Source organism: Eucalyptus grandis, chromosome 5 (assembly GCF_016545825.1).
Source record: "Eucalyptus grandis isolate ANBG69807.140 chromosome 5, ASM1654582v1, whole genome shotgun sequence".
NCBI classification, from domain to species: Eukaryota; Viridiplantae; Streptophyta; class Magnoliopsida; order Myrtales; family Myrtaceae; genus Eucalyptus; species Eucalyptus grandis.
Genome location: NC_052616.1, coordinates 51,936,009 through 51,997,703, shown reverse-complemented (window position 1 = coordinate 51,997,703; position 61,695 = coordinate 51,936,009). Strand labels below are relative to the sequence as shown.

General features: G+C 40.1%; 9 protein-coding genes and 2 long non-coding RNA genes across 16 annotated transcripts in view; all 11 read right to left on the bottom strand.

Annotated features, from left to right (window-relative positions):
- Positions 1 to 2,723: 2,723 nt before the first annotated feature.
- LOC104447406 (G-type lectin S-receptor-like serine/threonine-protein kinase At4g27290) lies at positions 2,724 to 8,256 on the bottom strand. 3 transcript variants are annotated; one of them, XM_018874811.2, is made up of 8 exons: positions 7,782 to 8,255; positions 4,937 to 6,429; positions 4,721 to 4,837; positions 4,131 to 4,276; positions 3,808 to 4,015; positions 3,466 to 3,703; positions 3,245 to 3,395; positions 2,724 to 3,152 (listed from the first exon to the last, which is right to left on the bottom strand). In XM_018874811.2, exons 2-8 carry the CDS (start codon positions 6,219 to 6,221, stop codon positions 2,847 to 2,849), a joined length of 2,451 nt encoding a protein of 816 aa, XP_018730356.2. In that variant the 5' UTR covers positions 6,222 to 6,429; positions 7,782 to 8,255; the 3' UTR covers positions 2,724 to 2,846. The 3 variants fall into 3 exon arrangements, with proteins under 3 accessions (XP_018730356.2, XP_018730359.2, XP_039168565.1); XM_018874814.2 differs by lacking the exon at positions 3,245 to 3,395 and having other exon boundaries at positions 3,011 to 3,152; positions 3,459 to 3,703; positions 7,782 to 8,256; XM_039312631.1 differs by lacking the exon at positions 3,245 to 3,395 and having other exon boundaries at positions 3,016 to 3,152; positions 7,782 to 8,256.
- An 18,148-nt stretch (positions 8,257 to 26,404) lies between these two features.
- On the bottom strand, positions 26,405 to 28,603 carry LOC104447407. Of its 2 annotated transcripts, XR_005551111.1 has the most exons (4): positions 28,197 to 28,603; positions 28,025 to 28,069; positions 26,923 to 27,919; positions 26,405 to 26,839 (listed from the first exon to the last, which is right to left on the bottom strand). It is a non-coding gene; the product is annotated as an uncharacterized LOC104447407 (long non-coding RNA). The 2 variants fall into 2 exon arrangements; XR_005551110.1 differs by having other exon boundaries at positions 28,025 to 28,603.
- A 1,927-nt stretch (positions 28,604 to 30,530) lies between these two features.
- On the bottom strand, positions 30,531 to 31,592 carry LOC120286273 (G-type lectin S-receptor-like serine/threonine-protein kinase At1g11280). Its single transcript, XM_039313109.1, has 3 exons — positions 31,411 to 31,592; positions 31,100 to 31,250; positions 30,531 to 31,027 (listed from the first exon to the last, which is right to left on the bottom strand). The coding sequence occupies exons 1-3, from the start codon at positions 31,497 to 31,499 to the stop codon at positions 30,725 to 30,727; spliced, it is 543 nt and encodes a 180-aa protein (XP_039169043.1). The 5' UTR covers positions 31,500 to 31,592; the 3' UTR covers positions 30,531 to 30,724.
- Positions 31,593 to 32,067: 475 nt separating this feature from the next.
- On the bottom strand, positions 32,068 to 32,643 carry LOC104445495. The gene is made up of 3 exons (XR_005551488.1): positions 32,539 to 32,643; positions 32,357 to 32,464; positions 32,068 to 32,245 (listed from the first exon to the last, which is right to left on the bottom strand). It is a non-coding gene; the product is annotated as an uncharacterized LOC104445495 (long non-coding RNA).
- Positions 32,644 to 35,737: 3,094 nt separating this feature from the next.
- On the bottom strand, positions 35,738 to 37,816 carry LOC120293523 (G-type lectin S-receptor-like serine/threonine-protein kinase At1g11280). Its single transcript, XM_039313108.1, has 6 exons — positions 37,640 to 37,816; positions 37,317 to 37,528; positions 37,027 to 37,234; positions 36,694 to 36,931; positions 36,396 to 36,546; positions 35,738 to 36,322 (listed from the first exon to the last, which is right to left on the bottom strand). The coding sequence occupies exons 4-6, from the start codon at positions 36,780 to 36,782 to the stop codon at positions 36,020 to 36,022; spliced, it is 543 nt and encodes a 180-aa protein (XP_039169042.1). The 5' UTR covers positions 36,783 to 36,931; positions 37,027 to 37,234; positions 37,317 to 37,528; positions 37,640 to 37,816; the 3' UTR covers positions 35,738 to 36,019.
- On the bottom strand, positions 37,040 to 40,131 carry LOC120294003 (G-type lectin S-receptor-like serine/threonine-protein kinase At1g61490). The gene is made up of 6 exons (XM_039313857.1): positions 39,971 to 40,131; positions 39,303 to 39,453; positions 39,157 to 39,251; positions 37,640 to 37,659; positions 37,317 to 37,528; positions 37,040 to 37,234 (listed from the first exon to the last, which is right to left on the bottom strand). Exons 1-6 carry the CDS (start codon positions 40,129 to 40,131, stop codon positions 37,040 to 37,042), a joined length of 834 nt encoding a protein of 277 aa, XP_039169791.1.
- A 2,792-nt stretch (positions 40,132 to 42,923) lies between these two features.
- Positions 42,924 to 46,424, bottom strand: LOC104447419 (G-type lectin S-receptor-like serine/threonine-protein kinase At1g61430). 3 transcript variants are annotated; one of them, XM_039313107.1, is made up of 7 exons: positions 44,957 to 46,398; positions 44,774 to 44,881; positions 44,453 to 44,624; positions 44,159 to 44,369; positions 43,826 to 44,063; positions 43,513 to 43,660; positions 42,924 to 43,441 (listed from the first exon to the last, which is right to left on the bottom strand). In XM_039313107.1, exons 4-7 carry the CDS (start codon positions 44,361 to 44,363, stop codon positions 43,139 to 43,141), a joined length of 894 nt encoding a protein of 297 aa, XP_039169041.1. In that variant the 5' UTR covers positions 44,364 to 44,369; positions 44,453 to 44,624; positions 44,774 to 44,881; positions 44,957 to 46,398; the 3' UTR covers positions 42,924 to 43,138. The 3 variants fall into 3 exon arrangements, with proteins under 3 accessions (XP_039169041.1, XP_039169039.1, XP_039169040.1); XM_039313105.1 differs by lacking the exons at positions 42,924 to 43,441; positions 43,513 to 43,660; positions 43,826 to 44,063; positions 44,159 to 44,369 and having other exon boundaries at positions 44,462 to 44,624; positions 44,957 to 46,424; XM_039313106.1 differs by lacking the exons at positions 42,924 to 43,441; positions 43,513 to 43,660; positions 43,826 to 44,063; positions 44,159 to 44,369 and having other exon boundaries at positions 44,462 to 44,624; positions 44,774 to 44,867; positions 44,957 to 46,424.
- Positions 46,425 to 50,176: 3,752 nt separating this feature from the next.
- LOC104445491 (G-type lectin S-receptor-like serine/threonine-protein kinase SD1-13) lies at positions 50,177 to 51,304 on the bottom strand. The gene is made up of 3 exons (XM_039313110.1): positions 51,069 to 51,304; positions 50,755 to 50,902; positions 50,177 to 50,683 (listed from the first exon to the last, which is right to left on the bottom strand). The coding sequence occupies exons 1-3, from the start codon at positions 51,155 to 51,157 to the stop codon at positions 50,381 to 50,383; spliced, it is 540 nt and encodes a 179-aa protein (XP_039169044.1). The 5' UTR covers positions 51,158 to 51,304; the 3' UTR covers positions 50,177 to 50,380.
- Positions 51,305 to 51,377: 73 nt separating this feature from the next.
- LOC104447409 (G-type lectin S-receptor-like serine/threonine-protein kinase At1g61370) lies at positions 51,378 to 53,670 on the bottom strand. The gene is made up of 4 exons (XM_018874810.2): positions 52,199 to 53,670; positions 52,016 to 52,123; positions 51,694 to 51,866; positions 51,378 to 51,610 (listed from the first exon to the last, which is right to left on the bottom strand). Exons 1-4 carry the CDS (start codon positions 52,821 to 52,823, stop codon positions 51,380 to 51,382), a joined length of 1,137 nt encoding a protein of 378 aa, XP_018730355.2. The 5' UTR covers positions 52,824 to 53,670; the 3' UTR covers positions 51,378 to 51,379.
- On the bottom strand, positions 52,857 to 53,657 carry LOC108960079 (G-type lectin S-receptor-like serine/threonine-protein kinase At1g61500). The gene has a single exon (XM_018874825.2). It carries the CDS (start codon positions 53,655 to 53,657, stop codon positions 52,857 to 52,859), a length of 801 nt encoding a protein of 266 aa, XP_018730370.2.
- Positions 53,671 to 60,706: 7,036 nt separating the features above from the next.
- LOC104447420 (G-type lectin S-receptor-like serine/threonine-protein kinase At4g27290) overlaps positions 60,707 to 61,695 on the bottom strand; it is a 3,753-nt gene continuing 2,764 nt past the window's right edge. The window contains 3 exon segments of the mRNA XM_039313856.1: positions 60,707 to 61,253; positions 61,332 to 61,482; positions 61,595 to 61,695. The exon segment at positions 61,595 to 61,695 is cut by the window's right edge and continues 68 nt beyond it. Coding sequence (XP_039169790.1) covers positions 60,969 to 61,253; positions 61,332 to 61,482; positions 61,595 to 61,695 — 537 coding nt within the window. The 3' untranslated portion in view covers positions 60,707 to 60,968.

Here is a 61,695-nt window from a genome sequence, read left to right as displayed (position 1 = left end):
ATTTAAAAATTCCACGATTTGATATAGTACTTAAAATATTTTTGGTGTCAAAACCCGACACTCGATATTTTTTTATTTAATTCGTATTTTTGCAGTAATAATTAAAAATCATCATCCAGCACTCAATTGCATAGATTAACAATCAATTTAACAAACCAACACCACCATGACGATCAGCGCAAAATTCTAACAACCGACTATCCTGGTATAATTTACCTAAATAATAATTAATTAAATAAATTGCATTTAATTAAATAAATTGAAAAATATTTAAATTTGACCACTAATTAATCTAGATACACTAATCTAACCACCTAATTGGACTAATTAAATCAATCCACCTAGGCTAGCTACATATAAACCTACTAAACTAACTAATTAAATTAACTAACCACCTAATTGGCCTAACTAATTAATCTAATTAACTAAATAAGCTAACTAAATTACACTACTCTCACTTAGCCTAATCTAAGCCTCCCTTAAGTGCAATTAAACCCTAATTAGGGCTTAGGAGGTTAACTCACCGATTTAGCACGAAAACCGGTTCACGGCGATGGCAGCCAAAACTCGAGCCTATGGCAACACCAAAGGAGGCCGGGAAAGGGCTGAAAACTAGCCAGCAAGTCTCTGCCCAAGGCCGAGACTTGCTTCTAAGCTAAGCTGAACTAAGGGGGCCGAAAGGGCTCGGCACGAGGAGGGACGGCAGTTGACGGTTAGGCGAAGCCAGGCGGTGACGGGGACGAGCTAGAGTGGAGTTGGGATGAGCGGAGGCGATCGGCGAAGGAGCTGGCCGACGGTCGAGCAAGGGCTGGCGTCTTGCTGGAGCGGGACACGGCGAATGCGCGGGCAGCTCGGACGGGCGGCGAGAGGGCTGGCGGTGGCTGGTTGCTTCGGTGCAAGGGCTGGTTATGTGGCTGGTGGAGGTTCTGTATTGCAGCAACAATGGAAGAGGAAGAAGAAAGAAGAAGAAGCAGAAGCTGGACAGCAAGGGGGAGGGTGTTCGGTCGAGTATGAGGGAGAAGGAGGGGGAACCAAGAGGGAGAGAGGGGGAACAAGGAAGGGACAAGGCCAAGCAAGTCAAGGCATGCACCAATGGGATTCAAGGTGAAATATCTAGGCCATGATCACTTGGACACCAAAGTCTTCAGCCCTTATCTTCAGCCAACCTTGCCAATGAGTTACCCAAGGGCCAATTTCTTCACAAATCCACACCATAGGACTTCAAGTTGATGCTCAAAACAACACAGCAGCTGCCCCCTACGACTTTCACTCAATTTCACCTCAATTCTCCACAATTAACTCCAATTTGATGGCCAAAATTGCTGAGGAGGATGCCCCTACCAATTCCCACAATTTCCTTCATCAACTAATCCCTTTTGAAGGCAAAAAATCCACTCAATTTTGCCCATCCGAATTTCTTGAATTTAATTTGCCAAACTTTGATTTTTCCACCAAAATTCCGGGCTCGCCGAAAATTCTTCAAAGGATGAGATGATATCCTAAAAATAAATCGTGACATGCTAGAACTTTCGATTCTCGAAACCGAGTTCAATTTCGTGGTTAATTTCAATCGGATGCGATTTTAACGTGACCTAACCTACCGGGTAGCTTTTAGGGATTTTTATCGCATTTAACCCATGGTTGATAATTCTCGATCCATGTTTGTGCATCTTCGACTCATTGGCGACTTTCAGTTGTAGTAAAAATCTCAAGGTTTCAATTACAGGCACATGGTACAGAATTGACAGAAAATTGGGTTAGTGCCGTTCGACGCGAATTTTGCAATCAGGTGGAATCACCCACAATTTAATCACACCATTCCATCGAATCGACCTATTCCCGATCATTGATTGATTGTAATGGTACCGTATTGACTCTTGCTAATTATCACGGTCGAGTAGTTGATTTCTGGTCGAATTCTTAAGTCTGTCGCATTTATATCCCTTAACGGCTTCACCTGATAGATTAGTTGTCTTATGAGTGATTAGCTCAAAGAAAAAGACTATAGGCGCGTCGATGAAAAGCCCAATTCATAAAGTCGGGACATGGTCGAAAATCAGGATGTCACAAACACTATTACATAATGAATGCTCGTTGCTTATAAGAGATATGCACTACTCATTGAATTATGGTTGCTCACTCATTTCTTTCCCAATCTTTTCAGGTGCCTCCATTAGGAGCCATTAGTACGAGAGCACTATTAATGGGTATTTTTGGGAGTCGGTTTTTTGGTATGGTTTAAGGCTGCATCCTTTTGGGAGGAAGGATGGCCATGTCACTCCCCAATTCTAGTAGGATTCAGGGTGTGACATCTTTTACCCGATTCTTCAACCTGATGCTTCATTCAAGGTTGAAGCATGTGGAACTTCACGTATCAATGGAAATGCCTAGCATGGTGATCAGATCAATAAATGTAAGTATGCAACAGATAAGATAATCGAGTATTTCCATCTTTTTTGGGAGTGAAAGAAGTTTCTTGCTAAGAAAGTGCGACAAGTCATATTCTTTTATGTGATTGTAACATTATTTGGTATGAAAATTATCATGTATTTCATTTATTAAGATTCTTTTCTTATCGCTACTATAATCAAAACATGGTATTGAAATTGATCTTGCCAACACAGTATATGCTCAGAGTTTGGGCTGGGGAGGCTGTTTCCCGCTTTCCTTGCTAAAAAATGTCTTTCTTACCAAACCGCTTCGGCAGGTGGAGGAACAAGACCAGCGTTAAACTTCACCTTTTTTTTATTTTTTCCATGACTAGGTACATCGCTTTCAGTGAACTTTGAGCGTATCTCACAATGGAAATACCTAGCAGAAGTGAGGGACTACACATGCTTGGCAATCTATCTACCTTCTAATAATGTTATGGTAATCTCATTTGAGTTACAATTTCTTCCACTCATTTCAACATTTGTGTGTTCAGAGCTCCTCTCAATGTAGAAACCGGGCTGCTTGGGCTGTGGCAGCGAAGCGCTCTCACTGTCCAACATCAGAAGCACAGTCGACATATTTGGTCTATCGTCAAGACGCCGTTGCACGCATAATAGCCCGACATGTATGCATTTTACGACTTCTGACAGATCGAAAGAATTCGGAAGTTGTGGATCTATGAAGTCGCTCGCCTTCCTTTCAAGCCACAACATCCAGGCCTAACAAAAAAAAAAAGAGTGAATTTTTAGGCCATATCCAGCAATAGTATTGCTTTATTATAAGAATTTGACTTCTTAGACGGTTGTCGCACGTGTCCAAGAAGATTGAAGCAATGGTCTGGATGATTGAACTCTCTATTCCTCTTTCCGCTTATTATCTCCAGCAACAATACTCCAAAGCTAAAAATGTCTGATTTTGTCGAGAAAAGCCCATCTATTGCGTATTCTGGCGCCATGTAACCACTGCAGGAAAAACGATATGCATAACAAGAAAAGGAATGTGTAAGCCATGAAAATCTGACTCACTACTTACTAAGTGCCGACTATCCTCTTAGTTTTCACTAGAGATATATCTCCGCCGAAGACTCTAGCCATGCCAAAATCTGATATTTTAGGGTTCATCTCATTGTCGAGTAACACATTGCTTGCTTTGAGATCCCTATGTATGATTCTCAATCTCGAATCTCGATGGAGATAAAGGAGGCCCCTCGCAATTCCTACGATTATGTCAAATCGCATTCTCCATACTAGAGAATTTTCCCTTGTTTTACCTGAAACAAACCTTTTTCTAATCAGTAATCTAGATGAGAAAACGTTTCCAACAGACTGTGTATTAAATCAAAATCAAACAAAGAAGGTATCGATCAAATCAAACCAAATATGAAAGAGTCTAGGCTTCCATTAGGCATGTACTCGTAGATTAGCATCCTCTCTTCTTCGATGCAACACCCCAGAAGCTTCACAAGATTTCGGTGCTGAAGCTTCGCGATCAACATGACCTCATTCTTGAATTCATTGAGACCTTGCCGAGAGTCTTCTGACAATCTCTTGACTGCTATTTCTTGCCCATTTGGCAGCTGACCCTGACAAGTGAATTGCATATTTTTTCCGAAGTGACATGGGACAATAGAAACGAAATGCATGAATGAAGAGTAGTGTTCTTTTGTACGACGTATGAAATTGTAGACTAAACTCTACCTTGTATACGGGGCCAAAACCACCTTCTCCTAACTTATTTGAATCACAAAAGTTGTTAGTTGCCTGTAAAATTGTGATCCTATCAAAGATCAGAAGCTGTAAGCTATTCTCATCTTCAGCTGGAAGGTCGAATGTTATCCCTGTTCCTGTTGACCATTGAACTTTCATCAGAACATATGTCCTTTTTTCCCCTAGAATAAATGAACTATATGCAGAAAATGAACATTTGTTGATGTATCTACTGAGACACGGGTGTTAGCAATGAGGCCCCAGCGATGAACTTTCCAAGTATCAATTGATCTAAAATTCATTTGACTTGATGAGAAAATATAAGATTCTTTTCTGCATGCTATCAACTTTCATTATTGATTGGTAACCCAGATGTAAAGAAAATTGATAGTAACAAAAGTAGCAATGCTATGACTTGACGCCAAAATATGAAAAGAGAGAACCAAGAATTGTAGTTGAGTACACTGTCTTTTATGAGATGACTCATAATCCTTAAATATATTGGTTCTGAAAGCAAATTCTACTCAGAGCCACAATTGCTATAGAGCAAGAGCTCAACTCAACTAATGGAAATGGAGTACCTTGAGCATGTTTTTTCCTCTTCCAAATAATGCAGAAATAAAGCACCACCAAAAGCACGACAAATGCCACGGAAATTGCCACTGCCACCCATTCTTTCCACTTGGAGTTCACTGAATCTGAGAACATTGAGAGAGGTTGAAGGTGATCAAAGGCAATGATGAATAGGATTATCATGAGTCCAGGAATAAAAAATAAAACAAAGGTATATGTACTACCAAGGTCTGAGGCTGAAACGCGAATGTAAAGATCTTGATTCGCATGTACGCTGAGTTTTCTGACGTCAAGAAGATCTCCAAACCATAGGAGACAGCCACTTCCACCTCCAGTGGCATCTATGTTCGCGTAAGCCCTGCATGAGCAGTTCTTGAAGCACTCGAATTCACATTCCTTAAGGCTCATGCTAGTGTTCATTGTGAACTGCAACAAATCAGGAATTTTCACACCTTCGAGCCTCTTAAACCCTTCTCCTTTAGAACAATTGAATGGGTTCTTACTGACACACCCACTAGACCACACAAGGCTATCCCATTCTGCCTGTGACTTCGGTTGATAACCGGTCATGCAGTTACATATTTGAAAATCACCGACTATGCACATGGTATTGGGCCCGCAATTCCCATAGACATCACAGGCATCATGCGGCAACATATAAATCACGGTCCACTCTTGCGTTTCCTCGTTCCACAGGTACCGTTGGTGGTTCCCTGAAGCGTTTAATACCGACCTCGTGATGGTGGACTCATTGAAATTGTTGAACGTGTAGTAGACCTCTTGAGAATTGTTGACGAACTTGGGGATGAATATCAAATTAGGAGTCAACGGAACCCCGCTGAACTGTATTCCATTCCAAGGCCCACTTCGGAAGTATTTGACACGTCCCTTACGTATGACTAGTTGGGGAATTATTCCTCCAAGATCGACACCGTAGGTGAAGTCTCCAGTTGAGGGATCCTCTGCGCTCTTCCAGGATGTCATGTGCCGGTCCAAACCCATCCTCAGGTCCCACCCGAGCTTCATGCCCGCCAATAATGTGTTGGAGGGACGATCGAAACTCTGCCAAAGATAGTTTCCGGAGACATTTTCACTGTCATCTTTCAAAACTAGATTTCCAGAATCCAGGAGCTGAGCAACTACGCTTTGTGAAGAAGTATTCATGTTATTCGACGACCACAAGACTCTTTCTGCTTGGTTGACAAGGACTAGTTTACCTTCATTACCTATCCTCAGAACCCCTGACGAATCATTCACCGGATTATCTCCATTTGCCACCCAAACAATGGTCTTTTCTGGGATGTTGTGGTACCATATTGCGAGGAATCTGTTGCTGGAGTTTCCAGGGCTGAAGAAACCTAGCTGAAACTTTTCTCCTGCCGAAACTAGAGTGTCACCATCACGAATTGGCTCAGATGAGCTTAACACATCAACTGATTTGCATACTTCTGCCAGCGAAAACAATGAAATTGAAATACAATAGAGTACAGAAAAACACAGAATATCCATCTGCTAGAGAAATCTTGTAATGGACTGTCCATATTAGTCTTTCATTCTTGCAAATAGACTTAGCAGGTGTCACACCCCAAAACCATCAAGAATGGAGGATGACGCGGCCATCCTTCCACCAAAAGGATGCAACCTCAATGTAATAAAATCTGACTCCCAAAAGTTCCAGCTATAACAATCTCACTCTAACGGCTGCTAAGCCACGAACCTGAAAAGATTTGGAAAGAATAAGATAAGCAACCACAACTCAATGAGTAGTACATATCTTTTGTAAGTAGAACAAGCAGTCATTATGCATATATATAGATCATTACCAAAAACTCATAATCAAACTCTTTAATATACATATCAAATCATATATAAGTTGTTTCATTTCGACAAGCTTTATACAATTCAGAAAATACTCATTAAATCATCATAAACATCAATGGTCAAGTCCATTGATTGGTCTCATCAAAATCACATGCCAATGGTCTATTCCAATGATCCATCTCATATCAAAACACACAATCGTCTAAATTTTTTACTCAATATCAAACCATGGTCACGAGACAACGTCTGGTAATAAGGCAACCGAGATTCTCCCTTGACAAGGTCTCTACCTACAAAGCCAGTGGCTTGGCCCATAAAGATATCATAAATCCGGTATGCATACCCACAAGCCTCTCAATGGGCTCTAGCGATATTGAGTACCAAACCCACATCCTCTAATATTTACAAAGTCAATCCATAATATTTATCACAAGTCAGTTTCATAAACCAAAATATGTAATTTTTTGCAACTCAGTTCATATGATAGAAATAATTTTTCGTAAATCATTTCTCATATCATTTCATAAATCAAATTCAAAATTGACAGGTATAACCTTTTGTATATTGTAATGTTTCTTGTAAAATGTTTCTCAAATCATCTTAGAACTCCTTCGATAAACCAATTCACAACGTAATACTTATATACACACTTTCATAACAACTTCCATAACATGTTTCTCAAATCACTCTCAGATAACCGAAGAGGAGTAAATGCCAATCCAGATTTTTATGCAATAAAAATGCTACTTCATAACTCATAATGTATCACTTTTGAAACATGAAGTCACAACTCGAAGAAGAGATATTACCATTCATATCGGAATGCCTGCAATTAAACAACAAAAATTATTCGAACCATCGAATTCACAATTCTATCAAATAAGCGAAAAACAACATTAAAATTGAGTAAGCGCTACCTCAATTACGAAATGGCTATACTACAAAACGCTAACAAAATAACTCTAATGCGTCAACAAATCGCATAGCCAAAATGATTATTCAAGCCATTCGCAACGTGGGATTCATAAGCGAAACCCTAAAATTCTCACTTTGACCAAACTATTGCTTTTTAAAAACTCTTGTCAAACTCCATGGGTCCACAATGTCATAATCCACCATTTCCCAAAAATCCCAAAGTTTCACAATTCAAAGATCAAATTTCACGGCTCGAATATCACTAAACTTCAAATATACAATCTAACTTTGAAAACTACTCCGATTAGACGACCGAGATATGCGAGCACTTACCGAGCATTGCGATACATCGCCTCCATGATGGGAATACGCAAAACCCCTCTCTTTTCCCTCTCTTTTCTTCTTCTTCTTCTTTCCCTTCTTTTTCTTCTTTTCTCTTTCCTTCCTGCACTCTCGACCTCTTTAATCTGAAGCGACCACTGTGGCTTCATTATTGAGGTCAATTTTCCTTTTATTTTTTTCTCGTTTGGGCTCACCACTCTTGACTTTTATTTTTTTCTCGTTTGGGCTCGCCACTCTTGACTAAGTCAAAATATTACAGCAGGAGGAGAATAAAAAATCAAGTTCAAAGAAAATCCGGTGTTCGCTGAATTGATTAGAGCCGTGGAGAAGTTCCTCGCGATGTGTTGGTTCCGTGATCCAATAATTGATGAAGATCTGCTTGTAGCGACGTACCACACACCTAACAGTCTTTCTGGATTGTCTGATTGTGTCACTTCTCACTAGTGAAGGATCCACATATGGATATTTAGCAAGCAAACAAGAATTGCCCCTAGGTAGTGAGGAAGTGGGTAGACGGTCCAAGACATTTTGTGTAATTGAACTTTTCAACTTTCGGGAATGTGCACGAAACTAGTAATCGCGTTCCCATGAACGACCCTTGTAAGCCAACTACCATTAGGTTAACTTCCTAGAAGTAGCGAAGTGTGAAAGCCTACCTATTTTTTCAAGTCAATCATGAAAACCAGATCCATCATGTCAATCATCAAGGACAAATAAAATTCTCCGTCCCTCATTATTGTTCGTTGTCCCGTCAAATTCTCTTAGCTGGATCATACCTCCCGCAATCCTTTAGCTCCAATGCTTTCTAACAGAACAAGGTCATTTTAAGGATGTTTAGTTATTCTTATGGTGGCTATTTCTTTTACCAGTTAGACATGGACTCTTTTCACTTAAACATCATTAGACCATCGACTCCATCCCGTCAGTCTTTAGGCATTGCATAAATCAAGACTACGTAGAAAATGTAAATTTACTCCTTAAAGTGGTAGCCCTAAAAATTGGCCATGTGAAGACTGGGGTCCATACCCTGCTTGCTCTGATGTTGTAATGGTCTTTCAAGAAAATTTTCTGGTTTTACTGTAAACAATGCATGATTTGCTGATTATGCATTGGAATGGACTGATTCAAGATAGAGCTGATTTCTCTATTGCATTTGCTTGGGGATTTTACTGTAGTTAGGGGCCCCTAAAGTAGATCCACTTATGGTAATTTGGCTTTTGACAAATCAGTTCCCTTTCCCGGACGCACTCAGTGGTCCAATTTCCTTTATTCCATTCTGCAATCATTTTTGGTGTAAACCCTTTTAAACAGCTGCAAATAGGTGAAACGAATGCGTTGCAAACACCAAAAGGACCGCAAGTTCCATAAGTTTCACAGCGATTTCTCGGTGCTTCCCAATCCGTTTCCCACTTCTTCACCTTTTCTTCCCAATAGGTAAAGTGTTGAAAATGGACCACACACACTCCTTCCAAAACCCTTCCTTTGTACTAAAAGCTTTCATAATAAAAGCTCTCTTTTTTTTTATCCATTCTCCCTTTACTATTGTAGTCCTTTATTATTCACACATAACACTTGCACACACACACACGCTTCAAAAAAATACCAACAGTGGTATCGAGGCGATTCGCCTGGGTTCGTAACTGAGCCAGGCGTAAGGGATCATGAAGCCAAAACTAGGCATGTCGGATGGTTATGGGCGTTTGTCCGCACCATCCTCAACTAAAAAGGCCAGAGCCCGAGCGAGAGCCAACAGAGCGGGAGCGGAGCCGAGTTAGAATCAAAGGTCGAGCCCGAGCAAGAGCCAAGAGAGCGAGGCGGAGGAGAGCGGAACCAAAGCCGGAGCCAGGCAGAGCCTACAAGAGCCGGGAGCCCGAGCCCGAGCTAACAACTACAACTAAGAACATTTCGATGCCCCGAGACATATGGGACATCGTTGAAGAAAAAAAGATATACGCATTCAAAGGTAAGTGCAAGTGTTTAAATAAGAGAATGCAAGGGATCGTGAAACAAGGACGGAAAAAAAATGCATGGGATAAATTACAAGAGAAATTTCAAGGTACGTTGAGACTTTATAACATAAGTGGAATATCCCGAAAATGGATCAAGGGGGAGTGTTGGAAATTAGTGATCCATTTTCAACAAATCTAGAAGTTTCTTGCTTAATGGAGAATGAACTTGAAGACACGTGAAGAAGCCCAAGTTAATCAAGAAAAGAGGGGCACACAATAAAATAATATTTTAGAAGTTGCTGGAGTTTTCAGGAGAATAAGCTCTACGTGCATGGAAAACTCTCAAATAATGAAGAACTTTCTAGTACGTGGGCAGCAGAACACGTGGACAGCAAAAAGGCCAAAGAAAAGTCAACAAAAGCTGCTGAAGAATAGAAAAATACAGAAAAATGGAGAAGCCACCAGAAGATGCGGAAGAAGTCGCAACAAGAGAAGACAAGAAGCCAGCTGTAATTTTATATTATTTTTGTACTCAATGTCGGTGAAGGATGGCGGTGATTCACGCCTATAAATATGCTTGTATATGACCATTTGAGTGGGTGAGAGGGAATAACCCTCCACCTTGTGTGTGAGGGGAAACCCTCCACCGTGTGAGAGGTCCACCTTGTGTGGGAAAACCCTCCACCATGACTATTTCCATCAACTATCATAATAAAGTTTTTTTTATATTCCCTTGCCATATTTCATACACTTGCACACACACACGCTTCCGCAAAATTTAACATAAAGCCCAGGAACACCCCTCGATGAAACGGACGAATAACAGAATGGAGGATTCTTGTAACTTTCTATGTACAAATAAGCCGTTCCCAGTTCTACGTCTTGCTCAGAAGTAAATCCAGTCAAGTATCTGTCGTCCATGTACGGTATGCCAATGAATGTTCACTTATCCCACTGTCTGCTTCGCCAGAAAGGAACTGACCTCTTCCAGACGAAAGACTGGGCAGGTATCTCAGACGAGATGCCTGCAATGAAATCTCCAGGCAATAAATCATTGGCTCTTCTCCAGGAGATCAAATATTATTTTTGCCCTGTTCTTGTATTAATTCCCATCTTCATGCCTGGTTATAAAGTATCAGTAGGATCATCAAAACTTTCCCAGAAATAATTTCCCGAATGAACATCCTGTAAGACGAAATTCCCCGTGTCCATTAAAACTGCTGCAGCATTTTTTGTCTGAATAGAAACATTAATTGACCAAACTATGTTTTGTTGACCGTCGAGAAGCTTTAGACTTCCATCACTGCCTATTGTTAAGGTGGCATATGAGTCTCTATATGAGAGAGGGTTGTCCCTATTGGCTACCCAGATGATTTTCGAGGGGCTCATGTTCTTGTAACGCATTCCTATGTAGTGGTTTTGCGAGCTATTGGGTGTGAAAAAGCCAAGCTCAAAGATTTGACTGGAGGACATGAGTGTTTGGTTCTGAAAAAGCGGTTGCGATGGAGTAATTTGGTAAACTGCATAGCAGTGCAGTACGTGAAAGGACAAGAAGAACATGAGCAAACCAAGAGGAAAATTCTTGAGAGAAGAAGTCGAAAAGATCATCCGATTGCTCATTTTTGATAGGCTTATGGTATTCTCTAAGATTTCACCCTTGCAACAGAACAAGTCGAAGTTCTAATATTGCTTCCAAGCCAAGAAACTGTATATTGTTGCGATGATCCTTTTCTGCATTTTTTAATATGATGCGATGGTAATTATTTGGTCAAAAGACTCATTGTTCTGATGCATCCCCGGAAATTCTGATAATCAAGAGTCAACCACTAAACTATAGAAAAATTTGACCAAATTAGGAAGACTTGGTGGAAATTCATCTGCAAAAAGTCCTAGATGCCATTCTGACACGACTCTTCCACAGTCAAGTTCATCTATGATACAGTACGGTCAGCGCAATCATTTTTCTAGATGTTATGACCTCAATGACCAGCAATGATCTGTTGGCATATGTTCTTCAAAAACTGTTTAAATTTGACTTGGCCCAGAGCTTATTTATGATACTTTAGGAGATTACGTCCCATTGAACTTTCAACCTCGTTGCACACATTAGAACTGACCCAAGATTGTAATCAGATGAGTCCAGCCAGGTTAAGCGCCCACCCGGGATTGACCCAGTGGAAAGCGCCAACCCGTGTTTTTGGCTCAGAAAGCAATGGATGTAGGTTCCATTCTTACCCTGAGAAACTTGGACTTAAGTGAGGGGCTATGGTAGTGGGTTGCTGTGTTACTTCTTTTTCAGGGGCTATGGTAGTGGGTTGCTGTGTTACTTCTTTTTCAGGTAGTCGGCTAGTTATGTCATGCCAGTGGATTATCAAAACCAAAAAACTATCGGGGTAAACACAGAATGCTTTGGACATGACTTGACCTGCTCAACCTCATAAAGAACGAGTTTACCTCCATCAACAAGAACGTTCACGTGTTATTTTTGTCGTGTGACGCATATAAGTACGTTTAAACAGGCTTGAAGTGTCGAAATTGTGAGATAGCACACGAGATCCTATGCACTAACAACCTAGTCACCATCTGGACCCAGCACTATAGTATAGAATGGTGACTATATACGTGCTTCATTTGGGCTTGTGACGTCCCTGAATTAACTCACTGAACTATTGTCCACTTTGATTTGTCCTCTACCAAGTCTCACAAGTGAACACCTTCCCAAGAGGTCACCTATCTTACAAGTGCCCCCACTTGCAATGTTGTTATGTCAAAAGACGTCTTCATGAGTTAATTCCAATTTTTACACACACGCACGCGTGCATGCGTGCACATCCTATACCGAGTCTCACAAGTGAATACCTTCCCAAGAGGTCACCTATCTTACAGGTGCCCCCACATGAACAAGTTTATCTTTGGAGTTTCAAAGCTAACATATACGTCTTTTGACAATCGCTCACTCCCTATTCAATGCACAATTTGATTCTATCCTACTCCCTTCACCATCGTAATTAGGCCTTTTGGCACCGGCAACCACTCCTTGCCCTCCTATGAGCAAGCTGCACCACACACATCCATTTGGCTCACTCCCTATTCGATGCACAATTTGGCTTCCTTTTGGCTCTTTATTTAGGCCCTTTGAGACCGACAACCACTCCTTGCCCTCCTTAGATTGGATCGTTACAAGTCCACTAACTTCCATGTGGTTCGTTCTTGAACAATACACCTAAGTCTTGCTTTGACACCATATACCGGCCTTCACAGTTTTGTCTTTTGGTGTTATACATGGGCACCTTCTCATAAGGTATTCCAAAGCTAAGCATTGTCATTGTGTGTAATGACACCACCATCCCTCTCCTAAGCCATAATATTGTCCTCTCTGGGTCCCGCACTAGCGGGGACGCACCGCCATCCCAATCAGCGACCCTCAAGGCTTTGTTCTTAGCACAGCGGAACCGTGTGTGAAACGCGTTACATAGATTAGAGGGACCCAAGCCTTTATAAACTAGCCCAAGACTCCCTCTCTAAGCGATGTGGGACAAGAGACATGCCCCTCCTTGCATACGTCTGAGGACTGAGGCGCAAATGCACCGCCATCCCTCCTCCTCGTGCACCGTCGATTGGGCTGTCACACATTGTGTCAAAAGACGCCTCCATAAATTAATTTCAATTTTTACATATAGCTCTCCAAATTGCTCTTTCGTTGTTCTATGCATAATTAGGTTTATTTTTGCTCCCTCCATCATCCTAGAAGCCTGTTAAAAGCTACTCTTTGTTCAGATCCTCTAGCTCCCATGACCATTCCTCGTCCTCATCAGACTAGGTCGTTACATTTGTTTCAATAAGTTGATTGATTGCATAGGTTAAATGCTGTTGTGTCATGAAATATTGAAGCTAAGACACTCATTTGAATTCTCTAACTCTTGTATCATGCAACCTTGTGTTTGGCAAAAGCCACCTTACAAGTTTATTTCGTCTGGTGGTCAAGCCTCCTTTTGTTTAGAATTTGGGTATTTCGAGCTCCTTCCCACTTCTTTTGATGGTAGATTTCTAATATTGCGCTTGCCAAAAATAGAACATTGTTCCACAGTCGGTAGTAAATTTATAGGATAAAGTGCACTTGAAGTTCTAAAACTTGTTTCACCAAAAAAAAAAAAAAAAAGTTCTAAAACTCGTCATGAAATGTGAGTCTAATACTTTTAAAAAAAAATGCAATCAATTTCTAAAATTTGTCAGTCCTAAAAATGACATAAATCAAGATTTTTAAATTTTTTATAAAATTTCTCACATAAAATTTTCAAAAATACAATAAATGAAGGACCTAATTGAATTGATTTGATAATTTTTAGAACTTGATAACACGTTTGAAAAGTTTCAGGACTTAATTGTACTTTTTGAAAATTTTAGGACTCCATTGCACTATTGCACTATTGCACTCTTAAGATAAGTCTTAGGACTTTCAATATACTTATCTCTAAATTTAAAAAACTATTAGTAGGTAAAAAAAATTACCGGTAGTTTATTAGTCCAACGTCAATTGTTTGTATGTTACCATGTGAAAGAACAATTTTACCATCCACTGACTTGATAGTAAATTATCAATTTTTTTAGATTTTACAAGTAAGCTCGTAAACTGCTTGTGTGAGTTACTAATAAAGTAAAAGTTTTACCATCCACAAATCCAATTTAGATTACCACTTATATCATAATTTTACGAGTGGACGTGTACTTGTTTATAAGTTACCAAAGAGATAACGATTTTAACATCCACAAATCTAAATTTTATTTTGGATTTTACAAGTGGTCATGTAATTGTTTGTAAGTTACCAACGAAATAACATTGTTATTGCATGTCAAGATTTTCGGGTTTAATTTATCAATAAATAGGATGCATCCTCGCTTCATTTCGTCGATTTATTGGTCCCGAAATTTCAACAAAGAAATTATCGGAGGAAAAATCGAAGACCGGAAGGCATTAGAAAGGAATTTAGAATATTATTGTTCTTTTTTCTTTTTCTCTCTCTCCCTCTCTTTTCTTTTCTTTTCTTTCTTTTCTCTCTTTTCTTTCTCTCTCCTCTCCCCTCCCCCTCGTGCGAAAATCCCCCACCGCTCACTTCCCTCTCTTTTCTTTGACCAGTCAATGCTTATCTCTCTCTCTCTCTCTTTCTTCTCTTTCTTCCTCTGCACGCCCGAGCGAATGAACCAGCTCTTCTTCTCCTTCTTCTTTTTCGCGTGCGAACCAGCAAGCCGGAGCAGAAGCGGCAGCCGCCCGCTCGCCGCTCGTCTCGCCGCCGCACCGCCACCCGCCCGTCACCGCGCGCCCAGCCGCCGTTCGCGTGCGCCCAGGCGTTCTTCCCCGCTCGGCTCAGCTCGATTCGCCTCTGTTCAGCCGCCATTCGGCCACCTCCGGCCGCCACCCAGCTCCGTTCGGCCACCGCCTAGCCCCGCCGGACCTCCCCGCGATCCCTTAGCCCTCCGCCGGCCTCCCCTCGCCGTTTTGGCCGCCGGATCTGCTCCAACCAGCCAAGGACAGAAACCCACGAAATGGGTTTCCAGCTGGTTTGGGCCCGTTTTGGGCCGTTTCCCGGCCCCGAACCCGAGGCCCGCTTTGGGAAGTATCGTTCCTCGCGTCGCCGCCGTCGGATTGATCCGATTTGCGCGCGATTTGGTGAGTAATCTCACTAATCTTTGATTAGTTGGCTAATTATGCTTTAGGTTGTTTTAGTTTTAATTAATTATGTTTAGGTTGTTAGATTAGAATAAATTAGCAATTATTAGTCAATTGTGATGTGATTTAGATAAATTGATTGTGCAATTAACAAGTAGACGTGGTCTACTATTTATTGGAAGTATCTCGGGAATTTTCCGACCCCTAATTGGGCTTCAATTTGGCAATTCGGGCCTAAGTGAGATTTTTTGGGCATTTAAATATTAATTTTCGGAATTAAATTAAATAATTATTTATTTTCCGAAAATTCAAGGGAAAGATGGTTTGTGACCGGAATATTATGCGGATGACTGTGGTGAAGTCCGTTTATTTAATCGGGCTTTATTTTGAGCTAAATTGAATTTTTTAATATTAATTATTTAATATTCGAAATTAATTATTTATTTATTTATTTTCCGAAAATTCAACTGAGATGGCCTGGAACCGGAAAATTATGCTGATGACCGTGGTGAAGTCCGTTTATTTAATTGGGCCTTATTTTGAGCTAAACGGAATTTTTAATGTTTAATAATTAATTTTCGAAATTAATTAATAATTAATTATTTTCGGAAATTAAGATTTTGAAGGCCGACTGACCGAAATCTCGTGCGATTGTCGTGGTGCAGTCTGTTTATTTATTTGAGCTTTGAATTGTGCCAAATTGAATTGAATGTGGAATTTAGGATATATTCCTAAATGGTTGTGGTTAACTATTTCATTGAGAAGCCATTAAATCTTGCAAGCGGTCGAGTGGGACCGTAAAGCCATTAAATCTTGCAAGCGGTCGAGTGGGACCGTAAAGCCATTAAATCTTGCGAGGGGTCGAGTGGGATAGTAAAGCCATTAAATCTTGCAAGCGGTCGAGTGGGACCGTAAAGCCATTAAATCTTGCGGCGGTCGAGTGGGACCGTAAAGCCATTGAATCTTGAAAGTGGTCGAGTGGGACCGTAAAGCCATTAAATCTTGCAAGCGGTCGGAGTGGGGCCGTAAAGCCATTAAATCTTGCGGTCGAGTGGGCCGAGTAAAAGCCATTAAATCTACCCAAGCGGTCGAGTGGGACCGTAAAGCGGTGTTGAATCTTGAAAGTGGTCGAGTGGGGACCGTAAAGCCATTAAATCTTGCAAGCGGTCGAGTGGGACCGTAAAGCCATTAAATCTTGCAAGCGGTCGAGTGGGACCGTAAAAAAGCCCATTAAATCTTGACGGTCGAGTGGGACCGTAAAGCCATTGAATCTTGAAAGTGGTCGAGTGGGACCGTAAAGCCATTAAATCTTGCAAGCGGTCGAGTGGGACCGTAAAGCCATTAAATCTTGCAAGCGGTGAGTGGGACCGTAAAGCCGTTGAATCTTGAAAGTGGTCGAGTGGGACCGTAAAGCGGGTGAATCTTGCAGTGAGTGGTGGAGTGGGACCGTAAAGCCATGAAATATTGAATGTTCTTGAGTGGGACTACGAATAGCAATAGCTTGAATGATCGGGGAAATGGTCGAGGTTGACATGTGTCGCAAGGTCGATTGATCATTGTTTGATTTGATGTTGTGAATTGATTATTTGAATGTGAATGGGTAGTGAGTGGTCTTGTCGGCTATGTAACCCGGCTAGGTCGATTTGATCGATCTTTGATCGGTGATACGATTCTTGAGTGCCTATTATGAATTATCTTGACTTGCGGGTGGGATCGATGCCAAGGTACGTCTTACGCCTTTGTGCGTGTATAGGCGGCCTATAGTATAGTGGTTTACTAATCGGGCTTAGTGGGGTAGAACTCGGCGAGACGTAGTCTCATCCAGTTTGGGAAAAAACATTTCGAGGACCCCGATGAGGAGGCGATGAGGAGGAGTCGAGAAGGAGAATTCGGAGGTGAAACTTAAAGAGAAGGATTTTGGAAGAAGAAGATAAACTGAGAGGGGCCTTGAGTATGGCTGGATGGGGTGAAAGTCTACCTTCTTTTGAGATCTCTTTTTGATGTGAATAGTTTTGAAGTGGTTTTGTTTTGTATAAAAGTTTGGTTATAAATTTCAATATGAAAAATATGGCCACTGCTTTTCTATCCCATCGTTTTATTGTCGGGGATTTTAATTTGCTTCCATGTGCTTAATAATAGAAAGGGTCGGCGATACTAGTGGGATATCGCATTATAAAATCGACCAAATAGAAGGATGTGCACGTGCACGAGGATCGGGGCGTGACAACTGTTTAAGTGGTATCGAGCTAAGTTGAAGGTGGAGTGATAAGGAGCGTTGACCATGGGATAGTTAGTAGGAAAGTCCTTTAAATTCATATTGGTGCATGTCTGTGTTAGCTGGATGCTAGGATTGATTGTCGTGTGAGGATCGCTCATCTTCTAATTCAATGTGGATGTGGAAGACGGGTTTTCGGTGTAAAGGCGAACCATGAGCGAGCGAGGAGGCGAGAACTCCTAGTAAGAGGACAATGTCCTACGTGACTCGGGATAATGCACCGGTAAAAGGTCGGTACGAGGTGGTTGTGTGAGTGTCGGCTCACGCCGGCTCAAGTGTAAGAGTACCCCGCGAGGTTGGTACTAGTGTAGCAGCGTCGAATGATCCTAAGTTCGATAGGATCGTTACGATGCAAGTACTTCTTGGGAATTGAATGAGCCGGTAAGTTCAAGATCAAGTTTGTTGTCGTTGTCGCTATCCACTACCGCCGTTAACCGCAAGCGCCTTTGTTACTACACTGTTGAGATCCAGTGGGGATATGATTTGGGATCGAGCCATCGCTTCCAAGTCAAGGTACGAGATCCGGTTCGGCGAAATGGAAATCGGTCGGGAAAAGATCGAAGTCGAGCGGTTCCTTGAGGCCGATAGGACAACCCGAAAGAGTGTGTCTTTGTCCTTTGGGCGGGGAGATAGAAGACTCACTGATGAGTGCCGAAAGTATGGAAGGAATGCATGGATTAATCCTGTGTTCGAGAATGACTAGAACATGCTTTGATGGTAGTGAGCACGGCCATCAAGTGAAGGACTATCGGTTGGGGTTTAAGAAGAACACCAACACTATTACTACCATTGGAACACCGTGATATGGCAAAGGAAGAACGGAACCCTATGCCTTATTCAATGAAAGAATATTTTGTGGTGATTTTATCGAATAGTGCCGAGAGAATGTTGGGATTGTAAGTGTGGAATTTGGTTGTTTGTTAAAGTTTGTAGGAAAAGAACCATTGACTAGAGTTATACTTGATTGGTTGGTGTATAACTTATTCGTCAAGTGTAGAAAGAATTGGTTCTTGAGCATTTTATGGTGATGAATTGTTATGGTAGAGTAACCCGACTTATTCCGGGAGCATGTAGAAATCGAGTTTCCGAGAATTGAGAAGGGTTCTTGACTTCTTTGATTTCGTCACTTGAGGTAACTTTGATTGTCGGACGAAGTTATCGAGATTAGTGAGCAATGATCGAGATAAGGCCAGTTGAAGAATTAAAATTGAGAACTCCTCGGTAGTCAAGAATTCTTGGAAGTGTTGCCGAAAAGTGGTGGACCGTTGCCAGAGAAAAGATAGAATTACGATTGAGTTAACATCTGGAACAGAACCATTCTCTAAAAGTCCTTACCGGTGGTTGTTGTTTGAATTGATAGAACTAATGGTTCAGATGTGGGGATTGATGAATGATGAATTCATGCATATCAGTGCATCACTTTAGGGATCATCAGTTTTGTGAAAAGAGAAAGAAAGATGGTTCGTTGCAATTATGCATCAACTATAATCGACCCAATCAAGTGACAATCAAAGATAAGTGTTCATTGTCAAAGATCGACGAATTAGACGACTTGTTATAAAGAGTGTGGATGTCTTCAAGAATTGACTTGAGGACAGGTTATTGTCAGTTGAGAACCGGGAAGGAGGTTATATTGAAGATGGCATTTCGCACTTGATTTTGTCCTTGTGAGAATAATGTAAAGCCATCGATTTGACGAACGCTCCGGCCCATTTGTCATAGATTTGACAAATCAGTGTTCAAAGAATATCTAGATCAACGGTGATCGTGTGGTATAGCGACATTATAGGGTGTTCATTAAGTGTTGAGAATCACAAGATGCCCCTAAGAATGGTCGTGTGGTTACAGGTAAAGGAATCTTCATGGAACCAACCAAGATCGAATCGATTGTTAATGGACCGAGACCGACATCAATGTCGAGATCGAAGTTGTGGGGATTGGATGATTACTACGGAAGGTTTGTGAAAGAATTTTCAGCATCGGTATCATCATGGGCTTGACCTCTTGAGAAGAAGAGAAATTCATTGGCATAGATAAGTACGAGGATAGTTTCCGAGCTTCAGTAAGATCAGGCCACCGCACTTATGCTAAACTTTCATTTGGCTCTGGAAAGCATGAAACCTTTAGTGATGTGTCTTGCCAACGATTGGGTATGTATTGATACAACATGAGAAGATTGTTGTATAACCGTCCTTGATTGAGACCCAACAAGTTGAACATGAAGCGATGTCGTGAATCGGAATTTTGGCGAGAACTATAATGATGTTATCGGTATTATCTTGGGAGAATGAAAGAAGTAATTTATGTGTTGAGCCCGAGTCTTTGATTATACATAGGTGGCTAAAGTATAAACTTTACTTAAAAAGGGTTGAAATTTGGTTTTCAAATTTGAGGTAGGCTACCTTTTAAATTTTATAGCCGCCCTCAAAATTGAACCAAATGTTCAAGTTAAATTGGCACCTAGTTGTGACAGAGATGTTCAGGAGATCTTATAAGAGGATATTGGCAAGAAAGAATCTAACTTTAAAACTTCGAGAATGGAGCGTTTGGGTTCCATGAGGAAAGTGAGTGCACTTGACGGTGTAGCACTCGGGAAAAGATTTTGTCGAAGTTCGCTATAATATTGCGGCTTTGTCCGGATGGTGCAAGTAAATCAGAATCGGCATGAGCTAGATTAGTAGGCGATATGAAGATAAATACAGCCTAAGCGGGTTGAAAGCGTCGAAGTGTCGGTAAGTGGAATGCGAATCGGGAGGATTTTACCATCACTTGAGAGTCCCAGTGAAAATGGAAATATATCACAATGGAACATTGTGATAGGCTTACTAAAGATTGAGGGGGGATTACGTACCATTTGAGAATAGTGGTTGATCGATAGATGGAGTTGGTCCACTTTGGTGCGGTATGAATATATCTTGTTTTGAGTGTGCGATCCAGATTTCGGCCTCGATTTCGATTAGATAAATTGGGCATTTCCTCGATGCAATTACGGTGTTTTTCTCGAGTTGGCCACTCATGAGATAACTAGACTAATTTGGGTGAGTTATTAAGGACCTTAAGGCAAATAGACTTGAGAATTCGACCATGGATCGACTCCTGACCGTGCTCATCTTTAGAGATCATTGCGGCAAAGTATAAAATCGATTTGAAATCGAAATAGATCGGCTCGGCGAGATGAATGACCGATCGTGGGTGACTCCACTAAATTGGAAAATTCTCATCGTAGGTACTAATTTGATGTTTCTATCGTTTTGGTACCCTGTGTCCATATTTGAACCTTTAAGATTTTCACGATAATCGAGGGTCGCCAATGTGTCGAGTGGGTTCATTATGGTTCGAAGAAAATCGACCACGGGTCATTTGTCCTAAAAAGCTCTGAATTTTACCGTAGCCTAGGTCACACTAAAAACGTGTCGGAGTGAAATTAACCCCCAATCTAAGTTCGATTTGAAGTGAAGATCCTATCTTGTTACAAAGTGGGTATACCGAAGTGTGTGCATTAAATAATTCGCCGGCATGGAGTGTCGAGGATGAATTATATTTCGAATCTAAATCAGAGATTATAAGTTCGGCAGAGTTTTCAGAGGATTCTTTATTAAGCAGTGTATAGCGGATGGTACGAGAATTTCGGTGGGGAAAAGAAAGTGAATAAAGATTTCGGGCCAAAGTCATTGCGGTAGCCGGTGATTACGGTTGCCAAGATCGGTACGAGTTATATAAGATCTTGACCAGAGATTCCCGGTTTATTTGGTCCAGTCGGATAGTTTCTTTTTAATCGTGCAAGCGAGTGTACGGGATTTCAATCGGTTGAGATGAGATCGAAATCGAAAATCGCAAGTCGAGTCGGCTCGGTGATCGGTATTTGCGGTTGTCGGATCAATGTCGAATAAAGGCTACTGGAGTCAAGCTGTCGAAATTTTGAACCGTTGAGGTTCAAGGTTTATTAAGGAGTAAAGAAAAAGAGATCGAGATGTGGATGAGTGTCTTGTGAGAAGCTCGGTTCGGTTGTTGGTTCGAAAGAGGAGAGTTTGTGTACCAAGATGATCTCCTTGGTCAAAATGGTCAAACAACGCCACGAGACCGAATGATCGGCGTGGAGAAGTGAGACTCGATGAGACGGCAATATCCCCACCTTTCGTTTATGGATTGATAAAGGTTTAAATTTCGGGACGAAATTTTTATAAGAGGAAGAGTTGTGACATCAGATTTTCGGGTTTAATTTTCTGAATAAATAGGATCTGTCTCATCGCTCGTCAATTTATTGACGGGTCGAAATTTCAATAAAGAAATTATCGGAGGAAAAATCGAAGACCTAGGAAGGCATTAGAAAAGGGAAATGGAAAGAGAAAAAGAAAATTTAGAATATTATTGTTCTTTTTTCTTTTTCTCTCTCCCTCTCTTTTCTTTTCTTTTCTTTCTTTTCTCTCTTTTCTTTTCTCTCTCCTCTCCCCTCCCCGTGCGAAAATCCCCCACCGCTCACTTCCCTCTCTTTTCTTTGACCCGTCAATGCTTATCTCTCTCTCTCTCTCTTTCTTCTCTTTCTTCCTCTCGCACGCCCGAGCGAATGAACAGCTCTTCTTCTCCTTCTTCTTTTTCGCGTGCGAAAAGAAGCCGGAGCTTGGCGCGGCCCCCGCTCGCCGCTCGTCTCGCCGCCGCACCGCCACCGCCCGTCACCGCGCGCGCCCGGCCGCCGTTCGCGTGCGCCCGGGCGTTCTTCCCCGCTCGGCTCGGCTCGGTCGCCCTTCGCCGCCATTCGGCCACCTCCGCCGCCACCCGGCTCCAGTTCGGCCACCTTTAGCCCGCCCAGGACCTCCCCGCGATCGATCCAGCCTCCCGGCCTCCCTCGCCCGTTTTGGCCGCCGGATCTGCTCCAACCAGCCAGAGCGAAACCCACGAAATGGGTTTCCGGTGGTTTGGGCCCGTTTGGGCCGTTCCCGCCCGAACCCGAGGCCCGCTTTGGGAAGTATCGTTCCTCGCGTCGCCGCCGTCGGATTGATCCGATTTGCGCGCGATTTGGTGATAATCTCACTAATCTTTGATTAGTTGGCTAATTATGCTTTAGGTTGTTTTAGTTTTAATTAATTATGTTTAGGTTGTTAGATTAGAATAAATTAGCAATTATTAGTCAATTGTGATGTGATTTAGATAAATTGATTGTGCAATTAACAAGTAGACGTGGTCTACTATTTATTGGAAGTATCTCGGGAATTTTCCGACCCCTAATTGGGCTTCAATTTGGCAATTCGGGCCTAAGTGAGATTTTTGGGCATTTAAATATTAATTTTCGAATTAAATTAAATAATTATTTATTTTCCGAAAATTCAAGGGAGATGGTTTGTGACCGGAATATTATGCGGATGACTGTGGTGAAGTCCGTTTATTTAATCGGGCTTTATTTTTGAGCTAAATTGAATTTTTTAATATTAATTATTTAATATTCGAAATTAATTATTTATTTATTTATTTTCCGAAAATTCAACGAGATGGCCTGGAACCGGAAAAATTATGCTGATGACCGTGGTGAAGTCCGTTTATTTAATTGGGCCTTATTTTGAGCTAAACGGAATTTTTAATGTTTAATAATTAATTTTCGAAATTAATTAATAATTAATTATTTTCGGAAATTAAGATTTTGAAGGCCGACGACCGAAATCTCGTGCTGATTGTCGTGGTGCAGTCTGTTTATTTATTTGAGCTTTGAATTGTGCCAAATTGAATTGAATGTGGAATTTAGGATATATTCCTAAATGGTTGTGGTTAACTATTTCATTGAGAAGCCATTAAATCTTGCAAGGGGTCGAGTGGGACCGTAAAGCCATTAAATCTTGCAAGCGGTCGAAAGTGGGACCGTAAAGCCATTAAATCTTGCAAGGGGTCGAGTGGGACCGTAAAGCCATTAAATCTTGCAAGCGGTCGAGTGGGACCGTAAAGCCATTAAATCTTGCAAGCGGTCAGTGGGACCGTAAAGCCATTGAATCTTGAAAGTGGTCGAGTGGGGCCCAGTAAAGCCATTAAATCTTGCAAGCGGTCGAGTGGGACCGTAAAGCCATTAAATCTTGCAGCGGTCGAGTGGGACCGTAAAGCCATTAAATCTTGCAAGCGGTCGAGTGGGACCGTAAAGCCATTGAATCTTGAAAGTGGTCGAGTGGGACCGTAAAGCCATTAAATCTTGCAGCGGTCGAGTGGGACCGTAAAGCCATTAAATCTTGCAAGCGGTGAGTGGGGACCGTAAAGCCATTAAATCTTGCAAGCGGTCGAGTGGGACCCCGTAAAGCCATTGAATCTTGAAAGTGGTCGAGTGGGACCGTAAAGCCATTAAATCTTGCAAGCGGTCGAGTGGGACCGTAAAGCCATTAAATCTTGCAAGCGGTCGAGTGGGACCGTAAAGCCATTGAATCTTGAAAGTGGTCGAGTGGCCAGTAAAGCCATTGAATCTTGCAAGTGGTCGAGTGGGACCGTAAAGCCATGAAATATTGAATGTTCTTGAGTGGGACTACGAATAGCAATAGCTTGAATGACCTAGGAAATGGTCGGGTTGACATGTAATCGACAAGGTCGATTGATCATTGTTTGATTTGATGTTGTGAATTGATTGGTGAATGTGAATGACCGTGAGTGGTCTTGTCGGCTTATGTCGACTAGGTCGATTTGATCGATGCTTTGATCGGTGATACGATTGCTTGAGTGCCTATTATGAATTGTCTTGACTTGCGGGTGGGATCACGATGCCAAGTACGTCTTCGCCTTACTGTGCGTGTATAGGCAGCCTATAGTATAGTGGTTTACTAATCGGGCTTAGTGGGGTAGAGCTCGCCGAGACGTAGTCTCATCCGGTTTGGGAAAAACATTTCGGGACCCCGATGAGGAGGCGGTGAGGAGGAGTCTCGAGAAGGAGAATTCGGAGGTGAAACTTAAAAGAAGGATTTTTGGAAGAAGAAGATAAACCTGAGAGGGGCCTTGAGTATGGCTGGATGGGCTGAAAGTCTACCTTCTTTTGAGATCTCTTTTTGATGTGAATAGTTTTGAAGTGGTTTTTGTTTTGTATAAAAGTTTGGTTATAAATTTCAATATGAAAAATATGGCCTGCTTTTCTATCCCATCGTTTTATTGTGCAGGGATTTTAATTGCTTCGCATGTGCTTAATAATAGAAAGGGTCGGCGATACTAGTCCTGGGATATCGCATTATAAAATCGACCAAATAGAAGGATGTGCACGTGCCTGAGGATCGGGGCGTGACAGTTATCATGCACCAGCCTAATAGGAAATTATCATTTGTTTCTAGATTACCGTAAATGTAATAGTAGGTTACCGCTTGTATTTAGATTTTTACAAGTAGGTGTGTAACTGCGTGTAAGTTACCAAAGAGAGTAATAAATATATAACATAATTGATAAGTTGCATTGACGGTCGAAAGTACCAATTAACTACAGTTGTAACTTACTATTCTCACTGCTAGAAATTAGCTTCGAGCAGTAAATATATAACATAGTTAGTAAGGTATAATTTCATTGATGGTCGTAATATCGCCAACATTCTCAGTAAACTACAAATGTTTTTTAGAATTTACAAATTGGGCTACAAATTTACTATGAACGGAACATTGTTTGGTAAGATACAATGATCGTAACCTATCACTGAGTCCTTTGTACCGGAAGAACTTCACCATAGAGTATAAGTTGAAGCACATGAACGAACTTCATTCCGGAAGGCCGAACTTTCGACACTGCTCGAAAGAAATGGTGTTGCAAGGTTAGGAGTTTCTGCTATTGTCATACGAAAGACTATGGTTTTGAGCTATCTGGACCGACATTGCCATGCCCCATCGCATTTGGCTTGCAACATAGTTATCCATGCCAGGTCAACACGGATAACTTAATTTGGGAATAGTGGCGCTAACGAAAGAATCCCAATTGAGATACAAAGCCCTGTGGTGAGTAGTAACCTCTTGGATGGATTTCTTCCAGCATAAAAGTTTTACAAGATTTGGGTACCAAGAAGCAGTCTCGTCTAAGGATTCTGCATTGGCCAGTATTCTTTATTTAAAGAATAGGTAATGGTTCCGGTTTTCCTAGAAATTTCCTGGAGTCCAGTCAAAAAACACCTGGCACTCGAAGTCAATTGTAGATTACGAAATAGCTCCAAGACCTAGAGCTGATAATGTTTTGTTAAGAACCTTGCAACCTTGCCAACTTTAGAATTCATTTTTTAACCTACGTCAAGCTCTGAATATGAAATGGCTAAAAGTCATTCGAAAGGTTAGTCAGTCGCATGTAACCTTTCAGAAGCTGCGTAGTCTTTTATCATTCCAAAGATAACTACTTGATATTGTTTTTCAGTGCAATCTGCCCACCGGTGGTCATCAAGTCCCTGTCATGGGGAAAAAAGGCTTGACACATACAGAAAATGCTACACTGACTAACCTGGATACGCTTAATCGAAATACAGGTAACCTGATTCACAGAGGTCACTTGAATACTATTGTGTTATGAGCTTATGAACTCTGAACCCAACTCCTTGCATGAACTTGAATAAATACAATTAAGAGTGTACATATGCTATTTCAAGTTGGAAGCCAAAGTTTTGTGGACTTATGAACTTCTGAGCAAGTAACTATGTCTGTTTTGGCCAGACTAGATAATTACCTTTGTTCGATGGATCTCACTTCCTGTCAGAGATCTGTAAGTTGCCTGTCATCAAATACACAATCATATTGCAAAATCGGTGTGAAAACAAAATTGCGGAATTTCAATCATTAGTTCATGAAGAATCAAAGTTCTAGGTCTCTCAAATTGAGTGAACACTGAACTTTCAGCGCAGGACATTACAAGTTTACAGAAGAAAAAATGTTAACCATCATCTCCCTTCGACCATAGAATTTGTGATGGTGTTCGTGGACAAGATGCATTCCCATTGTGACTTGATATCGTGACTCAGCATTTCACTTTTGAAGGTGAATGTAGGCGGTCTTGACTGAGGAAGTTCTGATTCACCACTCAGCATCAGAAATATGGATAACATGTTGGGTCGGTCTGTCGGGTGGTCCTGCACAAAGAGTAGCCATACCTGAATGCATCTCATCGCTTCTGACGGCGAACAAGAATGAACAATTGCTTCACCTGTCAGGTCGAGTCCTCTATCTTCGCTCCACAATTGCCATGCCTGTAATAATTAGTGAGCAGAGGGCGCATAAATAGCCGAAAAGATTATAGAATATTTCTTGAGATTGTATTCCTTGCACTTACAAAGGAGAGAAGATTGAAATGCTGGCCATAGTAGTACAAGCTTTTTTTTCTTTTTGCTAGTGACGATCACAAGTAGCAACACTCCAAAGCTATAGACATTGGATTTCTCAGAAGATATTCCTCCCATGGCTTACTTGGGAGACATATATCCTCTGCAATTGATTCGATCATGTTAATCATTCAGGTTATAGAGTTTACTAATTGAATTGAATTCCAGCAACAAGGCTTGAAAACTTATGGTGTTCCAACAACTTTGTTAGTATTTAGCCAAACTCAAGTGCCTTCGAAGATCTGTGCCAGTCCAATGTCCGCAATTTTTGAGTTCATTATCTCATTTAATAGAATATTGCTTGCCTTCAAATCTCAATGGATAACTTGTAGGTAAGAATCTCGATGGAGGTACGGTAGCCCGTTCGTGATCCCTTGAGTGATCTGGAAATGTATATCCCAGTTGAGTTCTGCTTTCCTTCTTGAATCTAAACAAGGAAGTAAATAAAATGAACTCGTAACTTAGGTACTACAAAAATGTATATTTTTTTCCATAAGTTCAAGCATGGCTTGAAGAGAGTGAGGCCAACCAAATAGAAATGAATCTAAGCTTCTGTTCAACAAATATTCATCTACTAAAATTTTTTCTTCTCCTTCAATACAGCAATCCAGGAGTCTGACCAGATTTCGATTATGGAGCTTCGATATAAGAATGATCTCATTCTTAAACTCCTCCATGTCTTGGCCTGAGTTACTGGAAAGTATTTTGACAGCTATCTCCTTTCCATCATTCAGCCTTCCCTGTTTCCAAACTCATAAAGTACCAGACCTTGGATAATGCATAAAATTTCACTAAATGAAAATTTTAGAGAAGTCTTTTACCTCATAAACTGGGCCAAACCAAAGTTGTCTGTCACAATAAGTAAGCTACCAAAAGTGAACAGCGTCAATTTGGATGCATCATCTTGCTTCAGCTGATCTTTCCATGCGATTCCATATGACATTTCTCCTGTGTTTTCAATTATATCCATTTAATCAATAGCCTTTGGAACTTTGGTAAAGTTTCTGGATTACATTAATGTGAAATTAAGCATTGGAGATGAAATGATCGTACCTCTTTTGCTATCTCTTCACTCACAGAGGACAAAAATTGCAGCTCCTACAAACATGATGGCAATTACAGTACTTAAGCTGATGATAAGTTTTGCTTGTGTTGACATGCCTGAGATGAATAAAGAATTGCAAGATGCGTGATACAGTTCAATTGAAACTCATTGTAGTCAAACCTCTTGTATGTATATTGTCATGTGCGACCTGAATATATATTTCTTGGCCAGCTGTTGAAAACTCCTGAACATTGATGAGATCTTTAGCCCAGACAAAACACCCTCTCATGCTGATATAAGAATGAGCCAGGCAAGAACAATTATTCAGGCACCAGATTTGGCATCCTCCTTCATCTCTGATGTCTGATAAATATTCCACAGAATCAGGCACTTTCATCTGGTTCATCCGCACAAAGACATCTTTCTTCACCTGCATTGAAGCTGGCCTGCTTGTGTTCTTCTAACAATTCAATTCTGTTTCTCTAATGCAACCCCTGGTCCAATTTCTGCTGTTCCACTCTTCTTTCAATCTCGGTGTAAACCCCTTTATGCAAGGGCATATAGGAGAGTTAAGTGAGTTGCAGACACCAAAAAAAAGGATGCAAGTTCCATTAAATTGGCAACTGTTGTTCAATGCCACCCAATCTTTAAACCAACTCTTGGTTCCATCATCCCAACACATTATTGTAAGAATTCCCCCAGGTGAAGTGAAGCCATAAGCACACAAAGAGATGTTATTATATTGAGCAGAGAAATAAGTGGTTCACTGCTGAAGCTTTTGCTGGAGATTGTAACCATTGAAGTATGAGGAATCCATTCCTGGTATGCCAATGAATATTGATTTATCCTGTGGTCCACTTCTCCATAAAGGGTTCAAGCCATTCCAAGTGACAATTTGTGGCAGTCTCCGCGTACTCCAGTGATGAAATTTCCAGATGATGGATCATTTTCATTTTTCCAGGAAACTAAATACTGTCTCTGTTTCTGGTGTTTATTCCTATCTTCATGTTTGGTAGAAGAGTATAAGTTGGATCATTGAAGCTTACCCATATTTCAATTGAATTCCCGTCTTGCAGAACAAAGTTACCACCATCTGAAAGCATTGCTGAAGTATAGTTTGACTGGACAGAAACATTGGTGGGCCAAACTACGTTCTGTTGCTCATCCATCAGCTTCAGATTCCCGTTGCAGCCTATTGTTAATTTCACAGATTGATCTGGATATGCAAGCCATGTATCCCTATTGGCGACCCAGAGCCGATCTTGGAAGGAGTCGCATTCTTGTACCATATCTTCACATATTGATTTGCTGATACATCAGGGTTGAAGAAACCCGAGCTCGAAATTTGACTGGAGGAGACGAGTTTGATTCTGAAAGGGTGGTTTGGCTGCAGTAATGTTAAAAACTGTAGCGCTCTGATGTGCCTGAAGAAGAACGAAAATGACCAAGGAAGAGTATAGACCAATCATAGGCAGCATGGTAATCCTAGTGCATTTCTGACCAACAGAAAAAAAGAAAATAAAAAATCCTAGTGCACTCAGGTGTCCGTTAATTCAGAATGTTAGGCTCCCAATTCTTTGCTATTCTTTTTTGTCTGCATATTTGAAAGGAAGACAAGATTTCTGCAAGCCAAAGCGTGTTGCCAAATGTGTGAGTTCATAAGTGCTTTTCGAGATGGCTTTTTTAAAGTCAAACTTTTGGAGATAGCTTCGAGGGTTATGTTATTAAACAAATTAGTTTTATATTGGATACTAATGCTGCCTGACCCAGTTCAAGTGCATTCCCAGAATGCCAAGACATCATGATGACATTGGTGCTGATACAGCTCATTTTCAATTACACCATAGCAGCATCATTGTGTGAGTCAAATGGTGGCTTTTAAAAAGAGAACTGATTTTGTATGAGAAGCCACTAGATATCAGCGTTCCTCTCCTCGCCATTGTTCAAAGTTGACTACACCTTCCAGTGTACAGATGATATATGTTTCTGTTAATTCACTAACACAAGTTTCATGTTCAATGAAGCTAGATATTACATGGGATCCATGCAAAAATGTAATTCCTAAGCACTTCAGTTTGGGGATCACAGGGCTCCAATTTTGGTTACCAGCTAACATTGGCCTCCCATTTTCATGCGAAGCTTATCCAAAGTGAATTGTTCAGCCATTCAAGCTTCTCGCTACTTTCTGTTTTCTTTCTTTTCTTAGATAACTAAGAATTATTTTATGGCTTCAAGGCAGCAATTTAAATGCCACAGGCATAGATGACTTCGTACCAAATCCGGACAAGGTAAATCGTATCTGCGAATCATATTGAAGCTGGAAATACTTTTTGCCGAGCCAATGCTCATGCTTCTTATGTGGGGACTTTAGTCTATCCTTGGTAATGATATCTTTTGTCCAAAAAACCAGAAAATCTAATCTTCAACACAACTGGTGATGAGAGTGATGGCGAGTTCTCCGTAATAATGCCAACAGTTCTGATTGTAAGTCAGAACAAATCCTAGCACGGATTATATTCTCTCAAAAAAGTGTATATTCCAAACCCCTACTTTACAGCGTAAATTCTATGTAAAAAGTGGATGTTCATTCGACCTTTTGTTCTGATTGAACTAGAGCCATCCTTGAATTGAGTAAACACTTATATCTTAGAAAATAACAACAAAATTATCTCCAAACACAAGAAAGTAAAAATCGAGAGAAATAACCATCATCTTCCTTCGACCATTGTATTAGTGACAGTGTTAACAGACCAGATGCTTTCTTGCGGTGATGGAATATAACGATTTGGCTTTTCAGCTTGGAAATTGAATATAGGCTGTCCCGGCTGAGGAAGATCTGATTCCCCATTTAACATCAGAACCACATTCCACATGTTTGGTCTATCTGCGGCATGCTCCTGAACACAGAGAAGCCCGACATGGATGCATCTTCTTACCTCCAGTGGAGAGCTAACAGCAATTGCTTCATCCATTAGGTCCAATGCTTTGCCTTCAATCCATAATTGCCATGCCTATGAGTGCGAACACTGTCATAATTTTGCAGGGAACTTGGAATATTGATTAGGGTATGATTTGGGACTTACGTAGGAAAGGAGATTCAGATGTTGTCCCTGGTCATACAGGGCCGTGTTCTTTTTGCCGCTAACGATCTCCAGTAGCAGCACTCCGAAGCTATAGACATCGGACCTCTCGGAAAATATCCCACCCATGGCGTACTCAGGAGACATATAGCCGCTGCAGTTAAGTTAAACATGTTATGCACCCTTTGATTGTATCGATAGACAATGGGGATGAAACATGGCACTGAGGTTCATTATGGTAAATCAATCATTTGTGTTTGCTTGAAAAGATTGACTCAATGAATTGATAATTCAAATAAGACTAGATAGCTTACAGTGTTCCAACAATTTTGTGAGAGTTCACCAGAACTTGAGTGCCTTCGAACATTTGTGCCAGGCCAAAATCAGAAATTTTCGGGTTCATCTCTTCATCCAAGAGAATATTGCTTACTTTTAAGTCTCGATGTATGACCCTAAGGCAAGAATCTTGATGGAGGTAGAAGCCCCCTTGCAATCCCCTGAATTATATGAAATCGTTTGCCCCAGTCAAGTTCTGCCTTCGTCCTTGAATCTAACAAACACGACAAACAAGAACAGTTTTCAACTTTCAGTGCTATGGCGAGAAATACATCCCAGAAAAATAGTTATTTGGAGAGTAAAAACCAACCAAAAGAAAGGTGTCCAAGCTTTTGTTTGACAAGTACTCGTATACCAAAATTTTTTCTTCTCCTTCAATGCAGTAGCCCATGAGTTTAACAAGATTTCGATGTTGTAGTTTCGATAAAAGGATGATCTCATTCCCGAACTCTTCAACGCCTTGGGCTGAGGTACTGGAAAGTCTTTTCACAGCTACCTCTTTCCCATCTTTCAGCTTCCCCTGTTTCGCAATTCACATAGCTTTCAGACCATGGATTACCTCTATATTTTCATTTAACGAATGTGCTGCAGAATAATTTCACCTTATAAACAGAGCCAAACCCTCCTTGCCTAGTTTACTCGTCATGCTAAACTTGTCTGTGGCAAGTAGTATGCTATCAAAACTGAAAAGGGTCAATTCCTGTGAACCGTCGTGCTTCAGCTGCTCTTTCCATGCTTCTCCTTGCATCATTTCGGCCGATTCTTTAGATGTCTCTACCAAGCCAAGGAGTTCTGAAAATTCCCTCAAGTTTCCTGTGTTCATCATTGGTAAAGAATTAGCTCACTTTCTTCATAGCGATGGAAGATTCAAACAAAATAGAAGCACAATCCTCTGAAAGCACTGGTGTGGCTCTTCAACGGTACCTGTTTTCTTAGCTCTCCATCTGCAGATAGCAAAAACAGATACTGTAAAGATCATGATGCCAGCAACGGTAATCAGGCTGATGATAACTGCTTTTCGCAGCGATGCTCCTGAGACGGAAAGAAAGTTATGTAAAAGATGATCCGCGTTGACCCAAACTCATCTCAATGAAACAATTCCTAACATGCTTTGACGTGGACAGCTCGAACAAGTAGATCTTCCCCAGTTGTGGGCTCCTGAAGATCGACCAGGTCTTTACTCCAAACCATACACGCAACAGAGTTGACATAAGAATAAGCCAAGCAAGAACAATTGCTTAGGCACCACCTTAAACATCCTTCTTAAACTATACACCGAATGATGCACGGAATGCCAATGCTATCATTTCGACTAATTTTCGTTGGAAAAACAACATTAAAATTTTGCGTAAAGGTTTGAAACTAAACCCGTTTTTGGTCTTCCTAATCTGCTGTCCTTTCTCTCTCTCTCTCTCTGTTGAAAATCTTTGTTCCCATGCGGTGGTAAATTGATCCTTGCACACAACCCCAACCACGAAACAAAATGGCAAAATTACAAAATTTTGAAATGAACTGACATTTTTACGATAGATTTAGGATTAATCAAACAATTTCGACGTTGCTTTGTACTTGTATGTCGATTAGGATTTCGATCTTAAAACAATTGTCGGTCATCGCTAAGCACTTAGTAATTGAGACACGTCTAATTAGATGCTTTGAACGCCAGCTGCAGCACTATTAGAAATGGGCTGAGAAAAGTGAGCTGAGCTGTAGCTTCGTGGGCTTAAAATAGGGTTTGGGGAATTGAACTCAGATTTATTTTTATTTTTCGGCCCACCTTTTACATTTTCTCCCTCATGATGTTTCTCTGGCTCAACCAAAATTTGTATGACAATTCATAAACTTGGAGATGAGAATAATCAAGTGGCTCCATTCCAAAGCTGAACCCATAACCATATTGGGGAATCGGTTCCTGGAAAACCTGAAACCCGAACCCGAATTGATCTATCCTATCACTTGTCTGCAACCAAATCGGCCCATTCCGGGGTAAAATGAGGATCATATCTGCCATTTTTATTTTATTTTTAGATTTGAGCATATTAAAAATGAATAACTATTTTTTTTTTTTGACTTGAGACTTCGTCTTTTTAACCCATTCTCTTTTATTTTGAGTTGTTAACTTGTCAATGGCAATTTTTAAAAAATATGTCGATCTTTATATATACTTATCATATCAATGCCGATTCAAAATTTGTTCTACTAGGAATTTACTTGGTCTGTTTGGTTCCTTAATAAAATAAATGGGCTTAAGGCTCAACCCTGAGACTGAAGCGAAGGTTTCGGGTTGAACATGAAATGTTGCTCCCTCTTAGGTAAACTTATATACATTTTAACAAATTTTCAGTTGTTTCTTTTTTCTCCCGATTCATCGCCTCTTCATTCCATCATACAAAACATGCAATTGACCTTTAAAACCAATCATAGTAGGATCAGGATGGAACAAGGAGAATTTTTCTTCTTGTATTGAGATATCAAACTGTCAAACATGGGAGCAGTCAAAGGTTACCAAAAATAAACTAATCATATCCTACCTACCTGAAAATACCATGACAGAATCCACAATTTAAACTGAAAGCCAGAAAGGTTTTATAACGTTTTATCAGAACTTGATTTGCGACATCCGAATCCCATCTCAAAAGGGAGGGAACTTATGGCCCGATACATAGGTAGAGCTCGACTTAACTGTTCCAATCGAGGGCTTTGCTCATGTGGATTGAGGGGGTCTTCAAGGATATTAGAGAACCACTCTAGTCGGAAGCCTGGTCGTCAGTCGGAAAAACTTTAGACGCGCTACATGGTGTTGCGCAGAAGTCACCTCTCGTGTCTATGGGAGCCATCATCTCTAGAATCCTACAAAGAATATGGTTTTTAGCTATATGGACCGACATTTCCATGCCACACCCCATATGTGGTTTATAACATAATCATCCATGCCAGGTCAGCATGTATAACTTAATTTGGTATTGATGTTGCGCACCTTGAAATCTCTATACATGACTCTAATGAAAGAGTCCCAATTGAGATTCAAAGCCCTATAGTGAGTAATAGGGGTGATCAATTTCCAATTCTAGTTTGGTCTAATGGAATCGGTCGCTTTTTCTTTTTTTTTTTTCACTACTTGATGCCTTCTATTATAAAGAAATAATTTTTTTTTAAAAAGCTAGTAGCTTTTCTTTTTGAAGAAGTTAAAAAAAAAAAAGAGTATTTGAAGTTGGTCCGATCCGGTTCTCCCTTCTAACTGGGAACCAAACAGCCCAAATACCGGTTCCACTTTAGGAACTAGAAATCAGACCGACACTCCTAAGAACCTGACCAAAACCTCCCAGTTCAATCCGATCTGGCAATTCTCAGTTTGAGTAGTCCGTTTTGTACACCTCTTGTGAGTAATAACCTCTTCTATTCTTTTAGCAGATAAGTTTTATGAGATCCGCCTACCCAGAAACAGTGTTTTCTCTTAGGATTCAGCATTCATCGGTATTGTTCAGTTAAAGAGCAGGTCATGGTTCCGGTTTTTCAGAGAAAATTCTTGGAGTCCAGTCAAACAACAAAGTCAATTGTAGATTATGAAGTAGCTCCAAGGCCTAGAGCTGATAATATTCTGTTAAGAACCTTGCAATCCTGCCAGCTTTAGAATTCATTTTTTAATCTATGTCAAGCTTTGAATATGAAATGGCTAAAAGTCTTTCGAAAGGTTAGTCAATCGCACGTAACCTCCCAGAAGTTGCTTAGTCTTTTATCATTTAAATGACAGCCAATTGTTTCAGTGCAATCTTCCCTCTGGTCAAGGGGAAAAAAACTCTAACTCATACAGAAAATGCCACACCAACTAACTTCATTCTCTAAGGTTTACTTGAATACTATCATCTTATGAGCTTATAAACTCTGAACACAACTCCTTGAATGAATTTGAATAAACCCAATTAATAGTGAATGTATGCTACTTCAATTTGGAAGGGCCAAAGTTTTGTGGACGTATATGAACTTCTGAGCTAGTAACTTCGTATTTGTCTTGGCCAGACTTAGATAATTACCTGTGTTCGATAGATCTCACTTCCTGTCAGAGATCTGTAAGTTGCCTGTCATGGAATCCGCATTCATAACGGAAAATCTATGTGAAAATAAAAATGCAGAATTTTGTACCAAATCTGGAGAAGGTAAATCATATCTGTGAATCATACTGAAGCTAGAAATACTTTTGCTGGGCCAATGCTCATGCTTCTTATGTGAGAACTTTAGCATATCTTTGGTAATGATATCTTTAGTCCAAAAAACCAGAAAATCAAATCTTCATAACACAACCGGTGGTGAGAGCGATGAGGATTACTTGGTACTTCTCCTTAATAATACCAACAGTTCTGGCTGTTGTAAATCAGAACAAATTCCTGCGTCGAATATGTTTTGTCTAAAAAGTGTATATTCCAAGCCCCTACTTTGCAGCCTAAAATCCATGTAAGAAGTGGAGCAGTTCATTCAACCTTTTGTTCGGATCGAACTAAAGCCATCCTTGAATTGAATAAACACTAATATCTTAGAAAATAACAACAAAATCATCTCCAAACACCAGAAAATAAAGATGAAAAATAGCCATCATCTTCCTTCGACCATGGTATTAGTGACAGTGTTAACAGACCAGATGCTTTCCTGCTGTGACGGAATATGACGTTTTAGCATTTCAGCTTGGAAAATGAATATAGGCTGTCCTGGCTGAGGAAGATCAGTTTCGCCATTTAACATCAGAACCACATTCCACATGTTTGGTCTATCTGCGGCATGCTCCTGAACACAGAGAAGCCCAACATGGATGCATCTTGTTACCTCCACTGGAGAGCTAACAGCAATTGCTCCATCCATTAGGTCCAATGCCTTGCCTTCAATCCATAATTGCCATGCCTATAAGTGAGAACACTGTCATAATATTGCAGGGAACTTACGATAATGATTAAGGTTGGAATTCGGGACTTACATACGAAAGGAGATTCAGATGTTGTCCCTGGTCATACGGGGCCGTGTTCTTTTTGCCGCTAACAATCTCCGGTAGCAGCACTCCAAAGCTATAGACATCGGACCTCTCGGAAAATATCCCGCCCATGGCGTACTCGGGAGACATATAGCCACTGCAGTTGAGTTAAAATGATTGTGATAGATAATGGGGATGAAACATGCACAAAGTGAGAGGATCATCGTGGCAAATCAATCATTTCCGTCTGCTTCGAAAGATTGACTCAATAAATTGATAATTTAAATAGGACTTGATAACTTACAGTGTTCCAGCAATTTTGTGAGTGTTCACCAAAACTTGAGTGCCCTCGAACATTCGTGCCAACCCAAAATCAGCAATTTTTGGGTTCATCTTTTCATCTAAGAGAATATTACTTACTTTTAAGTCTCGATGTATGACCCTAAGGCAAGAATCTCGATGGAGGTAGAGAAGCCCCCTTGCAATCCCCTGGATTATATGAAATCGTTTGCCCCAGTCGAGTTCTACCTTTTTCGTTGAATCTAACAAGCATGACAAACAAGAACAGTTTTCAACTTTCAGTGCTTTGGCGAGAAATACATCACAGAAAATATTTACTTGGAGAGAAAAAACGAACCAAAAGAAAGGTGTCAAGCTTTTGTTCGACAAGTACTCGTATACCAAAATTTTTCATCTCCTTCAATGCAGTAGCCCATGAGTTTAACAAGATTTCGATGTTGTAGTTTCGATAAAAGGATGATCTCATTCTTGAACTCTTCAATGCCTTGGGCCGAGGTACTGGAAAGTCTTTTCACAGCTACCTCTTTCCCATCTTTCAGCTTCCCCTGTTTTGCAATTCACATAGCTTTTAGACCTTGAATCACCTTTATATTTTCATTTAATGAATGTCCTGCAGAACGGTTTTACCTTATAAACAGAGCCAAACCCTCCTTGCCCGAGTTTACTTGTGGTGCTGAACTTGTCTGTGGCAAGTAGTATACTATCAAAACTGAAAAGGGTCAATTCCTGCGAATCATCTTGCTTCAACTGCTCCTTCCATGCTTTCGCTTGCATAAGTTTGGCCGAACTATCAGATGTGTGTACCAAGCCACGGAGCCTCGAAATTATGCACCAGTTTCCTGTGTTCATAATTGGTGAAGAATTACCTCACTTTCTTCATAGCGATGGAAGATTTATTCAAAATAGAAGCACAATCCTCTGAAAACACTGATGTAGCTCTCTTACAGTACCTGTTATCTTAGCTCTCCATCTGCAAGGAGCAAAACCAGATACTTTAGAGATCATGATCCCGGCAACAGTAATCAGGCTGATGATAACTGCTTTCTGCAGCGATCCTATTGGAATGGGAAAGAGAGTTATGTAAAAGATGATCGGCGTTGACCCAAACTCATCTCAATGAAACAATTTCTAATCTGCTTTTATGTGGGCAACTCAAACAAATAGATCTTCCCCAGTTGTGGGCTCCTAAAGATTGACCAGGTCTTTACTCCAAACCGTACACGCAACAGAGCTGACGGTGAGTCGATTTTTGCAAAACGGATCATATCAGAATTTTGCGCAAAAGTTTAGAACTAAATTAGTAAATTCTTTTTTAGGTCTTTCTAATCTGCCCTCCTCTCTCTCTCTCTCTCTCTCTCTCAGAAATCTCTGCTCTCATGCAGTGGTGAGTCGATCCCTGCCCACGATCCCACCCCCAAAGCAAAACGTTAAAATTACAAAGTTTAAAAGTGAACTGACATTTTTACAATTGGTTTAGGATTGATCAGATAATTTCCTAGAGTCCAGTCAAACAACACCTGGCACTCAAAGTCAACTGTAGATTGGCTCCAAAGCCTAGAAAATGTTTTTTTGAAGCACGTTGCGATTCTGCCAACTTTAGAAGTCATTTTTAATCTATGTCACGCTTAGAAAATGAAATGGCTAAAAGTCTTTCGAAAGGTTACTCAGCCGCATGTAACCTCCCGGAAGTTGCTTAGCCTTCTATCATTCAAAAGATAACTAATTGTTTCAGTGCAATCTTCCACCGGTGGTCATCAAGTCCCTGTCAAGAGGAAATAAAAACTAATGACTCGCACAGAAATTCCGCACCAACTAACCTGGACACGCTTATCCAAAAAACAGGTCAACTGATTCTCAGAAGTCACTTAAATACTATCATCTTATGAGTTGATGAACTCTGAACACGTCTCGTTGAATGAATTTCAATAAAGCCAATTAATAGTTTACATATGCTACTTAAATTTTGAAGAGGCCTAAGTTTTGGGGACTCATGAACTTCTGAGCTAGTAACTTCGTATTTGTTTTGGCCAGCCTCAGATAATTATCTTTGTTCAAACGATCTCACTTCCTGTCAGAGATCTGTAAATTGCATGCATGAAATACAAATTCATAATGCAAAATCTATATGAAAATAAAAATGCAGAATTTCGATTATTAGTTCATGGGAGTGTTCAAGCTGTAGGTCTCTCAAATTGAGTGCACAGTGTGACCTTTCAGCACAGAACATTACAGGTGTAACAAAACAAAAAAAATAAAATAATGTTGATCATCATCTTCCTTCGACCATAGAATTTGTGGACAAGATGCATTCCTGTTGTGACCTGATATCGTGACTCGGCATTTCACTTTTGAAGGTGAATGTAGGCAGTCTCGGCTGAGGAAGTTCTGATTCACAACTCAGCATCAGAACTACGGATAACATGTTTGGTCGGTCGGTTGTGTGGTCCTGCACACAGAGAAACCTTACCCGAATGCATCTCTTCGCTTTTTTGGCAAAGAAGTATTAACAATCGCTTCATCCGTTAGGTCTAGTCCTCTATCTTCGCTCCACAATTGCCATGCCTGTAAGAATTAGAGAGCATAATCACTTGAGACTGTACTCCTCACACTCACATAGGAAAGAAGATTGAAATGCTGGCCAAGGTAGTAGAAGCTCGTGTTCTTTTTGCCAATGACAAACTCAAGTAGCAACACTCCAAAGCTATACACATCAGATTTCTCAGAAAATATCCCTCCCATGGCATACTCCAGAGACATATATCCTCTGCAATTGATTTGATCATGTTAATCACTCAGTTCGGAAAGTTTGTTTTGATTGTGCTTGCAGGACAATTAACTCTACCCCAATTTAAGCTTATGTCCCATCGAAACCGAGGTGTGTATATTTCATTTCTTTAGGTGACATTTATATAGTTATAAATAACTTCACATTAATTAGTTCTTTCCTTGTCGAAGTTCGGAAATTTGACAATAAATTAACGAACTTCTTTTGTTTTTTGAAAAGTCAGGCTTTGATCTGAAATAGCTCATACCGAACTGAACTGATTTAGCCGAATAATTTGTGATTTAGGTCTAGCCCACTGATTGAGCCCAAAAAATTTACTGTCGATCTATTTGGGCTCAGCCGAAAAATTGCTCTAGGCTTGAATCCGGGTCCATGAGTCCAAAATAATTACGTCCGCTGATCATGTGTCCTCTTTACATTAGTCGACATGATCAACTATGCAAATGGATCCGAGCCACGTTTACCCAGATCCGAACAAATTTGCACACGGACAAACCCCTTGCTCCCGCATTCGCAATTTGTCTCCTTTCTTTTCAGTTTAGCCAAGATATAGGCGATGGTTTCCCATGTCGATGGCAACAACTTCAACTCCAAAAGCCATACTGTTTGATTCTCCGAATCAAGCCGCTTGGAGCATTGAGAACAGCTCGATTGCATCTTCAGAACTTCGTTCGATTTCAAGTATTTCAGTGATGATGCATTTGCTATGATGGTGCATTGAAATGAAGCAATCCTTGTTGTTTTTCTGGCTTTATGGCAAAGGGGTTCAACAAAAATTGTGAATAGAGTTACGGATGATGATCTTGACAGGATTGTAAAGTGTTTTCCGTTTTGATGATGCACTTAAATTGGGCTAGTGGTGCTTATAGGGTGGTTCTTGTTGAACTATCTGGGCTAATTTACCCGTTTATGTTCTTAACGAAATCCAACCTAAGTTTAGGTTTCGATTCAAACAGTCCATTTCATCGGCCCATCAGAAAGCTACAAACCAATCCCACTTGATCATGTTGCTGTTTAAGGGTCCATTTGTTTCCACTTCCGAAAACAACTGATTTTGTTTTTTTATTTTTAGAAAAAAAAATGAATAGAACTTCGTTTGATAAACTTTTTGTTCCTAGAAAGAAAAATCTATTTTTTCGCTCTCAGGAATAGATTTTGCATAGAATCAATAAAATAAAATAAAAACTAACTTCTTGTTCCCGTGAACAATCCTAAAATCTATTTTCTTTTTCTTCTTCTCCTCTCTTCTTCTCTTTTCTTCTTCGGCTAGATGAGGGCCAACAATCTCACCAGAGCATCACCGGCCCCAGTGACACCGAACCACATCAATTACCAAATGCGTTTTTATTTTTATTTTACATAGAAACTATTCTAGGGAATGGAATTAGAAAAAAAATACTCCTGAAAAGAAATTATTCCCGGGAATAGAAATATTACCATACTCACACCTAGTGTCCTTCTTCCGTTAAATCATATCACTTTCAAACTATGAGCTTATAACCTCAAAGAACATATAACATCACTTACTGAAAAAGTTGAAATAGACTTACAAAGATTACTCGAGTTGACACACTCGTAATCTTAACAATTATTCGAAAAATGGTGTCAAAATTTGAGTAAAACATCTTTCCAATGAATGACTCAACTAAACCATGTTTAACTGCTAACGTATCGACACCTAAACGCTACAAAGAAGCTTGTTTATGGCGTATGTTTGTCTTTTGCTATTACACGTATTATCCATTACAAGTAACTTGCACACAAAACTTTGAAATTTCATTCCAAACAAACCTACTTCAAAATCGAGTTTCGTCAAAGCCTGCCACTCTACACAGCCTTAGACTACCATTTCCACAAAAATCATAACTCAAAAACTCCTTAATCAAACCTTGTAGATTAAAATTTGCTTAACTCCAAATTTGTGTCATAATTTCCAAAATTACTCCAATTAGACGTATAATCAACGTGAATACTTACTAGGTGTTATGCTTCATAGTTAATTTGGTTGGTCGATGTGTCTGGATCAGTTGCGCATGTACGATTTTTTCCTTCTTCTCTCTTCTTCCCCTTTTTCCTTCTTCACGGTCGAGCTTCTCGTTTTTCTTCTTTTACTTGTTCTAACGCTGCTTTGACTTCACGTGAGATATGTAGAGAAGAAAAAATGAAGATGGGCTGAGTTTGTCTATTAAAGACATGGGCCATCTATTACACCTCTCAGCTACATGCGAAGTAGGGGTGTGCAAAATACCCGGGAACCGCCCGGACCGCCCGGAACCGGACCGGAACCGCCCGGAACCGGCGGTTCTTGAGGGAACCGGTCCGGTTCCCGGTTCCATGGGCGGATCCGCCCACTCGAACCGGACCAGTTCCCTTTTAATAAAAAAAAAAAATTACTAAAATTGAATACAAAGCAATTGTTTTGTGGCAATTGTTTCTACCAAGGATGAATACAAAGCTGAATATTGGGGAATTCTTATGCTTTTTGGTTGTTTAGTTTATTTATTAATATAATGATGAAGGTGATGTATTCAATAAAGTCTTGTTTAGTTGCACTTCTTTTGTTTTCATTTGTTTGGATGGTGACTCATTTCACCTCCTTTGATTTGTTTGTGCGACTTGTGATATTTTGCCGAACCTTATGAGGGATATGTCCAGTTCATAGCTTTAAGAGAGACCCATTTTTCCTGAACACTTACTACTCTCTCTACCTCTATATCAACTTATGTACATCCAATCATTCATTGGTTGCATTTATAGTTGCAACAAATGAATTCCACAAACTTAAATTTGGTTTTTCTTTTTTTGGCTTGCTTTGATGTCATGTAGTCGTTCTATGTTGAAAACCCAAATTGTTTCGCGTCAATATCGGTTCCACGGATCCACCCAAGAACCGGACCGGACCGGCGGTTCGGTTCCCGGGTGGATCCATGCAACAAACGGGTGGATCCCGGTTCCAATTTTTCGGAACCGGTCCTTAGCGGGCGGTTCCCGGTTCTAGGTCGGGAACCGCCCGCCCGGACCATGCACACCCCTAATGCGAAGCTCCTCTGAACAAATTGCTCCATCATTCAAGCTTTGGGCCACTTTCTGTTTTCTTTCATCTTCTTGGATAACTCAGAGTTACTCAAATAAACGCTAGGCTACAGTTGGCAGTTGGGATGAAATTCAGAATATGATAATATATATCCTATCTTGCATTTGATACTTGTTCAAGACATAATAAAGTCGGATCTAAGGGAGATATAAGCCGAATTAAATCATTCCATGAAGGTGGGATATAGGTAGATATGATGGAAGGGAAAGGAAGAAATAAAAAAAGATTAATTAAAAGGAGGAAAATTAAATAATAAATAAATAAATATAAAATAGGCAAGAGTATTGCGAGAGATTCTCACTCTCTATTTGTAAATATTTTGGTTCATTTATACTGATATGACAATTATACCAAATAATGTATAATGATATAATATGTATATATCTAACTTTATTACCGTAATCATCAGACAGTTAATAGGATATAGTAAAATCCTTAGGTTTCATATCCTATTCTATGCGATCCTATCCTGATTAGAAATCCAAACGACCAAACGTAGGCTAATATCTTGGAAAATAACAACAAAATCAGCTGCAAACGAAGGAAAACAAAAATGAAAAAACATAGCCGTCATCTTCCTTCGACCATTGTATTAGTGACAGTGTTAACAGACCAGATGCTTTCTTGCTGCGGTGGAATAGCATGATTTGGCATTTCAGTTTGGAAAGTGAATATAGGTTGTCTCGGCCGAGGAAGATCTGATTCACCGCTTAGCATTAGAACCACATTCGTCATGTTTGGTCTATCCATAGCATGGTCCTGGACACAGAGAAGCCCAATGTGGATGCATCTTATTACCTCCAATGGAAAGCTAAGAGCAATAGCTTCATCCAGTAGGTCCAATGCTTTGCCTTCACTCCATAATTGCCATGCCTACAGGAGAACACTGTCATAATATTGCAGGGAACTTTTTATATCGATTAAGGTTGAAATTTGGCACTTACATAGGAAAGGAGATTGAGATATCCTTGATCAAACAAGGCTGAGTTCTTTCTGCCACTAACAATCTCCAGTAGCAACACTCCGAAGCTATAGACATCAGACCTCTCGGAAAATATTCCGCCCATAGCGTACTCAGGAGACATATAACCACTGCATTGATTTGAACTTAGTATTTACCCTTTTAAATGTATTGAGGGACAACGAGATGAAACATTTCTAAAGTGACAGCATCCTTGTGCTAAATCAATCATTTCTATCTGCGTTCGAAAGATCGACTCAAAAGATTGATTATTCAAGTAGGGCTAGAGAACTTACAAGGTTCCAACAATTTTGTGAGTGTTCACCAAAATTTGAGTGCCCTCGAACATCCGTGCCAGCCCAAAATCTGAAATTTTTGGGTTCATCTTTTCATCCAAGAGAATATTGCTCACTTTTAAGTCACGGTGTATGACCCTAAGGCAAGAATCTCGATGGAGGTAGAGAAGCCCCCTTGCAATTCCCTCAATAATTTGGAATCGTTTGCCCCAGTCGAGTTCTACCTTCTTTTTTGAATCTAACAAACATAACAAACAAGAACAGTTTTCATATTTTTGTGCTATTTCGAAAAATACATTACTGAAAAGTAGTTATTCAGAGAGAAAAACCAACCAAAAAGAAAGGAGTCCAAGCTTTTGTTTGGCAAGTACTCGTATACCAAAATTTTTTCATCTCCTTCATTGCAGCACCCAATGAGTTTAACCAGATTTCGATGTTGGAGTTTTGATATTAGGACTATCTCATTCTCGAACTCTTGAACACCTTGGGCCGAGCTACTAGAAAGTCTTTTCACAGCTACCTCTTTCCCATCATTCATCTTTCCCTGTTTCAAGAAGCACGTAGCTTTTAGACCTTGAACTATCTCTATATTTTCCATTTAATGAATTTCCTGCAAAATGGCGTTACCTTGTAAACAGAGCCAAACCCTCCTTGCCCGAGTTTACTTGTCGTGCTGAACTTGTTCGTAGCAAGTAGTATGCCATCAAAACTGAAAACAGTCAATTCCAGTGCATCATCTTCCTTCAAATGCTCTTTCCATGCATTTCCTTGTAGCAGTTTGCCGGCTTTTCAGGTTTACCTAGCAAGTCAAGGAGCCTTAAGATTTTTCTGCAGTTTTTTGTGTTTATTATTGGTGAAGAATCAGCTTACTATCTTCATAGCAACATAAGATTAAACAAAATAGGAGCACAACCCTCTGAAAACACTGATGTGGCTCTTTTTTAGTACCTCTTTTCTTAGCTCTCCATTTGCAAAGACCAAAAACAAATACTGCAAAGAACAGGATCCCAGCAACAGTACTCAGGCTGATGATAACGGCTTTCTGCGATGATCCTCCTTAAAAGGGAAAGAGAGTTACGCAAAAGACAATTGATGTTGACTCAAACGAATCTCAATGAAACCATTTCTAACCTGTTTCTACATGTGCAACTCGAACAAATAGATTTTCTCCAGCTGTGGAAAATTCCTCAAGATCGATGAGGTTTTCTTTAGTCCAAACCATACACCCGATGGTGCTGACATAAGAATAAGCCAAGCAAGAACAGTTGCTCAGGCACCAGCTTAAACATCCTTCTTGATCTCCAATGTCTGATAAATAATCCTCAGAGTCAGGTAGTTTCATCCGGCTCATTTGCCGAAAGGCATCTTGCTTTAAAATTGTTGAAGCCGATGTGCTTGTGTTTTTCTGGCAATACAATTCTGTCTCTCTTACACATCCTCCGGTCCAGTTTCCACTGTTCCATTCTTCATTTGACTTTGGCACAAACCCATTTAAGCATCTGCAAATAGGCAAACTCATTGAGTTACAAACTCCAAAAGGACCACAAGTTCCATAAGTCTCGCAAGTATTGTTCGGTGCTGCCCTAAGTGCCAACCACACCTTAGCTCCATCATCCCAGATCATTGGCTTAAGCAATCCTCCAGGGAAAACAGATATGTATGCATAGGTCTGCTTGCGTAAATCAAAAGATAAGTAAGTGGTCCCCTGCTGAATATCTTGCTCGACATTGATTGCATTCGAGTACGATCGGGCCATGTTTTTTATGCCGATAAATTTCGATTTGTCCCATTGTCCGCCTCTCCAGTAAGGGGTGGAACCATTCCAAGTGAAAAGTTGAGGCGGCCTCTCCGATGTTATCCCAGTCAAGAACCTTCCAGGGGACGGATCACTGTCGCTTCTCCAGGAAATTAAATAGAGTTTCTCCCCAGTCCTGGCATTTACTCCCATCTTCATGCCCGGAAGAAGAGTATCTGTCAGATCATCGAAGCTTCTCCATATTTTACTATAATTTGCATCCTGCAGTACAAAATTTCCACTATCTAATAGTGCCGCCGAAGTATGATTTGACGAACTAGAGACATTGGTAGACCAAACTATATTTTGTTGTCCATCCATGAGGTTCAAATTCCCATCACTGCCTATCGTTAATTTTGCAGACCTATCTGTGGACGCAAGCGGCCGTTCCCTATTGACCACCCACACTATCTTAGAAGGCGGCAAGTTCTTGTACCATATGCCAACATACTGATTTTCTGACCCGCTCGGCGTGAAGAACCCAAGCTCGAATATTTGTCCAGAGGAGACGAGGGTTTGGTTCGGAAAGAGTGGCTCCGATGCAGTAATATTGTAAGCCGAAACGCTGGTTCCATGACTTGGCTGAAGTAGAAAGATGACGACCAAGCAAGAGCACCAAGACATCATGAGCCGCATAATAAGAATGACTGAATGAACCTGGTGAATTCGGTGGGTCGGTTGATTCTGCACTTTCTGTCGATCAAGGATAGATGAACGAGATTTCCCGTGAGGCGAGAGGCCCTGGTCCTCAAAGGGGGCTGAAACACAATGGTTTTCGGAAGACCACATGTTCATTATCTATTCAACGTGGGGTTATTCCTCGCCGCTGTTCAAATTTGACTCGGCGTCTCAGTTCACATATTCGAATTGCTTATGTGTTGACCAAGACATCCACATGTTAGGTTGGCGTGAGAACAAGGGTAAAGGCTCCATACGATCACCTCAGCCGTGCTAACCACTGGGGTTTGCACCACCCTTCCAACATAGAAGGGGGGAGATGGGGGTTTCGAATCCCCACATTCTCGGAGGGTTGGGGTGGGAACGATTTAGTTTCAAGTGTGGATTTCGACTTCCACGCCCTGTAATGAGGCAGGGCAAAAGTCTGAGGGTGAGATTTAGAATAGGAATAAAGTACGACAAAAAAAAAAAAAACTCAGTCATGCTGAGAAAATGTCAAATCTTTGGTATCTTTTCTGATCTAACCATCAATTTCAAGTGATTATACATGAATTCTGAACACTTCTTCCAACCAAATGCAATGGTCTTTTATTATCGCTATTATTATTAATTGTTTCTGCAATGTGCAATAGTATCCTTATACTTTTAATTACTTTGAATTCATATCAAACCAAGCTTTGAGATGAGTTTACTAAGCCATTTAAGTAGATGAGTTATTTTTTATTATTGAACCTTAAACAAATTCTGGCGGTACCTTAGAAGCTTGTTTTGATTGTTCTTGCGGGACAATTAACTCTACCCCAATCTAAGCTTATGTCCCATCGAAATTGAGGTGCATAGATTTCATTTCTTTAGGTGACATTTATATAGTTATAAATAACTTCACATTAATTAGTTTGTTGCTTGTCGAAGTTTGGAAATTTGACAATAAATAAACAAACTTCTTTTTTTGAAAAGTCGGGCTTTGATCTGAAATAGCCCACACCGAACTGAACTGATTCAGCCGAATAATTTGTGATTTAGGTCTAGCCCACTGATTGAGCCCAGAAAATTTACTCTCGATCTGTTTGGGCTCAGCTGAAAAATCGCTCTAGGCTTAGCCAGCAAAGTCCTTTGCACCCTCCGCTTCCTACCCGAACCTTGACTTAGTGCATTGCTACCTTCATAGTTGATTTGATACATGAGTAGATTTACTCATATATTAACTGATAAACACAGATATATGTCTACTAGCTAATATATTAGGGTGTGTTTTCTTCTGGACGCTGCGATCTCAAGTCAGTTGATGTGTACTATTGAGCGGCCATAGAAATAGCCTTCTGGACTCGTTGACTGGACCACGACAACGACTAAAGAACCTCTCGCTTGAATCCGGGTCCATGAGTCCAAAATAATTACGTCTGCTTATCATGTGTCCTCTTTACATTAGTCCACTTGATCAACTATGCAAATGGATCCGAGCCACGTGTACCCAGACCCGAACAAATTCGCACACGGACAAACCCCTTGCTCCCGCATTCGCAATTTGTCTCCTTTCTCTTCAGTTTAGCCAAGATATCGGCGATGGTTTCCCATGTCGATCGCAACAACTTCAACTCCAAAAGCCATACTGTTTGATTCTCCGAATCAAGCCGCTTGGAGCATTGAGAACAGCTCGATTGCATCTTCAGAAGTTCGTTCGATTTCAAGTATTTCAGTGATGATGCATTTGCTATGATGGTGCATTGAAATGAAGCAATTCTTGTTGTTTTTCTGGCTTTATGGCAAAGGGGTTCAAGAAAAATTGTGAATATAGTTACGGATGATGATCTTGACAGGATTGTAAAGTGTTTTCGGTTTTGATGATGCACTTAAATTGGGCTAGTGGTGCTTATAGGGTAGTTCTTGTTGAACTATCTGGGCTAATTTACACGTTTATGTTCTTAACGAAATGGAACCTAAGTTTAGGTTTCGATTCAAACAGTCCATTTCATCGGCCCATCAGAAAGCTACAAACCAATCCCACTTGATCATGTTGCTGTTTAAGGACCCATTTGTTTTCACTTCCGAAAACAACTGATTCTTTTTTTTTTTTTTTGGAAATTAAAAAAAAAAGAATAGAACTTCATTTAATAAATTTTTTGTTCCCAGAAAGAAGAATCTATTTTTTTGCTCTCAGGAATAGATTTTGCATAGAATCAATAATTAGAAAAAAGTAACTTCTTGTTCCTGGGAACAATTCCTAAAATCTATTTTTTTTCTTCTTCTCCTCTCTTCTTTTATTTTCTTCTTCGGCTCGATGAGGGCCAACAACCTCACTCGAGCATCACCGGCCCCTAGTGACACCAAGCCACAACAATTACCAAATGCATTTTTTTTTTTTACTTAGAAACTATTCTAGGGAATTGAATTAGAAAAAAAACTACTCCTAAAAAGAAATTATTCTCGGAAATAGAAATGTTACCATACTCACCCCTAGTGTCCTTCTTCCGTTAAACCATATCACTTTCGAACTATGAGTTTATAAACTCAAAGAACATATAACACCACTTACTAAAAAAGTTGAAACAGACTTACAAAGATTACTCGAGTTGATGCACTTGTAATCTTATCAATTATTCAAAAAATGGTGTCAAAATTTGAGTAAAACATTATTCCAATGAATGACTCAACTAAACCATGTTCAACTGTCAACGTATCAACACCTAAACACTACAAAGAAGCTTGTTTATGGCGTATGTTTGTCTTTTGTTATTACACATATTATTCGTTACTAGTAACTTGTACACAAAACTCTGAAATTTCGTTCCAAACAAACCTACTTACAAATTGAGTTTTGTCAAAGCCTACCACTCCACACAGCCTTAAACTACCATTTCCACAAAAATCATAACTCAAAAACTCCTTAATCGAACCTTGTAGTTTAAAATTTGCTTAACTCCAAATTTGTGCCATAATTTCCAAAATTACTCCGATTAAATGAATAATCAACATGAATACTTACTAGGTGTTATGCTTCATAGTTAATTTGGTTTGTTGATGTGTCCGGATCGATTACTCATGTACGATTTTTTCCTTCTTCTCTCTTCTTCCCCTTTTCCTTCTTCACGGTCGGGCTTCTCGTTTTTCTTCTTTTACTTGTTCTAACGCTGCTTTGACTTCACGTGAGATATGTAGAGAAGAAAAAATGAAGATGGGCTGAGTTTGTCTATTAAACACATGGGCCTAGGCTTGATGGGCCATCTATTACACCTCCCAGCTACATGCGAAGCTCCTCTGAACAAATTTTGCTCCATCATTCAAGCTTTGGGCCACTTTATGTTTTCTTTCATCTTCTTGGATAACTCAGAGTTACTCAAATAAACACTAGGCTACAGTTCTCAGTTAGGATGAAATTCAAAATATGATAATACATATCCTATCTTGCATTTGGTATTTATTTAAGACATGATAAAGTCGAATATAAGGGGGATATAGGCTGAATTAAATCATTCAATGAAGGAGGTGGGATATACGTGAATAAGATTTCTAATTTCCATAATAGAAAATTCAAACTTCTTAAATTAACAAAATTAAATTTATCTTTCAATAAAAAAATATTTGATTTATAATATAAGAAATTCAAAATAACAAAAATATTTTTTCTTATTTTTATTTATATATTCGAATTTAATTCTATCTTAAACATATTTTAGGTATATTAGTATAGCTTATTACTTAATTAAAATTTTATTAGAGAATGATGGAAGGGAAGGAAGAAATAAAAAAGAAATTAATTAATATTAAATAAAAAAATAAATATAAAATAGGCAAGAGTATTGCGAGAGATTCTCACTCTCTATTTGTAAAAATTTTGGTTAATTTATACTATTATAATAGTTATACCAAATAATGTATAATGATATAATATGAATTATCTGACTTTATTACCGTAATCATCATACAGTTGATAGGATATAATAAAACCCTTAGATTTCATATCATATTCTATGCAGTCCTATTCCGATTAGAAATCCGAACGACCAAACGTAGGCTAATATCTTGGAAAATAACAACAAAATCAGCTGCAAATGAAGGAAAATAAAAATGAAAAAACATAGCCATCATCTTCCTTCGACCATTGTATTAGTGACAATGTTAACAGACCAAATGCTTTGTTGTTGCGGTGGAATAGCATGATTTGGCATTTCAGTTTGGAAAGTGAATATAGGTTGTCTCGGCTGAGGAAGATCTGATTCACCGCTTAGCATTAGAACCACATTCGTCATGTTTGGTCTATCCATAGCATGGTCCTGGACACAGAGAAGCCCAATGTGGATGCATCTTATTACCTCCAATGGAAAGCTAACAGCAATTGCTTCATCCAGTAGGTCCAATGCTTTGCCTTCACTCCATAATTGCCATGCCTACAGGAGAACACTGTCATAATATTGCAGGGAACTTTTTATATGGATTAAGGTTGAAATTTGGCACTTACGTAGGAAAGGAGATTGAGATATCCTTGATCATACAGGGCTGAGTTCTTTCTGCCACTAACAATCTCCAGTAGCAACACTCCGAAGCTATAGACATCGGACCTCTCGGAAAATATTCCGCCCATAGCGTACTCAGGAGACATATAACCACTGCATTGATTTGAACTTAGTATTTACCCTTTCTAATTGTATTGAGGGACAACGAGATGAAACATTTCTAAAGTGACAGCATCCTTGTGCTAAATCAATCATTTCTATTTGCTTTCGAAAGATCAACTCAAAAGATTGATTATTCAAGTAGGGCTAGAGAACTTACAAGGTTCCAACAATTTTGTGAGTGTTCACCAAAATTTGAGTGCCCTCGAACATTCGTGCCAGCCCAAAATCTGAAATTTTTGGGTTCATCTTTTCATCCAAGAGAATATTGCTCACTTTTAAGTCACGGTGTATGACCCTAAGGCAAGAATCTCGATGGAGGTAGAGGAGCCCCCTTGCAATTCCCTCAATGATTTGGAATCGTTTGCCCCATTTGAGTTCTACCTTCTTTTTTGAATCTAACAAACATAAGAAACAGGAACAGTTTTCATATTTTTGTGCTATTTCGAAAAATACATTATTGAAAAATAGTTATTCAGAGAGAAAAACCAACCAAAAGAAAGGAGTCCAAGCTTTTGTTTGGCAAGTACTCGTATACCAAAATTTTTCATCTCCTTCATTGCAGCAACCAATGAGTTTAACCAGATTTCGATGTTGGAGTTTTGATATTAGGACTATCTCATTCTCGAACTCTTGAACACCTTGGGCCGAGCTACTAGAAAGTCTTTTCACAGCTACCTCTTTCCCATCATTCATCTTTCCCTGTTTCACAAATCACGTAGCTTTTAGACCTTGAACTATCTCTATATTTTCCATTTAATGAATTTCCTGCAAAATGGTGTTACCCTGTAAACAGAGCCAAACCCTCCTTGCCCGAGTTTACTTGTCGTGCTGAACTTGTTTGTAGCAAGTAGTATGCTATCAAAACTGAAAACAGTCAATTCCAGTGCATCATCTTCCTTCAATTGCTCTTTCCATGCATTTCCTTGTAGCAGTTTGCCCGGCTTTTCAGGTTTACCTAGCAAGTCAAGGAGCCTTAAGATTTTTCTGAAGTTTTTTGTGTTTATTATTGGTGAAGAAACAGCTTACTATCTTCATAGCAACATAAGATTAAACAAAGTAGGAGCACAACCCTCTGTAAACACTGATGTGGCTCTTTTTTAGTACCTCTTTTCTTAGCTCTCCATTTGCAAAGACCAAAAACAAATACTGCAAAGAACAGGATCCCAGCAACAGTACTCAGGCTGATGACAACGGCTTTCTGCGACGATCCTCCTTAAAAGGGAAAGAGAGTTATGCAAAAGACAATTGATGTTGACTCAAACGCATCTCAATGAAACCATTTCTAACCTGTTTTTACATGTGCAACTCGAACAAATAGATTTTCTCCATCTGTGGAAAATTCCTCAAGATCGATGAGGTTTTCTTTAGTCCAAACCATACACCCGATGGTGCTGACATAAGAATAAGCCAAGCAAGAACAGTTGCTTAGGCACCAGCTTAAACATCCTCCTTGATCTCCAATGTCTGATAAATAATCCTCAGAGTCAGGTAGTTTCATCCGGTTCATTTGCCAAAAGGCATCTTTCTTTACAATTGTTGAAGCCGATGTGCTTGTGTTTTTCTGGCAATACAATTCTGTCTCTCTTACACATCCTCCGGTCCAGTTTCCACTGTTCCATTCTTCATTTGACTTTGGCACAAACCCATTTAAGCATCTGCAAATAGGCAAACTCATTGAGTTACAAACTCCAAAAGGACCACAAGTTCCATAAGTCTCGCAAGTATTGTTCGGTCCTGCCCAAAGTGCCAACCACACCTTAGCTCCATCATCCCAGTACATTATCTTAAGCAATCCTCCAGGCAAAACAGACATGTATGCATAGGTATGCTTGTGTAAATAAATAGATAAGTAAGTGGTCCCCTGCTGAATATCTTGCTCGACATTGATTGCACTCGAGTACGATCGGACCATGTTTTTTATGCCGATAAATTTCGATTTGTCCCATTATCCGCCTCTCCAGTAAGGGGTGGAACCATTCCAAGTGAAAGGTTGAGGTGGCGTCTCCGATGTTATCCCAGTCAAGAACCTTCCAGGGGATGGATCACTGTCGCTTCTCCAGGAAATTAAATAGAGTTTCTCCCCAGTCCTGGCATTTACTCCCATCTTCATGCCGGGAAGAAGAGTATCTGTCGGATCATCGAAGCTTCCCCATATTTTACTATAATTTGCATCCTGCAGTACAAAATTTCCACTATCTAATAGCGCCGCTGACCTATAATTGGACCGACGAGAGGCATTGGTAGACCAAAATATATTCTGTTTTCCATTCACGAGCTTCAAATTCCCATCACTGCCTATCATTAATTTCGCGGACTGATCCGGGTACACAAGCGGCAATTCTCTATTGGCCACCCACACGATTTTTGGAGGCGCCAAGTTCTTGTACCATATCCCAACATACTGATTTTCTGACCCGTTTGGCGTAAAGAACCCAAGCTCGAAGATTTGGCCAGAGGACACGAGAGTTTGGTTCGGAAAGAGTGGCTCCGATGCAGTAATATTGTAAGCCGAACCGCTGGTTCCATGACTTGCCTGAAGTAGAAAGACGACGACCAAGCAAGAGCACCAAGACATCATGAGCCGCATAATAAGAATGAATGAATGAACCTGGTGAGTTCGGTGGGTCGGTTGATTCTGCACTTTCTGTCGATCAAGGATAGATGAACGAGCTTTCCCGTGAGGCGAGAGGCCTTGGAGCTCAAAGGAGGCTGAAACACAATGGTTTTCGGAAGACCACACGTTCATTGTCTATTCAACGTGGGGGTTATCCCTCGCCGCTGTTCAAATTTGACTCGGCGTCTCAGTTCACATATTCGAATTGCTTATGTGTTGACCAAGACATCCACGTGTTAGGTTGGCGTGAGAACAAGGGTAAAGGCTCCATACCATGACCTCAGTCACGCTAACCACTGGGGTTTGTACCACTCTTTTAACATGGAAAGGAAAAATTGGGGATTCGAATACCCATCTTCTCGGAGGGTTGGGGTAAGGACGATTTAGTTTCAAGTGTAGGTTTCGATTTCCACGCCCTACAAAGAGTTAGGGCAAAAGTCTGAGAATGAGAATTAGAGTAGGAATAGAATAAGACCGACAAAAAAAAAAAAATCAGTCGTGCTGAAAAAAGGTCAATTCTTTAATATCTTTTCTGATCTAAGCATCAATTTCAAGTGATTATACATGAATTCTAAACACTTCTTCCAACCAAACGCATTGGTCTTTTATTATTACTATTATTATTAATTGTCCGTGCAATGTGCAATAGTATCCATATACTTTTAATGACTTTGAATTCATATCAAACCAAGCTTTGAGATGAGTTTACTAAGCCATTTTAGTAGATGAGTTATTTTTTATTATTGAACCTTACACAAATTCTGGCAGTACCTTAAAAGCTTGTTTTGATTGTGCTTGCAAGACAATTAACTCTACCCCAATTTAAGCTTATGTCCCATCGAAATGGAGGTGTGTAGATTTCATCTCTTTAGGTGACATTTATATAGTTATAAATAACTTCACATTAATTAGTTCTTTGCTTGTCGAAGTTTGAAAATTTGACAATAAATAAAGGAACTTCTTTTTTTTTGAAAAGTCGGGCTTTGATCTGAAATAGCCCACACCGAACTGAATTGATTCAGCCGAATAATTTGTGATTTAGGTCTAGCCCACTGATTGAGCCTAGAAAATTTACTCTCGATTTGTTTGGGCTCAGCCAAAAAATTGCTCTAGGCTTAGCTGGCAAAGTCCTTTGCACCCTCCGCTTCCTACCCGAACCTTGACTTAGTGCATTGCTACCTTCATAGTTGATTTGATACATGAGTAGATCTACTCATATATTAGATGATAAACACAGATATATGTCTACTAGCTAAAATATTAGGGCGTGTTTTCTTCTGGACGCTGCGATCTCAAGTCAGTTGATGTGTACTATTGAGCGGCCATAGAAATAGCCTTCTGGACTCGTTGACTGGACCACGACAACGACTAAAGAAACTCTCGCTTGAATCCGGGTCCATGAGTCCAAAATAATTACGTCCGCTGATCATGTGTCTGAGTTTGATGCGCCTGATTATGAGACAAAACTATGTAGCATGGTATGGAACGTGTCATAATGGTTTGGTCTTATAATCGGGACCTTTGTGATTAAATGAGTTGTTGAGACATTTCAATTGTCATGTGCATTAATTATATGCATTTGTGTTATGAACTGTGCTGACCTGCAGGTTGAGACGAGGTAAGTCTCTATGATTGCGTGGTTGTGTGGTTAGGACACCTCTTAGCGTATTACCCTCCTAATCGGGGTTTAGAGGGTGAACTTGATGAGATTTATATCTCACCCCGCCGTGAGATAATTTTTCAGGGTCGTCGAGTGGAGAACCTGGAGCCGAGAGGAGGTGATATGAAGTGTAGATCAGTTAAGATCGCTTCTTTTTGGAAAGCCAGTCTTTGTAGTCTTTTGGTTTCAGACCTTGTACATGACTCTATGTGAATATAAAAACATGTTTGTTTGTGAATTTGTTGTCTTGCTTTTCTATTCCAAGATGATTATTGTCAAGGGATTTATTTTCGATAAAACGAAAAGGGTCGGCGATTCGTCCTGGGAAGTCACAAAATATTATCAATCAGAGAGAGATGGACACGCACTCGGGGTTCGGAGCGTGACATAATAATATTAGTTAAACCACGCCAATTGATGATCGATTATATTTTTCGACGAAACTCTATTAGATACAGTGGAGATATTGTTATCTTGATTGCTATAAAAAAGTTCGTCAAAATTGCTTTTATTATTTCAATTGGTCCAAGTACATTACCTTTTTCTGATATTTCTTAGAGAAGCTATTCGTGTGTTGAAAATTAATCGACTTCGAATAAATACCATTTCAATTTTCTCAAAATTTCTGGAGTCCCTTAAGAATATTAGAAAGATTTTCCATTTCCTGACTAGAGAATGTCGTGCGCCGAAAGAGCTGGATGATTACATACTTCATTCCTTATTTACAGCAAATGAGATTGTTTTATGTCATTTTCTGCATTGCTGATTTTATTGGAACTCAAAGTATGAAGGTACAAGCAAGATCAAACAAGGATTATTCTATCGTGAGAGGACCTCGGCGGCGATTACGTATGCTTGCACCTGCTTTCCACATAGTGAAATAAAGAAACAAACCACTGGGGGTTCGTGATATTGCTAGTATGAGTACCTAGAGGGGGGTGAATAGGTGCCTAAACAATTTATCGATATACGGAAGCAATTCTTAACATATGATAGAAAGTAAATTCTCTCTTAATGAAATACGATTGAGGTAGAGGGAGTGAGGAAGAGAAAATTGAACACATGATTTATAGTGGTTCGGCTTATTCCAAGCCTACGTCCACTCTTCCGCACTGACAGCCCACCGGCTGGATTTCACTATGATCAAAAGAGGAGTTACAGCACAGCTTTGCCTTGATTCCACAGTGTAGATGTTTTACCACACTTCCTCAAGGTCTCTCACAAATATAGACTCTCTCTTTTGTATATAAGTATTCGCTCAAAAGATTTATCTAAACAAATAGGAGCTTCAGACTTTGGAATTCTTCTATCGCGCACTTCTCTAACAACTAAGAACGTCTTCCTTATATACTCCTTTATGCCATCATACCCGTTGGCACTTACCAAAGGAATTCCTCCAATCTACCCGTTGGACGGAATCAATTAGGAAGATAGTTCGAGCTATTAAAGGAACGTGTTGATAGCCCATCAATCTGTTCGCCCATACAATCAGGATCTCGGTTTCCATAAGTAGAACCTTCCAATAATATTTAGATAATCATCGAATCTTCAGTCATTGAATCAATCTTGATCAATCAAATGATTCTTATACGTCTTCTCCAACCACGAGATCTTCTCCAGATGATAAGGTTAAATCCTGAACAAAACATCCAGTTCTGGATAACTTTTCTTCAACGGATTAGAGACTGTCAATGAGGATAGACTTTGAGTCTTGAGTCTGGCTGTCCGGAAGTCTTCAGACTTTAACCAACAGAGTCTGCTGACCTTCAGACTAGACTGATGGAAACGTTTTGTCAACTTCAAAACACTTTACGAAGATTTCTCCAACAATTCGCCCCAGTGGCCACCCTTCCAACATGGAAGGGGGAGGTGAAGGGTTCAAATCCCCACTTTCTCAGGGGGGATGAGGGGTAGGGACGCGTAAGTTTCGAGAGTGGGTTGCGACTCCCACGCCCTGCAAGAGGCAGGGCACAAGTCTGCGAGTTAGTGTAGAGTAGACATAGAGTAGGACTGACCAAAAAAAGAAAAAAAAGAAATAAAGAAACAGTAATGCCCATGATTTCAGTCAACGGGGGAATGGGAAACTGTTTTTCTAATATTGCACTCTTGAAAGGCACATTGGAAAATGAGAGCATTCAGATTACAAAATAATGTGAAGTCGATAGGCCATGTTGAAACTCGTCCACCTTGTTCATCAACTTATGCTTTTGGGTTACATGTCGTAACAAACAAGCAGACAACTTACTTACATTTACCCAAAAAAAAAAAACAAGCAGGCAACTATTTCCCAATATCCCATACATGAGTTTTCAAAAAGGTCTAGTCTCTGTTTTTCTTGCAGAACAGACACTTCGTTATTTTACGATATGCATTGAATACATGTAGTCAGGGAGGAGTATACACCAGGTGCATTCCCAAGAGCATATACCACGTGAACAGCAATATACATTGACTGCGCGCTGTTAACTTGTAAAAAATCTCATGGAATGTCACCGACCCTCAACTAAGGTAACATTTAACTCATTTCTTTCACTGTCTATTTGATTGCGAAACCTCTCCATGTAAAATCCCGGCTACTTGGGCTGCCGCAGCGAGGTGATCTCACTGTCCAACATTAGAAGCACAGATAACATAGTTGGCCTCTGTTCCGGACTTTGCTGAACGCACAAGAGACCTATCTGGATGCACCTTATAACTTCCGACATTGGAAATGAATCCTCCATTTGTTTATCTATGAGTTCAATGGCCCTCCATTGATGCCATAATTTCCATTGCTGAAAGTTGCAGAGTTTTAGGCAATTATAACCGTAAAGAATCAGAATACAGAGTAGAAACTTGGAGTATAAACTTACATGTCCGAGAAGGTTGAGATTATGATCGTGATGGAGCAATTCTCTGTTCCTCCTGCCACTCATTATTTCTAGGACTAGGACTCCAAAGCTAAAAACATCTGATTTGGTTGAGAAAATTCCGTCTATTGATACTCCGGTGACATGTATCCACCGCATTACATTTTGGCACACAAATACATATTATTATTTTTTCTCTCCTTTTCTTTCTCTCCCTCACGTCTTCTGCCCCCCTCCTTCTCATGATATTTCCTCTCCCTCTCTTTTCTTCTCTCTCTCTCCCACTTTTCCTCCCCCTTACGCCGCCAACCCTCCTACCGAAATTTCCCCCTTTTTTCTCCTCTTTCTTCTCTCTCTCTCTCCCTACTTTTTCCTACCCCTCACACCAACTTTTCTGCCACAATTTCGCCCCAGCTTCCTCTCCACTTTTTTTTTTAATTGTTTTCTCTCTCCCCTCCCCCTTCTTCCTCATGCCAACCCCCAAGCAAGTCAGCCCCTTCTTCTTTTCTTTCCCTCTTTCTTTTCTTTTTCTCTTCTCTCCCTAACTCTTCCATCCCTTTTCTCTCGCGCATTTTTTTCTTCCCCACCACTCTCACGTCTCTGCCGATCCTCCCTCCTCTTCTCTTGCTTCCAATTTGCCTCAAGCCTCTTCATTTTCTTCACCATCTTCTTCTTCTTTTATTTAATTTTTAATCATTATTTATTTAATTAAACATTATTTATTTAACTAATCGTAATTATTTTAGTTAATGTCGTTTAATTTTTAATTAATTATAGTTAGGCTAATTAATCGAGTTTAGTTTTATTAATTTTAATTATCCTAATTAATCGTAATTAGCCTAATTAATTGTGATTATCTTACTTAATCGTGATTAGCGTAATTAATGACGGATTAACCGTTAATTAAAATTTTATGCTCGTTTTACGAGATGAAATTACACTTAATTTTGATCGTTTGAGCATGTAATGCCATGATATTTGATTACCCATATCATGTATTTTAAATGCTATTTTTTTCAAAGATGGTTTATTGGTAAGAAAATAGCAAACTTTGAAGTGTCGTGATTGGACGCCATATTTTACATGATAAAAGGGACAATGATGTTTTAAAATGATAGTGTGCAAAGTTTGATAGGTTGATTTTAAATACGTGACCATGTGAGATTATTTTACCGGAATTTTAAATGTAAAGATTTTCCGAGGTTTGTTATTTAAACACAAACTCTTTTACACTAGGCTAATTGACGGAAGATAAAAATCGGCTTGAGTGTTGGCGTGATTATGTGATCATTTAATTGAACCCGTCACCCAACGGGAATTTGGGGACAATGCCCGGCGGGGTTTGGATGCCGAGTAGTGGTTGAGGCTAGACCAATGCTCTTTTATGGAATGCTGTTTAGGCGGGGTTCTAGACGATGTCATGTTCGATGGGGTGGGATGATGCCTGATCATGCTGGAAGATCGTCAACTCGTGTGTTAGCCGTGGCCCAAGGGGTTGTAATAATCGGAACACGTGTGAATTATTGTGACGCATTGTACTTGATTATGGGGTAAAACTGTTAGATATGGTATGAGATGTGCCAAAACGGGTTTTACCTTATAATTATAACCCATGTGGATGCTTGGTGCACAAGAGTTATGTGTTCTAATTATTGATTATGCTTGTTGTATTTATAATGGCATATCTAATGTACTAATATGCAGGAGTGTGCCAAGACAATGTAAGATTGTATGCCGTTGCATGTTTAAGCTGCCTCCAAGACTAATTTGCGTCATAATTGAGGTTTAGGCTATCAACTCGCTGAGATTTATCTCACCCCGTTGTTATTAACCATTTTCGGGGCTGTAGCATGGAGAATTGCTAGGTGCAGTTGTAATGGGCACGAGATGCGACACCTTTTTGGATAGCCTTGCCTTAGTAAAGTTTAGGTTAACCCTAATCCCTGAAAGTTTTAGAGAGGGTCGATAGGAAGTGGCCGTAAAAAGGCTTGTAATTATTAAACTTCCTAGGGGTAACAATGGACAAATAAATATGTTGTTTTCGGCAATATATGATGTGTTTTACTATCCCTATTGTTTGTTTATTGACTGGGTGTTTATTTTAACTGCTTCTGCATGCGTTTAATCGAAAGATAAAAAGAATGGGTCGGCGATGCATATTGGGACGTCGCAATTTAATTGACCGCTGAGGAATGTTTGCACACTCGGGGTTTGGGGCGTGACAGTACAGAACAAGCAAGTTTTTCCAACAAGTTCTTAAGGAAAATTCAATATACGGGACGGAGAGAGAATTTCCATTTCCCGACTAACAGATATCATGCACTGACGGACGGCAGATGATTGTATACTTCATTCCTTATTTTCAGTAAATGACATTGCCTTCTGTCTTTTTTGACCTTGCTGATTAGATTGCCACTCAAAACATAAAGATGAAAGCAAGATCAAGCAAAATTTATTTTCCATGAGAAGACCAAACAATGATTATTTGCGCATACTTGCACTTGCTTTCCACATAATGAAAGAGAAAAAGAGCAATACCCACGATTTCAGACAACGTGGGAATGGGAAACTTCACGGAAACTCATCTGCCTAATTTGTCAATTTATGCTTTTGGATTGGAATTCGTAACAACCCAAGTTGGTAACTGTATCCAAATATCCAGTTCAATAACCTTCGAAAAAGTCAGTCCTTGCTTTTCTTCCGGAAGAGACACTCTTTTATTTGTCAATATATAGAGTTGCGTACATATAGGGAACGAGAAGGATACACCAGGTGCATTCTCAAGAGCAAGTACTTTGTCAAAGAAGGCAAACGTTTTTTTTCATATCCTCATGAAGACAATACCATGTACTAGAGTTTCCATCTACAATGTAGCAGCTAATACCTTGACTATTACGTGCTGTTAACTATGTGTGCATGAAATCTCGTGGATCTTCACCGACCATCGAGTGTGGTAGAGGTTAACTCGCTTGTTTCGCCATCTATTTGATCATTGAATCTCTCCGTGTAAAACCCCGGTTGCTTGGGCTGCGGCAGTGAGGCACTCTCGCTGTCCAACATTCGTAGCACAGATGACATGGTCGGCCTTTGTTCCGGCCTTTGCTGAACGCACAAGAGGCCTATCTGGATGCACCTGATAGCTTCCGATCTTGGAAATGAATCCTCCATTTGTTTGTCTATGAGTTCGGTGGCCTCCCCTTGAAGCCATAATTTCCAGGCCTGAAAATTGCAGAGTCTTAGGCAATTTTATTTGAGTAATGTCAGAACTCGAAGTAGAAACTTGGAGTAGAAGCTTACATGTCCAAGAAGGTTAAAATTGTGATCATGGTGATGGAATTCTCTGTTCCTCCTGCCGCTAATTATTTCCAGGACTAGGACTCCAAAACTAAAAACATCCGATTTAGTTGAGAAAATTCCATCTATTGCATACTCTGGAGACATGTATCCGCTGCATTACATTTCAAGGCAGAAATGCATAGTCAATTAAAAAAATACCCACTAAATAATGCAGCTGAATATGGGAAATAATCAGTATTCTGATAACTTTGAAAGGCACTTACTAAGTCCCAACCACACGTTTCGTCTTGTCCGGTAGTTGATCTCCTCTGAAAGCCCTAGCCATGCCAAAATCTGATATCTTTGGGTTCATCTCACTATCCAG

Bases quoted from the DNA above. Each gene is read 5' to 3' on its own strand.
- LOC104447406 (XM_018874811.2), bottom strand. From the start codon at position 6,221: ATGGATATTCTGTGTTTTTCTGTACTCTATTGTATTTCAATTTCATTG. The intron at 4,277-4,720 runs GTACTCCATTTC...AATGGTCAACAG, and splicing joins GAGGAAAAAACATGCTCAAG to GAACAGGGATAACATTCGAC. The intron at 3,396-3,465 runs GTAAGTAGTGAG...TTTTTCCTGCAG, and splicing joins AAGAGGATAGTCGGCACTTA to TGGTTACATGGCGCCAGAAT.
- LOC120286273 (XM_039313109.1), bottom strand. From the start codon at position 31,499: ATGAACCCGAAAATTTCTGATTTTGGCCTGGCACAAATGTTCGAAGGC. The intron at 31,251-31,410 runs GTAAGCTATCTA...ACTTAACTGCAG, and splicing joins CACAAAATTGTTGGAACACT to CGGCTATATGTCTCCTGAGT. The intron at 31,028-31,099 runs GTAAGTCCCAAA...TCGCACTCATAG, and splicing joins ATCTGAATCTCCTTTCCTAC to GCATGGCAATTATGGATTGA.
- LOC120293523 (XM_039313108.1), bottom strand. From the start codon at position 36,782: ATGAACCCAAAAATTGCTGATTTTGGGTTGGCACGAATGTTCGAGGGC. The intron at 36,547-36,693 runs GTAAGTTATCAA...ACTCAACTGCAG, and splicing joins CACAAAATTGCTGGAACACT to TGGCTATATGTCTCCCGAGT. The intron at 36,323-36,395 runs GTAAGTCCCGAA...TCTCACTTATAG, and splicing joins ATCTGAATCTCCTTTCGTAT to GCATGGCAATTATGGATTGA.
- LOC120294003 (XM_039313857.1), bottom strand. From the start codon at position 40,131: ATGCAATCGAGCTGTTCTCAATGCTCCAAGCGGCTTGATTCGGAGAAT. The intron at 39,454-39,970 runs GTTTGTCCGTGT...AATCAATTGCAG, and splicing joins TGCGAATGCGGGAGCAAGGG to AGGATATATGTCTCTGGAGT. The intron at 37,235-37,316 runs GTAAAACCGTTC...ATTGCAAAACAG, and splicing joins GGTTTGGCTCTGTTTATAAG to GGGAAGCTGAAAGATGGGAA.
- LOC104447419 (XM_039313105.1), bottom strand. From the start codon at position 46,415: ATGAACATGTGGTCTTCCGAAAACCATTGTGTTTCAGCCCCCTTTGAG. The intron at 44,882-44,956 runs GTTAGAAATGGT...TTCCCTTTTAAG, and splicing joins AGTTGCACATGTAGAAACAG to GAGGATCATCGCAGAAAGCC. The intron at 44,625-44,773 runs GTACTAAAAAAG...TTGACTTGCTAG, and splicing joins ATGGAGAGCTAAGAAAAGAG to GTAAACCTGAAAAGCCGGCA.
- LOC104445491 (XM_039313110.1), bottom strand. From the start codon at position 51,157: ATGAACCCAAAAATTTCAGATTTTGGGCTGGCACGAATGTTCGAGGGC. The intron at 50,903-51,068 runs GTAAGTTCTCTA...AAATCAATGCAG, and splicing joins CACAAAATTGTTGGAACCTT to TGGTTATATGTCTCCTGAGT. The intron at 50,684-50,754 runs GTAAGTGCCAAA...GTTCTCCTGTAG, and splicing joins ATCTCAATCTCCTTTCCTAC to GCATGGCAATTATGGAGTGA.
- LOC104447409 (XM_018874810.2), bottom strand. From the start codon at position 52,823: ATGGTCCGATCGTACTCGAGTGCAATCAATGTCGAGCAAGATATTCAG. The intron at 52,124-52,198 runs GTTAGAAATGGT...TTCCCTTTTAAG, and splicing joins AGTTGCACATGTAAAAACAG to GAGGATCGTCGCAGAAAGCC. The intron at 51,611-51,693 runs GTAACACCATTT...TTTGTGAAACAG, and splicing joins GGTTTGGCTCTGTTTACAGG to GGAAAGATGAATGATGGGAA.
- LOC108960079 (XM_018874825.2), bottom strand. From the start codon at position 53,657: ATGAACGTGTGGTCTTCCGAAAACCATTGTGTTTCAGCCTCCTTTGAG.